The sequence below is a fragment of the Bombina bombina genome, chromosome 9, assembly GCF_027579735.1.
Source record: "Bombina bombina isolate aBomBom1 chromosome 9, aBomBom1.pri, whole genome shotgun sequence".
In the NCBI taxonomy this organism is placed as follows: domain Eukaryota; kingdom Metazoa; phylum Chordata; class Amphibia; order Anura; family Bombinatoridae; genus Bombina; species Bombina bombina.
This window is the reverse complement of record NC_069507.1, coordinates 63,525,104-63,597,192: the sequence shown is the minus strand read 5'-3', so window position 1 is coordinate 63,597,192 and position 72,089 is coordinate 63,525,104. Positions and strand designations below refer to the sequence as shown.

Sequence of the window (72,089 nt, the reverse complement as noted above, 5' to 3'; positions counted from 1 at the left end):
TACCATTTAGATAACATTGTGCTCAATCCCGTGAGGTTATTTATGAGTCAGTACTGAATGGCTATAATGCCGGAGTAACCGGCAAAACATGTCAGGGGAAAGGGTAGTTGGGACCCTTCATTTTTAATGGTCTAGTTTAAAGGGATACTGAACCCAAAAATTGTAAGCAACTTTCTAATTTACTCCTATTATCAAATTTTCTTCATTCTCTTGGTAATTTTATTTGAAATGCAAGAATGTAAGTTTAGATGCCGGCCCATTTTTGGTGAACAACCTGGGTTGTTCTTGCTGATTGGTGGATAAATCCATCCACCAATAAAAATGTGCTGTCCAGGTTAGATGTCATCTTTTTCAAATAAAGATAGCAAGAGAACGAAGAAAAATTTATAATAGGAGTAAATTAGAAAGTTGCTTAAAATTGCATGCTCTATCTGAATCACGAAATAAAAAATTTGGGTTCAGTGTCCCTTTAATATTAGGGTTATATACTCTATACCTGATATCTGAGCTGACATCATTTGTATTCTCAGATTAATGAGGTCAGACACTGGGAGCTTGACTCCGTGAGTAGCAAACATTGACCAGAGGTCTCATATGTTCTGGCTATTAGATTTGTAATCTACTATTTAGGTGCACTTTATGACTAGAAACGTTTTATGTACTATAGCTACACACGATACAATTGACTTAAAATCTCTGAACACGCACCGTGGTGGGTTTATGTGTGGTGTCTATTACCTACAAGAGTAAGTACAAGTTAGAGGAAAACTGCAGACTAACAGGCAACATGTATCAAAGCTGTGATATATAGAGATTATATACATATATATTTGCTAAATTCGCTAAATGTGTTCACCTAATACAAGCAATTAAGGCAAATTACCTGTACAATCACACGTTTAGACGATCATATAAATTCATATTCAATACTTAGTTTCCAGCTTCATGCGGTTGTATTATTACTGTAACATTTTATTGCCAAATATATGGCATTATCCATTAAAATAACAGTAACATAATATACGCTCTGCCAGTAGAAGAACCGACAGTATAAGCAGTCAGACGACATAAGTTTACCTAGGGGTCTCTATTGACAATACAATCAATTATATTTATATTGATACTAGCCTCTGGGGAATATAGTTTTACCTAATGTTCAGATTACCTAATAAACCACAGTGGAAGCCCTTTTATATGTATTTATAACATCAAACAAATCAGTACACACCTGATGAAGCGGTCACTGGACTGGGAAACGCGTTGTGTGTTTTTGTACATTTCAATAAAGTCTGGTTTTAGACGATTGGATCACGACTATAACTTTATAATCAGCATTCAGTATTTGGCTAATCATTTTAGCTATCAGAGCCCATACATTCCAGCTCATAGAGCTATTAGGTTGGAACCATACCAGGCTTATGCAAGCTTTCTACCGATTGAATGAGAGCCATTCCACGACTGATATACAGCACAACATCACTGAGAGGCTAGCTACCTGGACAGCTACTAAAGGTCCAGCAGGCGTTTATGGCACTTATCAGGTGCTTTACTCTCTGTAAGTATAACTTGTACTGCGTGTTTGGAGATCAAGTACCACTGATTGTGCACTATTGTGGCGCCCTCTTCTGTTCCATTTCTCTTCAGATCTGTATTCCTTGCATCGCCATCAAGCTCTGAAAGAGGTTTGCAGCCTCCGGTCCCTCACAGCCTTTGGTCCGTTGAAGATTTCTTGGAGGACTTTTCTGGCACACGCTTTGTGGGATATCTCCATGGACACTAATACACACAAGTATTGTGTTTATCTATGAACTCTGTTCAATGTTATGACATATGTTTTTTATTGATTTTTAGCACCTATATCATTAATATTAGCACATTTGGACATTAATGCACGTTTGTTATCATTAGCTATATGCTACTCTAAAATAGCTACACATTCAATGGTATCAGTGGCTAATTGATACACTTCAAATAGTCACAGGTATATCCACGCATATAGTGGAGCACTTGCCACTGTTGCTCAATACCGTTACTCATTATTTTGCACCATAGTGCACCGATTATATATTTTATCACTTATATCAGTATTATTCACTATATATGAATAGGCGCTTCTAACATTATTCTGTTTAACTATATTTATATTGATACTAGCCTCTGGGGAATATAGTTTTACCTAATGTTCAGATAATCTAATAAACCACAGCGGAAGCCCTTTGATATGTATTTATAACATCAAACAAATAAGCCGAATCACACGCTGCTGCTGTAGTACATGGATGTGTAGTTTAGTACTTGGCATCAGTTTATCCATAGAATATTGTAGAATAACATAGCAATTCCAATATAAGCTAGCAAACAAGTTTGAATTACGTGTAATTAACAATATAATTTGGCTATTGGACACTTGATACAGAGATCTCTCTTGGATAACACATACAATTTCCAGAGCAATCTTTACCTTGCTACTCCACATGAGACTTTGGGGTACCTTACTCAAGAATTTAACCTCTTAAGGGCATATGACGGATTTTTTCCGTCATAAAACAATTGAGCAAACTGAAAGCTGTGTCCTTAAAGGGTTAACAGATATAGATCCAAACAGAATATTGCTCTAGAAATAAACACCTCCAAACCAATAAACCGAGGCCTTAATATTAGTACTTATTGTTTGCATGAACACTATTACAATTTGGGAATTTCCCTTGCCAGATCTTGACATACTATTTAAGCTACATTAATAAAGGGACCATAGATACTATTGGTCTCCCTTTGTTGATCCCATAATTATAATTGACCGTTACTTATGCACACTATATCAAATCCTGGTGAAAATTGTTCCAAGGATACTATACATTGATCAACACTATATTTCTCTAGCTGATTTTAGAGTACCCATTTTTAATTATACCTATAAAAGTTTTTTTTTATTTTTATTTCTATGTTGATGTATACCACCCTATATTTATAATATTCCATGTGGGATAGAGTGCTATATGTGTATCTCTTTTTTTGCAACTATCTTTGGTTGTATAAGTAAAAGTATAATGCATGTCTTTCAAAAGAACTGATATAAGGGAGCAGTCTGCAGAGGCTTAGATACAAGATAATCAGAGGTAAAAAGTGTATTAATATAACTGTGTTGGTTATGCAAAACTAGGGAATGGGTAATAAAGGGATTTTTGTTTTCCACAATAAAAATTCTGGAGTAGACTGTCCCTTTAAGTGCATCATTGCACTATGATGTAACATTGCATTCTAATGATCAGTTGTAATCATATCAGTATGGCTGTAAATGATTATGTTTTATTTTGTTTAACAAAAGGATCACATGACTTCTTCTACAGTATGCATACTGCATCTTCTGTGTTACAAAGCAAAAAACATAAGGCTTGGGGGGAGATTTATCAAGCAGCCGATGCCGCTTGCTCCGCCAGATGTTTCTGCTGCTCCTTAACTGACTGCAATCATCCCGATCAGATACGATTGGGATGATTGACACCCCCTGCTAGCGGCCGAATGTGCAGGGACGGCATTGCACAAGCATTTCACAAGAAATGCTTATGCAATGTTAAATGCTGACAGCGTATGCTGTCTGCATTTAGCGATGTTGGGCAGACATGATCAGCTACAGTGAATCATGTCCGTCCGCCATTTAATAATTCGGCCCCTTAGTCTCACAGAAGACAAATATTAGGTTGTGCATTTCTCTCGTTAGGAATGCGAATTTATAAAGAAAACACAAATATTCCTTACATTTTCACGAGACGAATATCCGAACAAATGCACTAATTTAAGAAACTGAATAAATACTGATTCATTTGTTTCCTGAGCCTTCTTCACAAGTGTAATGGTTCCCCAGAATATTCATTATTTGTTTTGTTTTAAACTAAACGAAAATCGAATTGTGCAGCAAACGAATATTCTGAAAAACTAATTTTTGAGACTATTCTTTCTGAAACAGTTGTCTGAAACAAATTTTTCGCTGTTGCAAAAGTTTAATAAATATGAGGTAAAATATCAATCAGTTCCAGCATTTGTCCCCTAACAAAAAAACAAATCTAACCCAGAGTCAGGCCCAGAAATGCAAATGTCACGGTTTGGTGAGAAACAGCAACAGTCAAAAAGGTGACAGTGCATTTGCAACATACTACACAAACCTACAGTTATTTCTCTCTTGCATGTACGTGTCTTTGTGTTGGAGTATGTAAGTGCCTTTGTGTGTGAGTGTGTCTTTGGCTGCGTTCGGCAAGCGCTCCAAGCAAATGCAGCGCTCGCTTAAAACGTTCGGAGAACGCTTCCAAGCAAGTCGCTGGGTGTTTGTTGTGTGCTCAGCTGACGCAAGTCCCAGCAAGCTCAGACACTTCTAAAGATGCCAGCCTCCATGAGCAACACATGTATATATATATATATATATATATATATATATACACACAACAACAGTTTAAATTAGGGGGAGATTAAAGGCGAGTTTAAAATCCTCCACTACGCACAAAATATAGAAAAAATAACTCATTGTGTAGTTCATTAACAAATCTAGACAGGCCCAGAGGCTTGTTTTCCCACAGAAAACCTCTGAATTACATTGTTTCCAATGCAGCAAAGGATTCTGGGTAAGATATGCAAATTAAGTACACAATGACACACCTTTTTACTTCAGTCTGCTTTTCAGCAGGTTCCCTTTAAGCCAAAGTATCGCTGTTCACACAGCTTATAAACTTAGCTAGGGTTAGTGCAGTGATTCATAACCATCCCAGGACAGACTGTTTCGTGGTTTTAGCCACTCATCAGCTGGGAGGTTAGAATCACTGCTGGGTGAAGTTGATTCCAGGCAGAATACAACCACATTTTAAATTAGGGGGAGATAAAAGAACAGCGATACTTTGGCGTAAAGGGAACCTGCTGAAAAGCAGACTGAAGTAAAAAGGTGTGTCATTGTGTACTTAATTTGCATATCTTACCCAGAATCATTTGCTGCATTGGAAACAATGTAATTCAGAGGTTTTCTGTGGGAAAACAAGCCTCTGGGCCTGTCTAGATCTGTTAATGAACTACACAATGAGTTATTATATATATATATATATATAGTGTTATAAATATAATATTTTCCTGCTCACCATCATTCAATCTTCAATAAGCATCTCCTGTCTCCCCTGCTTTACGTAAATGCATGCCAGGAGCTGTAGTCTTTGGCTTCTTTGTTGCGCTGTGAAGAATTTGTACAGGCAGCGTGGTGACGTTTTTTTATAAGCTCCCTTACTTGTGACGTCTCCATAGCGTCACGTCATTTCTGGCCAAACGCAGCCTTTGTGTTTGTAAGTGTCTTTCTCTGTGTATGTGTGTGTGTGTGAATCTGTGTGTTAAAGAGTGAGTGTATTTGAGTGTGTGTGAGAATGTGTGTTAGTGTATTTGTGTGTGAGAGAGTATATGTGTGTTATACATGCAGGGGTCATAAACCTTGGGCACAGAAATACATTTCCCATGATGCTGAGACACTCTTTAGGCTGTCTGAGCATCATGGTAAATTTAGTTGCAAAACATCTGGGAGCCCAAGGTTGCTGACCCTTGTGTTAGAGTGTGTATGAGATTGTGGGGTCTATTTATCAAGCTCCGAAACACAAGTTATGAAGCAGCGGTCTAAAGACCGCTGCTCCATAACCTATCCGCCTGCTCTGAGGCGGCGGACAGAAATCAACCCGATCGAATATTATGGGGTTGATTGACACCCCCTGCTAGAGGACAATTGGCCTCGAATTTGCAGGGAGCGGTATTGCACCAGCAGTGCACAAGAATTGCTGGTGCAATGTTAAATGCCGACAGCATATGCTGTCGGCATTTATCGACGTGCGACAGACATGGTTCGCTATAGCAGATCATGACCGTCCGCACAATGATAAATGGACCCCTGTGAGTGGAGTATGTTAAAGTAAAATAACGTGAAGACAGCTGTTCCAAATTAATAAGGTTATAATTGTACAATTAAACATGATTACAACAAAAAATGACAACCGGTCATTTTACATAGTAATACAAGTGTGTGTGGCGTGCAGCATTAGATTGCAGCGATGTCTCTCTTTTATAAGCCATGTTGGGTGTTTCTGAGAATCTTCACATTATGCACCTTGTGGTCTTCTTCTTATCTTGTCCATACAAACTTTGGGTGTTACTGTAGCTGAAAATACTTACTTTGCATATACAGCAGTTTCTGTACTAGCTGAATTGACAAAAAGAAATGTAACTGTTTAAAAATATCACTTGTCAGTCCCTCATAACACATAAGTGAAATATATATACAGAATTAAAAATATTTTTCCTTAACATTTCTCACCCTTTTGATAATTTTATTATCACAGGTATTTATCTATTACCTTGCGTTTATTATCACATGTATTTATCTATTACCTTGCGTTTATTATCACATGTATTTATCTATTATCTTGTGTTTATTATCACACCATTATTACTTTGTGTCTCTCACTTGACTAACTAACAACCTTCCTACCTGGAAATGACCCCTTAGACAGACTGTATATCACTGAGTATACAGATAAGCTGCATAGACAGTGGGATGCTAAGCCTCCATTCCAGATCTGCCTACATAGTTATCATTTCCTCTAAGCATTCACACATCTTTATTGGTAACACGCAAACACAAAATATGCAATCTCTATCTAAACAGATAACAACAGCAGCCAGAACTGCATCCCTTCACAGGCCTAGGTCCAAATCCTGTAGTAGGCCCAAAGCTGATGAGGTGCAATTGTCGGACCCCCTCGCAGAGATGAGATCTTCCACCTGTCTCCTAAAATGACTGGAGGGTCTGCAGGGAAGGCAGGTAGCTGAACTAAGTTATCAGTCGGTCATCTCTGTGACTGTTGTATCATCACCCTAAGCAATCGGTATCCTCCATCTATTTGCTGCAACGAGAAACACAAATCATTAACAATTTCCAAACAATGAGGCACTTTAAAATTACTCCTATCACTACCACTATGGGTTTTAAAAGATTTGTAAGCATATTTTTAAACCAGGTTCCAATCGTTCCCATCCTTCCTTAGCTATAGCTCTAGATCTTTGTTGTAACTCTTTTACTTTATTCATATGTAAAGCTTGTAGTGTCATTAATAATCCCATCCATAATACTAGCATATTTGTTAATTCTATTTGCTAGCTCAATTCCCCAACCTGTCCAGGCAGGAAACTACATCCAGACTTTATCTGCAGATGAGAATAATTCTTACTTATACCTTGTTTAAGGACCATTGGAATAATCTTACCATCTTTCCCAGCCATAGTTGAAACCATCTCATATTGTTATATAACTGAGTTTGACAGGTTCATTCATCATTGTCTGTCTGTTCAAGACAGGCACACCTAGTGGTACACAAAGCTTTTAACGTTGAACAAAAACATAAACTATTACAATCAGCAGTTCCTGTGTCACATGGTACTTTGTTAGGTTCCATATTAAATGTTAAAGTAGCATTTTTACAATCTGTTTCCCCCACATATACCTTGGGCAAACTAAATATGCAACCTTTCATGTTTGCTATGTAATTAACATACATTGGTCCTAGACACATTATAGCTATAGAAACTATACCAGCAAGTTCTAAGTATGTACCTTGATCTGAGATAGCATTATGAACAGAGTTATCAATATCTATTTGAACATAATTTGTCACATTTAAATCTTTCATTGATATTAGTACACCTATTAAAGGGATTCCTTTATGATTGGCAGGAACATGAGAGCATATCCAACAGTCTGTGGCATTCAGTTGCTTGGTGGTTTGTTGGTGTAAAAGCCAGATGGAATTTGTCCGTTTGTCACCCTTCACTGGTGTATAGAGGTATAAAACACAAAGCAAAGGACAAAGAAAAAAACAGGACAGTATATGCATCTTGGCAGTTAGTTAACCCACTTTGTCCCCAGTGGTCTCACCCTTTTGACACAGGTTTTTATCACCGGCCTGGAAGTTCACTTTCTTACAGTGAGAGGCGTGTATCCAGTTTGGTTTCCATTCCACTTTAACTGAGGTGGGTGTTGTCAGTAACACCTGATATGGGCCGTCAAACCGGGGCTCTAAGTGTCTCCTCACGTATCTTCTTATCACCACCCAGTCTCCAGGGTGCAGGTAGTGAGTTCCAGTTATTTGTTCTGGATCTGGTAATGAAGAGAAAACTTTTCCATACAAATTAGTCAGTTGCTCATGTAGCTGAACAACATAATCAGTTAGAGAAGCAAACTGCCCATGTAATTCTTGTGGAAAGAAAAGACCTATTAGTGGTCTACCAAACAAAATTTCAAATGGTGAAAGGCCATGCTTTGCCTTTGGGGTGTGTTTTTACTGCAAAGAGGGCTAAAGGTAAGGCTTGTACCCAAGAAAGTTTTGTCTGCTCACAGATCTTAGCTATTTTATTTCTTAAAACACCATTGGCTCTCTCTACTTTCCCAGACGATTAATCTGCAACCCTGTCATCATTTCTGCAAACACTTGCCCAGTAAAATGAGTCCCTTGATCAGATTCTACTGTTTCAGGTAAACCATATCTGCACACAATTTCAGTTATCATTTTTTTTCCTGTTACACCTGCTGTTGCCTTGGCAACTGGCCAGGCCTTCACCCAAGAGGAAAACATGTCTACACACACCAAAACATACTCATACACACCACATTTGGGCAGCTGAATATAGTCTATTTGCAGGTTTTTACAAGATGTTTCATCTCCACCTTTGTCACTTTACCTGGATTGTATTTAGCACACATCATGCATTTCTTGCACCATTCAGTTACAAATTGTGAGAAACCTGGTGCAAACCAAAATTTATTAACACTTGCAATCATTCCCCCTTTGGAAACATGGGAAGGGAGATGAGTTAAACTGGCTAAAACAAGATATAGCACTGTAGGTGCACATAATCTACCATCCCCATGTTTCCAAACCTCATTTTCCAGTTTGCAACCAGCATTTTTCCACTTGCACTGAATTAGGGAACCTGTTTGGTTTTTGGAGGGTTTTTAAGACCTCCATTGTCAAATTCTCCACAGTTTCAGAGGACTGTAGGAGTATCATGAGAGCTGCCTTCTTGGCTGCTTCATCTACCCTATTATTACCCATAGTGATAGGATCTATTGCTCGCTGATGTGCCTTTAATTTCATAACAGCTATAGCTCTTTTGAAAACGCTGCGGTCTGTTCCAGTGTCCACCAAACACTCCACAAAATGGCATGGCATGTCAGAGAGGGTCAGGCGAACAAAGGCATCACCCCCTCTGCTCTCAGACATGATTGGTAGCACTGGAAGCCCAGTCCATCAAATGTTCTCCCACAGTTATAACATTTACCTTTTCTGGGTTCCCCCTCATTTATCCCTTAAACTATTTCTATTGGGGTTTCCCAGGGGCACATACTGGCATTACCCTTAGTGTTTTCTTGTTCTATACTTCTATGTTCCTTTGTATTGAGCTCGCTAAGCTCATTAGTGTTGGGACTGATTTATATCGCCAATCAGAATGGGCGGAAACCAATTGAGAAACCAATTTATTATGGATTTCTTTATTCAGTCCTGACACCAATGTGGCAGTGAGCATTTTTCCCATACCTTAGTCATCAAGGTTACCTCCCCTTGGGGCATATACATCGTGACATGAGGTGGTATTGGGCACATAAGATACTACCGTCAAAACTCGGCGCACAAATTATTTTCCCCAGCAATACTAAAACCCAACAATTTCCTTTTATTACTTAGAACAATTTTCCATTTCATGTCTATTAGCAAAATATCATTCACTTGATATTCTTTATTAAAGGATCAGCAAGGCACCACTGGGAATTAGCTAAACACATCAGGTAAACCAAAGAAAAGGTCCATCTATGTGCAGCCTACAATCGACAGCTAGCTCCCAGTAATGCATTCCTCCTCCCAAACCTACCTAGAAAAACATTTGGGTTTCACACATTTATATATATACACAGTATATATACACAGTATACACATACATACATACATACATACATACATCTATACATATATACACACATATACAGCGCATACATTCACATAGATATACATATACATACACATACATATATGCATATACATATACAGCACACATGTACACACTGTGACATAAATATTCACACTCTCACACGCATGTATTTACTATCAAATACACTTACAAAGATACTCACTGACAAACTAGCACACAGATTCTACACACTCTACAAAAAAATGCACACAAACCCCAGGACTAGGGCACATAGTCCACAAGGCCTTGGCATGCAGTCACAAATGGCAATAGACATCCAATTGCCAATGCCCACATACAATCAGACCCACAACCAAATATCTAACCTTATAAATGCAAGGGCTACCATTAATAACCAAATAACTTTCAGAGGGGTAAGTACTAGTGGTCTTATCAGTTGTGAAAATACGTCAGGGTAGTAAAAGTGAAATTACCAATAAAGTAACTAGCAAATCAGACTTCTTAAAGATTCACTACTAGAATCTTGTGTATATTGTAATTTATATTAATTCTACTGCAAAGAAGGACCATAATGTACAAAGGGACAATGTATGTCTATTGCAGTGTCACTTATGCAAGTCACAGTAGTGCTGGCCTTTTAAAACTCCAGTTAACCCATATAAATACCAAGCAGAAATGTAAAAGCCCTAAATGCCCTCAAGCATAGCATAGCATACACTCTTATGTCTTTTAATGGAAGACTTGCATATGTGTGTGTGCAAAACATACATAATCTTACATTTAATTCAGTTGAACAAAAAGTTTCTAGCAGCACATAAAGTCTAGGACAAAAAAGGGTTTAAAAAACAACAACAAAATTTGTTCTGCTCTGTGCTGGAGGAAGGGAGGGGGGTTGGAAGCCCCCACCCAGTACAGTAGCTGCAGCACATATACTTTGTCTTCTACAGAAAAAATACATTGGGCTGTTTCTGATAGGATTCTACAGTTATTTTTATAGAGATTTTGCTAGTGGAATAATTCAAAGGTTCCCCCTTTGGAAACCCAACAACCATTCCCTTAGTCAACTTGCACCATTCAGGCAGATGCCAGCTGACCCACATACTATATTCTTTATACATTTCCTCCTGTGGGCTATTGAGGAAATTTTGGACGTCCATTGCTTAAGGATGACCTCATGTCACCCTTTCTAAGAATCGTTTCTCATAACCCAGTTATGATGGAGGGGACTCTTACCCTTCTCTCTCGACTCTTAGCAATACTGTGGCTGTCAGGGAAAGGCCCACACTATAAATCCCACACTATAAATTCCATACTAAAAATCCCTGCTTCTGATCCCTCCAAATTTTCCAACAAACCCAAATAATAAACAGTAGGGAGACAAATCCTAAAAGTACTTGGCCTCTTATATCATCAAAATCAAACCATGCTAGGGGACTTACATCAACAGTTGTATACATCATTAGAGACAAGTCTATTACAGCTCAGGGATGCGCCCTTCAGTATAGGAGCGTGCAAACTCAAACCAGTGTGTCCAAGGTTTTCAGAAACAAAGCCAAGAGGTGATCAGAAGATCAGAATTCGCCCTTGTTCTCTGGGAATAGCACTATGCCCAATAGCAGCAATGGACTGAAGCTGAACTTAATCAACGATGTCCATAGGCCGAGCATAGGGGGTACCCAGAGACTTTGTACTGACAGACCAAGGTTGACTAGTAAGAAATTCTGCAGCTACCCACACTTTAACCTTCTATTGTTCCTCTGCTGTACAGACCATTTTAGTAACAGTTTACGTTTACTTAACAAACACAGAAAATAGAAAACATTTGTCTCTGAGGACAGTAGAATCCTCTTACTTAACACACTACTGCTCCCACTTGCTTTCTCCGCAGAGGGGCGTCTTGGAGCAGTACATTCACACGCCGTAAAGGACCTCTTACACTCACACATTCATAACAAAAGATGTTAAAACATAAAATACAACTGTCTCAGGTTCTTGGGAGTTTGTACTCACGACAGGACAGAGGGTTTAGGAATCAGAGGATAGGAGAGCAATTTGAGAAACAAAGGTTCTCACCTTTTTGGCGCCTGTGGTCTCCTGTCCTCATAGTTCCAGTCCTGGCTCCGTCCATAATCGCTTTCAAACTCCCGGGTTTCGGCACCAAATTGTTAAAGTAAAATAACGTGAAGACAGCTGTTCCAAATTAATAAGGTTATAATTGTACAATTAAACATAATTACAACAAAAAATGACAACCGGTTATTTTACATAGTAATACAAGTGTGTGTGGCGTGCAGCATTAGATTGCAGCAATGTCTCTCTTTTATAGGGCATGTTGGGTGTTTCTGAGAATCTTCACATTATGCACCTCGTGGTCTTCTTCTTATCTTGTCCATACAAACGTTGGGTGTTACTGTAGCTGAAAATACTTACTTTGCATATACAGCAGTTTCTGTACTAGCTGAATTGACAAAAAGAAATGTAACTGTTTAAAAATATCACTTGTCAGTCCCTCATAACACATAAGTAAAATATATATACAGAATTAAAAATATTTTCCCTTAACAAGTATGTGTGTTAGTGTGTGTGTTAAATTGTGAGTGTGTGTGAGAATCTATATGCAAGTTTGTGTTTATGTGCTATTATACATAGCATATACTCTGGAAAAAAAATGGAAGAGTGTTTGGGCTTGGCCAAAACTAAAGGTGGCATCCCTACTCCTGCCCCCTGCTAAATTCACTCTCCCCAGCAAACTTTCCCTTTCCAGCGGGCTCCATTACTGTCTATGGATGACATCTAGCAACTCGCAGGGACAGCCCCTTACCGAATTTTCTGAGGGCATGTTTTTTTTCACATCTGATTGCAAAGTTTTGACAATCAGGCCTGAGCAAGCAATGGATACTTAGATATCACTATCCGTTTTTCCAAAAAAAGGAATTTCCAGCGAGTTTATATTGAAACATCTTTATTTAAACCTTTTTCATTGTGATATATTTTAGCACATTTTAAATTAGTTTATTAAAACTCGTACTTGTTTAATTAAATTAAAGTGTGTTCGTCTGTATACCAGATCCCTACAACAGCGTATTATAAGATAGTGATCTATGTATTAAACTTTAACCCTTTTTGACAAATTTGCCATCACCAGGCTTACAAAGCTCCTACAGAATTGTATGAGGGGAAAAAATGATGTTGCTATGTTTATGTTGACAAGGTAAACATATAATGGGCTCGGGCTATGCTAATCTCTTCCAGTGATTGCGGCGACCCGCCGGAACAGGAGTTAGTAGTTACATTATGGAATCTTCGCTGCTAGCCTGTGTTCCCGTGAGGAGCAGATTAGATACAGCACTTTTGTGTATACTTCATTTATGTCCCCCACACAATACTGACACCTGACAGTGAATACGTTTTTTTCTGATGAGGATTTCGCTCCTTCTCCGCAATGGGTTCGACTTTAGGGGACGGGACGTGGCTCACTGGTTCCCAGGGCACATGGCTAGGGGTAAGAGGATTTGATGTTGGGCTACGATTCCGTTATGTAAATAAAGTAAACTGTTTTGTTAACTTTGAAACTATTATAAATCGTTAAGGAAAAGGATTTAAAAACGAATGCGAGTTTCATCCTGGAAATGTTCCGCACAATAAGAGCCAGGTTGCTGTCAATTAGCATTTTTTCCCACATATGACCAATTAGTAATGGATGGGAGATTGTGTATATTTTCTTTATTGTTTGACTTACCTTGATTTACTTCAGGTTACAACTCCTTGTTTCCTTCTGAAAATGTATAAAACGATTTACTTCAGGCTATAACTCAGTGCTTCCCTCTGAAAATGTATATAACTCACATATTGTTAGAATCTAGAATCATATTTGCTGTTATTCATCCTAACATTTTAAAAATTATATGGTGTATTTTCAACTCACACTTTGGGAAGATGTTTATAAACTTGACAAAAATTACTATTTTTAAATAAAACGTATTGCATTTAACTAACACCAGTTTTCTCGTTAATTTATTGGTTCATAAAGTTTATTAAATGGTTAAAGAAAAAAATTCTAACATGTATGAAACTACACATTTGTTTTGGGGATTTATAAGGGTTTGTATATGGGAATGAAGAAAAGTATATACCTGTATTGCCAAATACAAATCAGAATGTAAGATCAATACTTTGTACTATGCATTTTATATGTATTGTTTTTTTACCATTAAAATGGGGGGGGGGGGGGGGGTATTAGAGTTCTTGATGTTTTCCCTACAATAAGTATTTTTGCACAATCATATGTTTTAATTATTGTCCTTTATTGTCTAATTAACCCATTTAATTTTACTTTCAGGACTCAAGCAGATGAAAGCTAAACTTAGAAGTGTGGATTGCATAGTGGAGGTCCATGATGCCAGAATATCCTTTTATCTGCTTGGGGTGGCAGCATGCATGTAAGACATTAGACTGAACGTAGCATTGATAGCCTACCAACACAGGGTTCAGTAGATTTATTTCACACTCAGAAGCCAGCACACTTACCCCTCCCCTTTTATAAGTCAGAGGGGGTTTATGTGTATAAAGTAGCCTAAAATATTAGGTGCTAAAAGTTAAAATTTTAGGAATTGTACGTCCCAGCATTTCCCCCTCTTGTAATGGTAGTAAATTGCAAAAAAATATATGCAGAATTTCACTGTAAATGCATATTGTATTGAATACATGGTCTCAATCATCCAAGCATATCATGTTATCACTATTGATTCTGCTGACCCCGCAAAGGGGTCCGGAGCAGAAACTGCCACTGACCCAGTCAGATATGGTAGTCGCACAACCTAGTTGTATAACTACCCCAGCTCCCAAGCAGTATTTTATATGTGCGCTTAACCCCTGCATTGATTAGCAGTGACAATAGTGTAATTTTTTACACTAAACTGACCACTTATTTATTAATGTCAGCATAAAACCTATTTTATTTATCTATCACCTCTTAGCTCATTCAAATGTATGTGTGTGTGTATATATCTCTGATGAAGCGCATGTGAGCATGCGCGAAACGCGTCAGATCTAGCACCCCTTGCACACCTGTGTTAGTGCTACTCACCTTTTGTATATCAAATAAAGTCACCTGGCTTCAAGTTCCTGAGTCCTCGCCTTTCTTCTTGTATTATATATATATATATATATATATATATATACATTCAGAAAGTATGCAGACCCCTTCATTTTATCCCATTTTGTTATGTTGCAGCTTTATGCTAAATGGTTTAAATTATTTTTTAATCAATCAATCAACACACCATACCCGATTATGACAAAGTAAAAAACAGATTTTTGATCACTTTGCATGGTTATTAAAAAAAAAAATGAAATATCACATGACACTTGAAATTTGCTCAGGTGCATCCCATTTCTCTGGATCATCTTGGAGATGTTTCTACATTTTGGCAAATTTAATTGATTGTACACGATTTTGAAAGTCACACACCTGTCTATATAAGGTTTCACAGCTGACAATGCACATCAGAGCAAAAACCAAGCCATGAGGCCAGATAAACTGCTTGCAGAGCTCAGAGACAGGATTGTGTTGAGGCACAGATCTGGGTAAGGCTACATTAAAGGTTCCCAAAAGCACAGTGGCTTCCATATTTCTTAAATGGAAGAAGTGTGGAACAAATTGAACAATCTGGGGAGAAAGGCATTGGTAAGAGTGGTGACCAATAGATGTGTGAATGCATCCAAATGCGGAAGAAGGTGGCCATTTGCAGCATTCGGCTCTTTTTAGAGCCAGATTTATTCTTGTGAAAGGTCAATACACTAAGATCTATTGACTATAGTGAGTTGTACGACAACGCATTGCATTGTGTGACAAAAAAAAAAAGGCTGCAAGAAGGAGGGCCGGATGTGGAGCGCAACTAGCAATCACAAAAATTGAGAAAAACAATATACGAGTTATGTAACAATAAGAGAGAAAAAAAGATTAGATTCATTGTGAGTAGCTCTACATATTAGGAGGAAGTTGTACATAGATATCCTTGAGTGCTCAGGACTTCAGACTGAGCCAAATGTTCATCTTCCAACAGGACAAAGACCCTAAGCACACAGAGAAGAAAGTACAAGAGTGGCTTAGGGACAGCTCTGTGAATGTACTTGATTGGCCCAGCCAGAGCACGGACTTGAACCCAATCAAATATCCTATGGAGAAACCTAAAAATGGCCGTCCACTGACGGCCCCCATGTAACCTGACCGAGCTTGAGAGGATCTGCAGAGAAGAATGGCACAAAATCCCCAAATCCAGGTGTGCAAAGCTTGTTGCATCATACCCAAAAATACTTAAATGTTGTCACTGCCAAAGGTGTTTCAACTAAGTACTGAGTGAAGTGTCTGAATACTTATGTCAATGTGATGTTTCAGTTTTTTCTTTTTAATACATTTGCAAAGTTATCAAAAATCTGCTTTTATACTTTGTCATTATGGGGTATGGAGTGATTGGCATGAAAAAAAAAAAATATTTAGCCATTTTATCAAAAGGCTGCAACATAACAAAATGTAAAACAAATAAAGGGAGCTGAATACTTTCTGAATGCAATATTTAATTTGAATAGACGAGGTTAAATTAAAACAAAATAGATTCCACACTTACTGGGCAGCATATAACCATGGCAACTAGATATGAGGATTTGACACTTGACAAATGTCCTTACAATTGACTAAAAAAAAATAATGTTCAGAATGTGGCCATTAGGTGTCACTAGAGAGCAGCTGTAAGCATATGGAATAAGATTGCTGTCAAAAAGGCACGTGTCTGATGCTTTACAATTGCACATAAATTATGATATATGAATACAAATTTAAATTTACAAATATATATTTTTTTTTTAAGTACAATTTGTTTTTTTTTAAATAAAAAAATTGTTAATTACAAATACAATTTTTTTTTGTAAGTACAATTTATTTTTATTTTTTTTAATTATACTTCCAGCATGTGTCAAAACATTGTCAAAAATAAATGTTAGTTCCCATTTTGCTAAAGGACTCGTGATGTCACAGCATTCAGTTCAGCAGCTTGCCTCCTGGGAACTAGCTGCTGTTTTGCTTTTAATTAAATGGAAGAATGGCTGACAACCCCATCACATCAGCATCTCAGGCAAACTTTTTATCATGTAACATGGCTTAACATGTGAAAAGTGATGATTATAGGACAGTGGGGAGTAAGTCTGGACAGATACTATAAAGAACTCAGGCCAACTCTAAAAGAACTGTGATCTCTCAAACTCTATCATCCACCTTAGACAAAAGTGATGATTATCATTTGCATCATAACATAAGACACTATATAGAGGAATATTGATTCACTTTAGCATGTGGTCTTCTTTCAGAATATAATTTTTTTATGTTGTCATTTACCATGCAACATGCCTAACGTGCCTATTCTGCTTCTTTTATACAATAATCAATAATCCTCTTGTATCAGACACGTTTCTTTTTGACAGCAGTCTTCTTTCATATAAGCAGGACATACATAGAATTCCATCAAAATATTTCAATGTGCATATTGAAAGTGACGTATTACATCTCGCAGGATTCAGAACCTGCTTGTGAAAGGGTATGTCCCTGGACTGCTAAGCAATGCTAATTCTGGAAACCAAATGAACATATAAGCATGTAAATATTTATGCAAATAATAAAAACAATTTGCAAATGCTGAACTTTAATTAAAAAAAATTACAGTAGGGTCCAAAAGTACGAGCCTATTACCACAGTTCGCTTTAACTTCAGCATTTCTAAAAAACAAATTTGACAAAATACAGTATTTCTTAAAGGGACATAAAACTCAAAATTTTTCTTTCATGATTCAGACAGAGCATATCCTTTTAAACAATTTATCAATTTACTTTTATCTAATTTGCTTTGTTTTCATATTATTCTTTGTTGAGAGATATCGAGATAGGTAGTGTGCACATGCACTAAATGACAGGAAATAGTGCTGCCATCTAGTGTTCTTGCTAATATATAACATTGTTGCAAAACTGCTGCCTTTCATGAGTCAGACAGAGCATATAATTTAAAAAAAAATAATAATAATTGTAGATACTAAAAAAAAAATCTAAATATTTGATATAACCACTATTTGCCTTAAAGGGCCAGTAAACCCACCAAATAATGTTAAATAATTTTGCACATAGTGCAGAATTATAGAACATCTGCCTAGTGCCAGCTTTCTAAAGAAAAGGAAAGAAGAGATATTTGCCTACGAAAATTATTTTTACAGACCGCTGCTCCTTGCTCTACTGAGCGGGTCTGTTTTTTTCCTAAGCGCATCGTGCATGCTGTCTAGTTACAGCCGGCCTGATCGCACCATTAAACTAAATGTAGCTCGCTACCAGACCAGAGCAGGAGAGAGCTACATTTTAGTTAAATGGCGCGATCAGGCCGGCTGTGACTAGACAGCATGCCCGATGCGCTTAGAAAACAAACAGACCCGCTCAGTAGAACAAGGAGCAGCGGTCTGTAAATATAATTTTCGTAGGCAAATATCTCTTCTTTCCTTTAGAAAGCTGGCACTAGGCAGATGTTCTATAATTCTGCACTATGTGCAGAATTATATAACATTATTTGGTGGGTTTACTGGCCCTTTTAATGACCGCTTTAACGCTTCTTGGCATTGACTCTACAGAATTTTACAATCCCACATTATTTCAGCATCACAGAGAGTATCTAAATATACTTTTTAATTGCTCCCAAAGATGCTAGGGTTGAGGTCAGATGACTGCTCTTCCTTGAACTTCATTTATGCCTAACACAGCCTCTGTATGTGTTTAGGATGATTGTCTTGCTGACAACTTTGAGCCAGAAGGAATGCATTGTTCTCCCTAGGATCTATTTAATGGTCACACCACCAAGCTAAAAATTAAGCCAATATTAAGATAAAATTAGCTAATATTCAACTTTGTCAGTTTGTTGAAAATGTATCATTAAATTGTGTTTAATTATGTATTTAGTTTTGTGCTTTGGATAACTTGAGTAACTTTTATAAATAACATAAAATGTAATTATATTATAAAGTATTACACTGCCCCCGCATGGCTACTTCATAATGCCACCAGGCTGGCAAAGCTTCTATGGAGAACACTGGGATGGTACTTCTCTTTGGTTAAAGTGTGGTTGATCTTGCACAAGTTACAACCTCCAGTATAGGCAAAGCATCTCCATATCTGAATATTTCCTACATCATATTTAATTGTAGGTTTTACACACTGTGGCTTTGGCCCCCACCAATGCTGGAAGACTGACCTGTAGTAATGTAACACTTTAGCTTTTTATTAAAACATTTTTTGGAATGTTAGTACAACAATATTTTAATCTTTTATTGGGCAAAAAGATCTTCCTTTTTTTTTTTTTTTTTTTTTTTATGTTTTGAGGTTGCTCCAAATTTTATAATTGAAAGAACAGACATTCGTATGTGTTATTCCTCCTTAACCATCAAACATTCCTTTATCGGGACGAAATCCTCTTTTTAAGGAGAGTTTGGGGATTAAACCACACTTGCTTGTACTGAACAAGATGGACTTGGCAGATCTGACTCGACAAAAGGTAAAACCCCCTGATGACCCTTCTTAGCCTGTTGGATATACTCAGGCTACTTACTATGAAGCACAGACACATCTTTATATATGAAGAGTCGTGGCACTCGACTGACTCTAGGGGGTGCACAGTTACCTAAATTTAAAGGGACACTAAACTCAAAATTGAACTTTCATGATGCAGACAGAGCACACAATTTTAAACTTTCCATTTCACTTCCATTATCTAAATGCGCACAATCGTTTTATAGTTGCACTTTCTAAGGCACCAGCTCCTACTGAGCATGTGCAAGATTCAGAGTTTACATATGCATTTTGTGATTGGCTTATGGTTATCACATGATGTAGTGAGAGGGAAAATAGAACTGACTTTTAAATTTGTCAGAAATCTACTACTCATTTGAAATTCAAACTGTGATTTTGCATTGTCTATTTATTATGCATTTACTGATTATGCCGTTCTACTGTGTTTAGTGTTGCTTTAACATTTATAATTAATAGCACTGAATATAATAGAAATTCATTTTAAATGTCCAAATAGATTTTACAATAAAAAGTCTTGTGTTTTTTTTTTTAAATATATCACCAAAGCACATACCTCTCCTGTTCAAATCCCTGGGAAAAAGGAGGATCTTGGCAAATCTGTAGAATTCAAACATTAACGTGTTTATCAAAAATATGCTATATAAAGTATGAAAAAAAAAAAGAAGGAAAACAGTTTTGTAGGCACTATTACTCTAGTTTTCAAAACTGTCTTCAGGCCTCCCCAACAGACCTGATTTTCAGGGTTACCATAAATGAGAGCAGATAAAATAACAATATTTACTAATCAGACGATTATTTCACCTGTGCTCCAGTTCAGATATCCTAAAAATCTGGCCTATTAGGGAGGTCTGATGACAGGTTTGAAAACCAGTGAACTATTACAAATGCTAAATCTATAGGCTGGTATTCACAGTGTGAACCCGCTGACTGGGACTTGTGTATCTTCTCTTCCTATTTTTTTTTTTTTTGGGTAATCCCCTGCTGCTAAGTGTATACCTGGATGAAAACATCAGCAGGTCAATAAGGGGATGCAGTAAACAGTTTATTAAAAAAAAAAAAAAAGTATGATTTATATATGAGGCATTTCTCAGACAAACAGGTTGTTTCATCAGGCACGTCTTTGTCTTTCAGAGTATGTTTGAGCAGCTGAAGTTAAATGGTGTTGGAAATGTCATTTACACAGACTGTGTCAACGACCAGAATGTTAAAAAGGTGAGGTTATGTTCTTGTTACTGAGCTGTGAGATGGGAAAATACAGGAGATGTACAAGCTTTTGCAAATTCAGCAATTTAGGGATACACCCCTTGAAAACCCTAGTGAAGTTCCTGGTGTCTTTGGCTGTGTAATGGAGTTTACAAACCGTTTTGCCTGAATGACTCTGAAAGGGTTAAAGGGACACTGAACCCAAATTTTTTTCTTTCGTGATTCAGAGCATGCAATTTTAACCCCTTAATGACCGACAATGTGCAGGGTACGTCCTCAAAAAAAAAAATACAGTTAACGACCCAGGACGTACCCTGTACGTCATCGGTCTGGGAAAGCGGTGGAAGCGATCCTAATCACTTCCAGCCGCTTTCCGGTTATTGCAGTGATGCCTCAATATCGAGGCATCCTGCAATAACAGTCCTTGGCCATCCGATGCAGAGAGACCGACTCTGTGGCCCTCTCTGCACCGGACATCGATGGGTGGGAGGCGGGTGGCGGCCATCGATGGGCCTTGTGATGTGGGCGGGGGTAGCCGGGGGCGTGCACGGGGAGGGAGCAGGTGGGAACCGCTACACTACAGAAAAAAAATTTAAGTTAAAAGTGGAAAAAGGGGGGGTATTTAAAAAAAAAAAAAAAAAAAAAATCAGTCTGGGGGGGAAGCTACACTACAGAAAAAAACTATAAAAAAAAATAAAAAACTAAAACCCATTTTTTTTTTTTTTTTTTTTGCAAACTGGGTACTGGCAGACAGCTGCCAGTACCCAAGATGGCCCCCAATAAGGCAGAGGGGAGGTTTAGAGAGCTGTTGGGGGGGGGGGGGTCAGGGACGTTGGGGGGCTAAGGGGGATCCTAAACAGCAGCATATGTAAATATGCTAAAAAAATATTTAGATCCTTTTTTATTTTAGTACTGGCAGACTTTCTGCCAGTACTTAAGATGGCGGGAGCAATTGTAGGGGGGGAAGGGAGCTGTTTGGGAGGGATCAGGGGGTGTGATGTGTCAGGTGGGAGGCTGATCTCTACACTAAAGCTAAAATTAACCCTGCAAGCTCCCTACAAACTATCTAATTAACCCCTTCACTGCTAGCCATAATACACGTGTGATGTGCAGCGGCTTTCTAATTACCAAAAAGCAATGCCAAAGCCATATATGTCTATTTCTGAATAAAGGGGATCCCAGAGAAGCATTTACAACCATTTGTGCCATAATTGCACAAGCTGTTTGTAAATAGTTTAATTGAGAAACCTAAAATTGTGAAACATTATCTTTTTTATTTTTTTATTTCTCTTGTTAAGTGTAGTCAGTCCACGGGTCATCCATTACTTATGGGATTATATCTCTTCCCTAACAGGAAGTGCAAGAGGATCACCCAAGCAGAGCTGCTATATAGCTCCTCCCCTCATACGTCATACCCAGTCATTCTCTTGCACCTAACTAAAGACAGGTCGTGTGAGAGGACTGTGGTGTTTTAAACTTAGTTTTTATTTCTTCAATCAAAAGTTTGTTATTTTAAACGGCACCGGAGTGTGTTGTTTGTTCTCAGGCAGCATTAGAAGAAGAATCTGCCTGCGTTTTCTATGATCTTAGCGGACGTAACTAAGATCCACTGGCTGTTCTCATACATTCTGAGGAGTGAGGTAACTTCAGAACAGGGGAATAGCACGCAGGGCCCCCCTGCATGGAGGTATGTGCAGTAATTTATTTTCTAAGGAATGGAATTGACTGAGAAAATACTGCTAATACCGATATAATGTAAGTGCAGCCTTAAATGCAGTAGTAGCGACTGGTATCAGGCTGATGAGTATGTATGTGTACACTGTAGTATTTTTCTGGGGAATGGAATTTCACTCAGAAAATACGGTTAATACTGAAGTAATCTGAGCCTTCATTACAGTAAAAGCGACTGGTAGCAGGCATTTTATTAACACTTCATAACTTTAAAATACATTTGCAAAACGTTTACTGGCATGTTAATCGTTTTTTGTGAGGTACTTGGTGATAAAACTTATTGGGCATGATTTTTACCACATGGCTGTCGTTTTTTTCTGCATAAAAACAGTTTACTGAGCTTCTCCACTGTTGTAATATGAGTGGGAGGGGCCTATTTTAGCGCTTTTTTGCGCAGTAAAAATTCAGTCACAGTCTTCCTATTTCATCCTCCATGATCCAGGACGTCTCTACAGAGCTCAGGGGTCTTCAAAGCTAGTTTGAGGGAGGTAATCAGTCACAGCAGACCTGTGACAGTGTGTTTGACTGACTGTGATAAAAACGTTAATTAATACATTTGTTATCCGTTTTTGAGTATCAAGGGGTTAATCATCCTTTGCTGGTGGGTGCAATCCTCTGCTAATTTTATACACTTACTGTTCAAATTTGGTTGCTATAACTAATGTAGTTCACTGTTATTCAACCGTGGCAGTTTTTTTGTGCTTCTTAAAGGCGCAGTAGCGTTTTTTTTTTTTATATTGCTTGTAAATTTATTGAAAGTATTTTCCAAGCTTGCTAATATCATTGCTAGTCTGTTTTAACATGTCTGACACAGATGAATCTGTCTGTTCACTATGTTCAAAGGCCAATGTGGAGCCCAATAGAAATTTATGCACTCAATGTATTGATGTTACTTTAAATAAAAGTCAAACTTTGCATGTAAAGAAATTATCACCAGACAACGAGGGGGAAGTTATGCCGACTAACTCTCCTCACGTGTCAGTACCTTCGCCTCCCGCTCAGGAGGTGCGTGATATTGTGGCGCCATGCACATCAGGGCGGCCCATCCAAATCACTTTGCAAGACATGGCTACTGTTATGACAGAAGTACTATCTAAATTACCAGAATTAAGAGGTAAGCGCGATCACTCTGGAGTAAGAACAGAGCGCGCTGATAATGATAGAGCCATGTCTGACACTGCGTCACAATTTGCAGAACATGAGGACGGAGAGCTTCATTCTGTGGGTGACGGATCTGATCCAGGCAGACTGGATTCAGAGATTTCTACTTTTAAATTTAAGATTGAGAACCTCCGCGTATTGCTAGGGGAGGTATTAGCGGCTCTGAATGATTGTAACACGGTTGCAATTCCAGAGAAAGTATGTAGGCTGGATAAATACTTTGCGGTACCGGTGTGTACTGACGTTTTTCCTATACCTAAAAGGCTTACAGAAATTGTTAACAAGGAGTGGGATGTGGCCTTTTCACCCCCTCCTATATTTAGGAAAATGTTTCCAATAGACGCCACCACACGGGACTTATGGCAGACGGTCCCTAAGGTGGAGGGAGCAGTTTCTACTTTGGCTAAGCGCACCACTATCCCGGTAGAGGATAGCTGTGCTTTTTCAGATCCAATGGATAAAAAGTTAGAGGGTTACCTTAAGAAAATGTTTGTTCAACAAGGTTTTATTTTACAACCCCTTGCATGCATTGCGCCTGTCACGGCTGCGGCGGCATTCTGGTTTGACTCTCTAGAAGAGACCATTCGCACAGCTTCATTGGATGAAATTATGAACAAGCTTAAAGCCCTTAAGCTAGCTAATTCATTTGTTTCTGATGCCGTCGTACATTTAACCAAACTTACGGCTAAGAACTCCGGATTCGCCATCCAGGCGCGCAGAGCGCTGTGGCTTAAATCCTGGTCAGCTGATGTGACCTCTAAATCTAAATTGCTTAATATTCCTTTCAAGGGGCAGACCTTATTTGGGCCCGGCTTGAAAGAAATTATCGCTGACATTACCGGAGGTAAGGGCCATGCCCTGCCTCAAGATAGAGCCAAATCAAAGGCTAAGCAGTCTAATTTTCGTGCCTTTCGTAACTTCAAGGCAGGAGCAGCATCAACTTCCTCCACTTCAAAACAGGAAGGAGCTGTTGCTCGTTACAGACAGGGCTGGAAAGCTAACCAGCCCTGGAACAAGGGCAAGCAGGCTAGGAAACCTGCTGCTGCCCCTAAGACAGCATGAAGTGAGGGCCCCCTATCCGGAAACGGATCTAGTAGGGGGCAGGCTTTCTCTCTTTGCCCAGGCTTGGGCAAGAGATGTCCAGGATCCCTGGGCGTTGGAGATCATTTCTCAGGGATATCTTCTGGACTTCAAAGCTTCTCCTCCACAACGGAGATTTCATCTTTCAAGGTTATCAACAAACCAAGTAAAGAAAGAGGCGTTTCTATGCTGTGTACAAGACCTCTTGCTAATGGGGGTGATCCACCCAGTTCCGCGGGCGGAACACGGGCAAGGATTTTATTCAAATCTGTTTGTGGTTCCCAAGAAAGAGGGAACCTTCAGACCAATCTTGGATTTAAAAATCCTAAACAAATTCCTAAGAGTTCCATCATTCAAGATGGAAACTATTCGAACCATCCTTCCCATGATCCAAGAGGGTCAATACATGACCACAGTGGACTTAAAGGATGCTTACCTTCACATACCGATTCACAAGGATCATTACCGGTATCTAAGATTTGCCTTCCTAGACAGGCATTACCAGTTTGTAGCTCTTCCCTTCGGGTTAGCTACGGCCCCAAGAATCTTTACAAAGGTTCTGGGCTCACTTCTGGCGGTACTAAGGCCGCAAGGCATAGCGGTAGCTCCGTACCTAGACGACATTCTGATACAAGCGTCAAGTTTTCAGACTGCCAAGTCTCATACAGAGATAGTTCTGGCATTTCTGAGGTCACATGGGTGGAAGGTGAACGTGGAAAAGAGTTCTCTATTGCCACTTACAAGGGTTCCCTTCCTGGGGACTCTTATAGGTTCGGTAGAGATGAAAATTTACCTGACGGAGGCCAGGTTATCAAAACTTCTAAATGCTTGCCGTGCCCTTCATTCCATTCAACACCCGTCAGTGGCTCAGTGCATGGAGGTAATCAGCTTAATGGTAGCGGCAATGGACATAGTACCATTTGCGCGCCTGCATCTCAGACCGCTGCAATTGTGCATGCTAAGTCAGTGGAATGGGGATTACTCAGATTTGTCCCCTCTGTTAAATCTGGATCAAGAGACCAGAGATTCTCTTCTATGGTGGCTTTCTCGGCCACATCTGTCCAAGGGGATGTCCTTCCGCAGGCCAGACTGGACGATTGTAACAACAGACGCCAGCCTTCTAGGTTGGGGCGCAGTCTGGAATTCCCTGAAGGCTCAGGGATCATGGACTCAGGAGGAGAAACTCCTTCCAATAAACATTCTAGAATCAAGAGCAATTTTCAATGCTCTTCTGGCTTGGCCTCAGTTAGCAACTCTGAGGTTCATCAGATTTCAGTCGGACAACATCACGACTGTAGCTTACATCAACCATCAAGGAGGAACCAGGAGTTCCCTAGCGATGTTGGAAGTCTCAAAGATAATTCGCTGGGCAGAGTCTCACTCTTGCCACCTGTCAGCGATCCACATCCCAGGCGTGGAGAACTGGGAGGCGGATTTTCTAAGTCGCCAGACTTTTCATCCGGGGGAGTGGGAACTTCATCCGGAGGTCTTTACCCAACTGATTCATCGTTGGGGCAAACCAGATCTGGATCTCATGGCGTCTCGCCAGAACGCCAAGGTTCCTTGTTACGGATCCAGGTCCAGGGACCCGGAAGCGGTGCTGATAGATGCTCTGACAGCACATTGGGTCTTCAACATGGCTTATGTGTTTCCACCTTTCCCGATGCTTCCTCGATTGATTGCCAGGATCAAGCAGGAGAGAGCATCGGTGATTCTAATAGCGCCTGCGTGGCCACGCAGGACCTGGTATGCAGATCTAGTGGACATGTCGTCTTGTCCACCATGGTCCCTACCTCTGAGACAGGACCTTTTGATTCAGGGTCCTTTCAACCATCCAAATCTAGTTTCTCTGAGGCTGACTGCATGGAGATTGAACGCTTGATTCTATCAAAGCGTGGATTCTCGGAGTCAGTTATTGATACTTTAATACAGGCTAGGAAGCCTGTTACCAGAAAAATTTACCATAAAATATGGCGTAAATATTTATATTGGTGTGAATCCAAGAGTTACTCATGGAGTAAGGTTAGGATTCCTAGGATATTGTCTTTTCTACAAGAGGGTTTAGAAAAGTGTTTATCTGCTAGTTCGTTAAAGGGACAGATTTCAGCTCTGTCTATTCTTCTGCACAAACGTCTGGCAGAAGTTCCAGACGTTCAGGCTTTTTGTCAAGCTTTAGCAAGGATTAAGCCTGTGTTTAAGACTGTTGCTCCGCCGTGGAGCTTAAACTTAGTCCTTAACGTTCTGCAAGGCGTTCCGTTTGAACCCCTTCATTCCATTGATATCAAACTGTTATCTTGGAAAGTTCTGTTTTTAATGGCTATTTCCTCGGCTCGAAGAGTCTCTGAGTTATCTGCCTTACATTGTGACTCCCCTTACCTGATTTTTCACTCAGAAAAGGTAGTTCTGCGTACTAAACCTGGGTTCTTACCTAAGGTAGTCACTAACAGGAATATCAATCAAGAGATTGTTGTTCCATCATTGTGTCCTAACCCTTCTTCAAAGAAGGAACGACTTTTGCACAATCTGGACGTTGTCCGTGCCCTGAAGTTTTATTTGCAGGCAACTAAAGATTTCCGTCAAACTTCTTCCCTGTTTGTCGTTTACTCTGGACAGAGGAGAGGTCAAAAGGCTTCGGCTACCTCCCTCTCTTTTTGGCTTCGTAGCATAATACTTTTAGCCTATGAGACTGCTGGACAGCAGCCTCCTGAAAGGATTACAGCTTATTCTACTAGAGCTGTGGCTTCCACCTGGGCCTTTAAGAATGAGGCCTCTGTTGAACAGATTTGCAAGGCTGCAACTTGGTCTTCACTTCACACTTTTTCAAAATTTTACAAATTTGATACTTTTGCTTCTTCGGAGGCTGTTTTTGGGAGAAAGGTTCTACAGGCAGTGGTTCCTTCCGTGTAAAGATCCTGCCTTGTCCCTCCCGTCATCCGTGTACTTTTAGCTTTGGTATTGGTATCCCATAAGTAATGGATGACCCGTGGACTGACTACACTTAACAAGAGAAAATATAATTTATGCTTACCTGATAAATTCATTTCTCTTGTAGTGTAGTCAGTCCACGGCCCGCCCTGTTTTTTATGGCAGGTTTAAATTTTAGTTAAACTCCAGTCACCACTGCACCCTATAGTTTCTCCTTTCTCGTATGGTTTTGGTCGAATGACTGGATATGATGTATGAGGGGAGGAGCTATATAGCAGCTCTGCTTGGGTGATCCTCTTGCACTTCCTGTTAGGGAAGAGATATAATCCCATAAGTAATGGATGACCCGTGGACTGACTACACTACAAGAGAAATGAATTTATCAGGTAAGCATAAATTATATATATTTTTTAAATTTGATTCCATTTGGCGATGAAATGGTGGCATTAAATATACCAAAATGGGCCTAGATCAATACTTGGGGTTGTCTACTACACTACAGCTAAAATTGAACCCTAGAAGCTCCCTAATTAACCCCTTTACTGCTGGGCATAATACACGTGGTGCGCAGTGGCATTTAGCAGCCTTCTAATTACCAAAAAAAAGCCAAAGCTATATATGTCTGCTATTTATGATATTTTTTGGTGGTTGTAGATGTGTAACAGATTTTGAGGGTCAAAGTTAGAAAAAGTGTGTGTTTTTTTTTTTTTTTTTTCCTTTTTTTTCCTCATATTTTATAAAAAAAAATTATAGTAAATTATAAGATATGATGAAAATAATGGTATCTTTAGAAAGTCCATTTAATGGCAAGAAAAACAGTATATAATATGTGTGGGTACAGTAAAAGAGTAAGATGAAAATTACAGCTAAACACAAACACCGCAAAATTGTAAAAATAGCCTTGGTCCCAAACGGACAGAAAATGGAAAAGTGCTGTGGTCATTAAGGGGTTAAGCAACTTTCTAATTTACTCCTATTATCAATTCTTCTTCGTTCTCTTGCTATCTTTAATTGAAAAAGAAGGCATCTAAGCTTTTTTTTTTTTGGTCCAGACTCTGGACAGCACTTTTTTATTTTTTTTATTGGTGGATGAATTTATCCACCAATCAGCAAGGACAACCCAGGTTATTCACCAAAAATGGGCCGGCATCTAAACTTACATTCTTGCATTTCAAATAAAGATACCAAGAGAATAAAGAACATTTGATAATGGGAGTAAATTAGAAAGTTGTTTAAAATTTCATGCTCTATCTGAATCATGAAAGAAAAAATTTGGGTTCAGTGTCCCTTTAAAGAGTATCCTTTCTATAGACAAGATGCTGGGAGGGTCTGTAAGCAGTGCAGAGACTGCAATTCTAATAGGGTACAGGTGTCTGATAATTAGTTAAAACTACTTAAAGGGACATGAAACCCAATTTTTTTTTCTTTCATGATTTAGAAACAGTATGCAATTTTAAACAACTGTCTAATTTACATCTATTATCTAATTTGCTTCATTCTCTTGATATCCTTTGAAAAGCATATCTAGATAGGCTCAGTAGCTGCTGATTGGTGGCTGCACATAGATACCTCGTGTGATTGGCTCACCCATTTGTATTGCTATTTTTTCAACAAAAGATATCTAAAGAATGAAGCAAATTAGATAATAGAAGTAAATTGGAATGTTGTTTAAAATTGTATCCTCTACCTGAATCGTGAAGGACAAATTTTGTGTTCAGTATCCCTTTAAGCCAGCAGCCTTGCTCTCGGGTTACCACAGACAGGGGAGAGATACTGAACCTGCAGGACATGTGGCTGAGAGCTATAAGCTACCTGGGGATAGATTTATCAAAGCAATTTGCCTGTAATTGCAGGAACAATAATGCATGCGCACCAATCGCCATATTTATGAAAGCAATCTAAGCCTATAGTTGTGCAAATCTGAAAGAAACTTCTTCGCACTCCGCTTGCATTCGCCTAGGCGTGCTTCCGAGTGCACCAATATACATTAGTAATAGGCGTAATTTCACAGCCGACCTACAAATACGCCCAGTTTCTTATTTATTATTGCTTTGCGCCAATAGGGAACTGAGATTTCTCCTTAAATTGCGTTTTCTATATTTCGCCATACAGACTGAGGCGATATAAATAAATATATATATATATGTGTATGTATGTAAAACGAGAAAGAGAACAGCACTCCTGAGATAGAACAAAAGCTAGAATAACTTCCATGCCTGTTCATTTATATTTGCAACTCAGGGTGCGCGTTCTTTTAGCACACTATGCCCCTTCACAGAGAAAAAATATCCTGTAGCATATCAGTTTGATCCTGCCCAATGACAGTCCAGCACCGAAATACAAGGCAATTCATCTCTGAACAAGGGAAGCAACAACCCCAGACGATAGTTTTGGCCTTCTGTGGGCCTCGTCAGTGAGGTGCAGTCACATATCTCTAAGGGCATGTGTGCACGGGCTCCACGTCTGGCTTACCCATTACTCTTAGGGAGACCCAAGAGTAATTTACATAAATGTAAAAAGAGAAAGAGAACAGCATATATATATATATATATATATACACACACATACATACATGAAAGTAATAGAAGGCAGTCGCCGATTTGCAACTTTATTTAAACGGTAAACGTTTTCGGGGTCTATAAATTGCAAGTTGCAAATCGGCGAGTGCCTTCTATTACTTTCATGTTTATGTACTATTTTTGAAGTGCACCCCGGAGGTTGGCGGCATTGTGAGTGCTGGATCCTAACTCTGCAAAAAAAAATAAAAAAAATATATATATATATATATATATAATATAATAAAACACATAGAAACACCCAGCACTCACCAGCTAGCTCACAGCTAAGATAAAATCACAACTGGAAAGGTTAGTTACCGCATCTGGCCAAATGGGAAAGCTCAGGCACCACGTCAAGGTCCTTTCCACTGCCTGAGTCCCTAACACAGCCACACCATAATGCGAGCTCACAAAGCCAAACAGACTGAGAACAAAGAGGGGGTGCACAGGTGGATGTAATCACCCAGAGAAAATACCAAACATGGAAGGGAACTGCACTCCAAGACCGGACCAGGTACACATCCTGTGACTCAGCAACATCCAGCCCTGGGTGCTAAATAGCACTCCAAAAAAGACCTTGACGTGGTGCCTGAGCTTTCCCATTTGGCCAGATGCGGTAACTAACCTTTCCAGTTGTGATTTTATCTTAGCTGTGAGCTAGCTGGTGAGTGCTGGGTGTTTCTATGTGTTGTATTACTTTTTGTTTGTAATCCCCCTTGTTTCTTGCACCCATTCCGGACTGGGGTTAACTGCCTGTGGGTCTGGTGACAAGAGTATTGCATTGAGCAATGATACTTTTTTATTGGACTAACTATACATTTATAATTTGACAAGCTTTCGGAAGAGTTCCTTCCTTTATCAAGTCTAAAGAAATACTCAATACTCAGTATTGCTTTAGACTTGATAAAGGAAGGAACTCTTCCGAAAGTGTGTATATATATATATATATATAAGTTCCCAGCACTCCCTGATATGGTGAAATGCCCGGGTGCTCTCTATAGTAGGTAGATAGAAACTTCAAAATAAGAAGAAGCACACTCAGGTCTTAATAAACATAATTTTATTTCTTCTTAAGCAAATTTTCAGTCAATGTTTCGGTCCTCATAGAGAGACCTTTTTCAAGACTGTTTTCATGTAGATATTCAACGGATATGCTCAGCCGAGCATATCCATTGAATATCTACATGAAAACAGTCTTGACAAAAGCCTCTCTATGAGGACCGAAACATTGACTGAAAATTTGCTTAAGAAGAAATAAAATTATGATATATATATATATTTAAGATCGCAATTTTTATATATATATATATATATATATATATATATATATATATATATATAAAATTGCGATCTTAAATTACCAACATATGGCAAAAACAGCACAGAAACATTATATTATATAAATATGCGCAAAATAGATACCTAAAAAAAATAAAAATGTTTTTTTCAGAGTTCGACTAGCTTTGATAAATCTACACCCTGGTCTCTGTATGAAAGAGTACTGTTTTGTGGAAATTTACAAATAAAAGGTATTTTGATTCACTTAACTGTCCTTCTGAATTAAACCCTGTAGTGGCACACTATTACAGGCTGTTACATATTAGGAACAGGTATAAGTGAACTTGTGTAGAATCTCTTTCTCTGGAATTATGAACATATTATTCAGTATTTTATATAGGATATAATATTACTCTGTAAGATGCAGTCACTTATTCACAAACAACGCTGAGGTGTATAATGATGTGCAGTACAGATGCTGTGTGATCTATAACAATAGCTCTTTAGTCTGGGGCTATAGGTGAAAGCTAAATAGAATGTATGTAATATGCTCAATTACCCTGTAGTAGAAATTTGTGTGAATTCGGATTTAAGATGAAAAATGTTTGAGACTTTTTGAGCTTGTGTGTTTTTCGAATAAAATTTAATAGTTCTTTATTTTGGAACTGTTTTGTTGCTTTTTGTCACACAATTCTCAATTCCACTATTCTTAAAGGGACATTCCAGTCAACATGAAAATGCACATAGATGAATTACATCTTCAGCTATAAACATATTTCCAATACGCATATGTTGCTTCTAGTAAAATGTATCACTGGTTTAGTATTAACATTTTTTTCTCTGCACGTGGATGTAAAAACATACCTTGATATTCTCTGTGCACCCGCATTTTAAATACTACAGCTGCTCAGATAGCCAGTGGAGACTGTATCAAGTCAGCAATTATGCAAATTTAATGATCACCAGAGGATACACGATCCTTAGGCTCTCTAATCAAGTGTTGTGTTTTCAAATCCTGGTGCACGGAGCATACTTAAATACACTCTTGAAACAGCTATAGTTTTTACTAGAAGCATTTTTGCTAATACATGTATAATTCAAAAATGCTTCTATTCAAAACTAAAATGCACACTGACCGTAATATCCCTTTAAGTTTGCAGCTATTTAAAGGGACAGTCTAGTCAAAATGAAACTTTCATGACTCAGATAGGGCATGCAATTTTTAACCAATTTTCCAATTTACTTTTATCATCAAATGTTCTTGTTCTCTTGGTATTCTTTGTTGAAAGCTAAACCTAGGTAGGTTCATATGCTAATTTCTAAACCTTCAAAGGCTGCCTCATATCTCAGTTCATTTTGACAGTTTTTCAGTTAGATACTGCTAGTTCAAGTCTGTCATATAGGTAACATTGTGCTCTCTTCCGTGGAGTTATTTATGAGTCAGTACTGATTGGCTAAAATGCAAGTTTGTCAAAAGAACTGAGATAAGGGGGCAGTCTGCAGAGGCTTAGATACAAGGTAATCACATGGGTAAAAAGTGTATTAATATAACTGTGTTTATGCAAAACTAGGTAATGGGTAATAAAGGGATCTATCTTTTTAAGCAATACAATTTTTGGGATAGACTCTCCCTTTTAAAGGGACATTGCAATGCAAAATTACATGTTCTAGAATATGTCTCTTTATATAAATTCAAATTTTGAACAAATGTATTATTATTATACTTTAATTTATGAAGCACTGTCCATGGGTACAATTAATTTAAATAAAACTTGTAAGAGACAGGCCAAAATTTACAAACGCATATAGGAGTAATTGAGGGCCCTATTCCCGTGGGAACTAACAATCTAGAAGAAAGGTTGTAGACAAGTTCCCTTACGTTATAAGACTTTGATGTGGTTCATTTTTGGGAAAGAGAGTATTATGTTTATTTTATTATTTGCTTTATCCTCATAGGAAATTCTGGTTTTGAATTAGTTTGTGTTTATTGTTCTTACAAGTTCCATGTTTCTCATATTTAATTATTTTAAACACATTACTAGTCAAGTCTTTCCATTATATTAATTGTCTTAGCCAGAACTCGTATCTTGGATTCACCGGATACTGATTTTATGCTCTCTGCATTATTGCCTCTGATATAAAAAAAATTCTACCAATGGTTAATGTTGTATTTGTTTTATAAACAAATAATATTTTAAGCAAAAGCACAGTAGACCTGTTCTCTTTCTGATAGTTGTGAATTATGCTCATGTTTTAATAGTTTGTGAAAATGTTTCTAGTTTATACTGTTTAGTAATCTTTTGAAAGTCTATGGTTTTTTGGGGAAGTTAAATATTCCCTGTTTTAACGTTTTAGGTTCTTCCAGCAATTACAGAGCTTATTGGATCAAATCAACGTTTCCATAGGATGGAGGTCAGATATTACAAATGTCGAAAAAGGAAAACATTGTACCAGGGCATCCACAGTTTTTTTTTTTTGTTTCTTTAAAAAAAACAAAATGTCTCAACCATATACAAATGTTATACACACACACACGCGGGCCACATTAACTAACTATAGAGAATGTATCTAACAAGTAATTGCCATTTGTACATTGACCATTTGTTGACCATGTGATATCTAGGGTACCATGTGACTAGTTGTTAGAGAAGACTACTTTTCTTTCATGTAATTAGCAAGAGTCCATGAGCTAGTGACGTATGGGATATACATTCCTACCAGGAGGGGCAAAGTTTCCCAAACCTCAAAATGCCTATAAATACACCCCTCACCACACCCACAAATCAGTTTTACAAACTTTGCCTCCTGTGGAGGTGGTGAAGTAAGTTTGTGCTAGATTCTACGTTGATATGCGCTCCGCAGCAGGTTGGAGCCCGGTTTTCCTCTCAGCGTGCAGTGAATGTCAGAGGGATGTGAAGAGAGTATTGCCTATTTGAATTCAATGATCTCCTTCTACGGGGTCTATTTCATAGGTTCTCTGTTATCGGTCGTAGAGATTCATCTCTTACCTCCCTTTTCAGATCGACAATATACTCTTATATATACCATTACCTCTACTGATTCTCGTTTCAGTACTGGTTTGGCTTTCTACTACATGTAGATGAGTGTCCTGGGGTAAGTAAGTCTTATTTTTGTGACACTCTAAGCTATGGTTGGGCACTTTTTTATAAAGTTCTAAATATATGTGTTTAAACATTTATTTGCCTTGATTCAGGATGTTCAATATTCCTTATTTCAGACAGTCAGTTTCATTATTTGGGATAATGCATTTGAATAATCAATTTTTTTTTTCTTACCTTAAAATTTGACTTTTTCCCTGTGGGCTGTTAGGCTCGCGGGGGCTGAAAATGCTTCATTTTATTGCGTCATTCTTGGCGCGGACTTTTTTGGCGCCAAAAAAATTTTCTTTGTTATTTCCGGCGTCATACTTGTCGCCGGAAGTTGCGTCATTTTTGACATTTTTGCGCCAAAAATGTTGGCGTTACCGGATGTGGCGTCATTTTTGGCGCTAAAAGCATTTAGGCGCCAAATAACGTCTTTTTTGGCGCCAAAAAATATGGGCGTCATTATTGTCTCCACATTATTTAAGTCTCATTGTTTATTTGCTTCTGGTTGCTAGAAGCTTGTTCACTGGCATTTTTTCCCATTCCTGAAACTGTCATTTAAGGAATTTGATCAATTTTGCTTTATATGTTGTTTTTTCTTTTACATATTGCAAGATGTCTCAGATTGATCCTGAATCAGAAGATACTTCTGGAAAATCGCTGCCTGATGCTGGATCTACCAAAGTTAAGTGTATTTTCTGTAAACTTGTGGTATCTGTTCCTCCAGCTGTTGTTTGTAATGAATGTCATGACAAACTTGTTAATGCAGATAATATTTCCTTTAGTAATGTTACATTACCTGTTGCTGTTCCATCAACATCTAATACTCAGAGTGTTCCTGTTAACATAAGAGATTTTGTTTCTAAATCCATTAAGAAGGCTATGTCTGTTATTCCTCCTTCTAGTAAACGTAAAAGGTCTTTTAAAACTTCTCATTTTTTAGATGAATTTTTAAATGAACATCATCATTCTGATTCTGATAATGATTCCTCTGGTTCAGAGGATTCTGTTTCAGAGGTTGATGCTGATAAATCTTCATATTTATTCAAAATGGAATTTATTCGTTCTTTACTTAAAGAAGTCTTAATTGCATTAGAAATAGAGGATTCTGGTCCTCTTGATACTAAATCTAAACGTTTAAATAAGGTTTTTAAATCTCCTGTAGTTATTCCAGAAGTTTTTCCTGTCCCTGATGCTATTTCTGAAGTAATTTCCAGGGAATGGAATAATTTGGGTAATTCATTTACTCCTTCTAAACGTTTTAAGCAATTATATCCTGTGCCATCTGACAGATTAGAGTTTTGGGATAAAATCCCTAAGGTCGATGGGGCTATCTCTACTCTTGCTAAACGTACTACTATTCCTACGGCAGATAGTACTTCCTTTAAGGATCCTTTAGATAGAAAAATTGAATCCTTTCTAAGAAAAGCTTACTTATGTTCAGGTAATCTTCTTAGACCTGCTATATCTTTAGCGGATGTTGCTGCAGCTTCAACTTTTTGGTTGGAAGCTTTAGCGCAGCAAGTAACAGATCATAATTCTCATAGCATTGTTAATCTTCTTCAACATGCTAATAATTTTATTTGTGATGCCATCTTTGATATCATTAGGGTTGATGTCAGGTATATGTCTCTAGCTATTTTAGCTAGAAGAGCTTTATGGCTTAAAACTTGTAATGCTGATATGTCTTCCAAGTCAACTTTGCTTTCCCTTTCTTTCCAGAGTAATAAATTATTTGGTTCACAGTTGGATTCCATTATTTCAACTGTTACTGGGGGGAAAGGAACTTTTTTACCACAGGATAAAAAATCTAAAGGTAAATTTAGGTCTACTAATCGTTTTCGTTCCTTTCGTCACAATAAGGAACAAAAGCCTGATCCTTCCCCTACAGGAACGGTATCAGTTTGGAAACCATCTCCAGTCTAGAATAAATCCAAGCCTTTTAGAAAGCCAAAGCCAGCTCCCAAGTCAACATGAAGGTGCGGCCCTCATTCCAGCCCAGCTGGTAGGGGGCAGATTACGATTTTTCAAAGAAATTTGGATCAAATCGATTCACAATCTTTGGATTCAGAACATTGTTTCACAAGGGTAGAGAATAGGCTTCAAGATAAGGCCTCCTGCAAGAAGATTTTTTCTTTCCCGTGTCCCAGTAAATCCAGTGAAGGCTCAAGCATTTCTGAAATGTGTTTCAGATCTAGAGTTAGCTGGAGTAATTGTGCCAGTTCCAGTTCTGGAACAGGGGCTGGGGTTTTACTCAAATCTCTTCATTGTACCAAAGAAGGAGAATTCCTTCAGACCAGTTCTGGATTTAAAAATATTGAATCATTATGTAAGGATACCAACATTCAAAATGGTAACTATAAGGACTATTCTGCCTTTTGTTCAGCAAGGGCATTATATGTCCACAATAGATTTACAGGATGCATATCTGCATATTCCGATTCATCCAGATCACTATCAGTTTCTGAGATTCTCTTTCCTAGACAAGCATCACCAGTTTGTGGCTCTGCCGTTTGGCCTAGCAACAGCTCCAAGGATTTTTACAAAGGTTCTCGGTGCCCTTCTGTCTGTAAGCAGAGAACAGGGTATTGTGGTATTTCCTTATTTGGACGATATCTTGGTACTTGCTCAGTCTTCACATTTAGCGGAATCTCATACGAATCGACTTGTATTGTTTCTTCAAGAACATGGTTGGAGGATCAATTTACCAAAAAGTTCATTGATTCCTCAGACAAGGGTAACCTTTTTAGGTTTCCAGATAGATTCAGTGTCCATGACTCTGTCTCTGACAGACAAGAGACATCTAAAATTGGTTTAAGCTTGTCGAAACCTTCAGTCTCAATCATTCCCTTCGGTAGCCTTATGCATGGAAATTCTAGGTCTTATGACTGCTGCATCGGACGCGATCCCCTTTGCTCGTTTTCACATGCGACCTCTTCAGCTCTGTATGCTGAACCAGTGGTGCAGGGATTAAACAAAGATATCTCAATTAATATCTTTGAAACCGATTGTACGACACTCTGACGTGGTGGACAGACCACCATCGTTTAGTTCAGGGGGCTTCTTTTGTTCTTCCGACCTGGACTGTGATTTCAACAGATGCAAGTCTGACAGGTTGGGGAGCTTTTTGGGGGTCTCTGACAGCACAAGGGGTTTGGGAATCTCAGGAGGTGAGATTACCAATCAACATTTTGGAACTCCGTGCAATTTTCAGAGCTCTTCAGTCATGGCCTCTTCTAAAGAGAGAGTCGTTCATTTGTTTTCAGACGGACAATGTCACAACTGTGGCATATGTCAATCATCAAGGAGGGACTCACAGTCCTCTGGCTATGAAAGAAGTATCTCGAATACTGGTATGGGCGGAATCTAGCTCCTGTCTAATTTCTGCGGTTCATATCCCAGGTATAGACAATTGGGAAGCGGATTATCTCAGTCGCCAAACGTTACATCCGGGCGAATGGTCTCTTCACCCAGAGGTATTTCTTCAGATTGTTCAAATGTGGGGACTTCCAGAAATAGATCTGATGGCTTCTCATCTAAACAAGAAACTTCCCAGGTATCTGTCCAGATCCAGGGATCCTCAGGCGGAGGCAGTGGATGCATTGTCACTTCCTTGGAAGTATCATCCTGCCTATATCTTTCCGCCTCTAGTTCTCCTTCCAAGAGTGATTTCCAAGATTCTAAAGGAGTGCTCGTTTGTTCTGCTGGTGGCTCCAGCATGGCCTCACAGGTTTTGGTATGCGGATCTTGTCCGGATGGCCACTTGCCAACCGTGGACTCTTCCATTAAGACCAGACCTTCTATCGCAAGGTCCTTTTTTCCATCAGGATCTCAAATCCTTAAATTTGAAGGTATGGAGATTGAACGCTTGATTCTCAGTCATAGAGGTTTCTCTGACTCTGTGATTAATACTATGTTACAGGCTCGTAAATCTGTATCTAGGAAGATATATTCTCGAGTCTGGAAGATTTACATTTCTTGGTGTTTTTCTCATCATTTTTCTTGGCATTCTTTTAGAATTCCTAGAATTTTACAGTTTCTTCAGGATGGTTTGGATAAAGGTTTGTCTGCAAGTTCCTTGAAAGGACAAATCTCTGCTCTTTCTGTTCTTTTCCACAGAAAGATTGCTAGTCTTCCTGATATTCATTGTTTTGTACAGGCTTTGGTTCGTATAAAACCTGTTATTAAGTCAATTTCTCCTCCTTGGAGTTTGAATTTGGTTCTGGGGGCTCTTCAAGCTTCTCCGTTTGAACCTATGCATTCGCTGGACATTAAATTACTTTCTTGGAAAGTTTTGTTTCTTTTGGCCATCTCTTCTGCTAGAAGAGTTTCTGAATTATCTGCTCTTTCTTGTGAGTCTCCTTTTCTGATTTTTCATCAGGATAAGGCGGTGTTGCGAACTACTTTTAAAATTTTACCTAAGGTTGTGAATTCTAACAACATTAGTAGAGAAATTGTGGTTCCTTCATTGTGTCCTAATCCTAAGAATTCTAAGGAAAGATAGTTGCATTCTTTGGATGTAGTTAGAGCTTTGAAATATTATGTTGAAGCTACTAAAAATTTCCGAAAGACTTCTAGTCTATTTGTTATCTTTTCCGGTTCTAGGAAAGGTCAGAAGGCCTCTGCCATTTCTTTGGCGTCTTGGTTAAAGTCTTTGATTCATCATGCTTATGTCGAGTCGGGTAAAACTCCGCCTCAAAGGATTACAGCTCATTCTACTAGGTCAGTTTCTACTTCCTGGGCGTTTAGGAATGAAGCTTCGGTTGATCAGATTTGCAAAGCAGCAACTTGGTCTTCTTTGCATACTTTTACTAAATTCTACCATTTTGATGTGTTTTCTTCTTCTGAAGCAGTTTTTGGTAGAAAAGTACTTCAGGCAGCTGTTTCAGTTTGATTCTTCTGCTTATAATTTGTTTTTTTCATTATAAGATTTAAACTTTGTTTTGGGTGTGGATTATTTTCAGCGGAATTGGCTGTCTTTATTTTATCCCTCCCTCTCTAGTGACTCTTGCGTGGAAGATCCACATCTTGGGTATTCATTATCCCATACGTCACTAGCTCATGGACTCTTGCTAATTACATGAAAGAAAACATAATTTATGTAAGAACTTACCTGATAAATTCATTTCTTTCATATTAGCAAGAGTCCATGAGGCCCACCCTTTTTTGTGGTGGTTATGATTTTTTTGTATAAAGCACAATTATTCCAATTCCTTATTTTTTTTATGCTTTCGCACTTTTTTCTTATCACCCCACTTCTTGGCTATGCGTTAAACTGATTTGTGGGTGTGGTGAGGGGTGTATTTATAGGCATTTTGAGGTTTGGGAAACTTTGCCCCTCCTGGTAGGAATGTATATCCCATACGTCACTAGCTCATGGACTCTTGCTAATATGAAAGAAATGAATTTATCAGGTAAGTTCTTACATAAATTATGTTTTTTATCACAATGGGTCTGATGTTAGTGATGGTTTCTTTTTGGTTATGTGGTTTATATGCCACTCCTATTTATTGCTCTTTGATCATCTTACCCTTGTTTAAGAAAGGAAAGTGTAGGCTTTATTGTTAACTGTCAAAGAGACACCAAAGTGTGGGTGTCCTTCCTCTTTGTATTACTTTAATTATAGTCTGTCATGTGAACTCCTTGTTTGAAAGAGGAGGCATAGTTTGACAGAAACTGATGTCTTATAGGAAATAACGTGCCATTTGTGATAATCAGAGGGTCACATAACTCCTTAGTCAAAAAAAGTAGAAAGAGATATTCCAGTGAGCAATTAATTTGCCTACCTTGTTGCAAGCTAGTTTAGTTAACTGTGATATCTATGCAGAAATATCATTCTGTGCTCAGCATGTTATCTGTTTCAGAACCCAGAATGCTGTATTATGGTGATTGGAGTGCCCAATGTTGGAAAATCATCTCTGATCAACTCCATGCGTAGGCTACACTTAAAGAAAGGTGCGTGCCCAAGTAACCCCCCCCCCCTTTATCTCATATACCAATCAATAAGCATCTGTTATGCAGTATTTGTGTTGTGCATGAATATAACATTCTGTTTATATTGGTTTAGCTCTGTGTATTCTTTGTAGACTTGCGCTTTATGGGCGAATCCTCTAGGTTATACAGTGCAAGTTTTCTAGCTTATTTCTAGCTTTGGAAATCCATTCACGTGGCTTAATGTAGCTTTTACTTATTACCATAAAGATCTATATGCACCGTGTTCTAATATGAATTCTCTTTTTCATCAGGAAAAGCCTCTAGAGTTGGAGGAGAGCCAGGAATAACTCGCTCTGTGATGTCCAAAATCCAGGTTGGTATAAGGTCCAGTATTCTGATTATCTCTATAGCAACACAATGATCTCAAGACTTCAGAAGTCTCAATTAGTGGTTGTCAGCAGCTGATCCACACGTTAACTTTGGTCTTTGAGATTTTTATAATTTTTTTTTATTGATTATTGCTATGAAGATCTGGGGGAAGAAGAATGGGGAAACTGTTTTATGTGAATTTCTTAAGAGGTATTAAGTTTAAATAATGTTCACGTTGTCCTATAGAAAAGCTGATGATTATTGGACCAATTGATCCAGATCTTTTAATATTGTGTTAATAGTTTTATTATTGATTCTTTCATTTAATTCTATTGTTATTCCATCATACAGATCTCAGAAACTCCTCTAATCTATCTCCTGGATACACCTGGAGTTATGTCTCCTCACATTGAGTCTGTTGAGACTGGTATGAAGCTGGCTTTGTGTGGTAAGCAAGATGTAAAGTCAGAGATTTCTATATATACTTATATATATATATTATACTAACCCTTAAAAGGACAAAATACTCAGACAAGCAGCTGTGAAGATGCCATTATATTCCAATATACTTCAGGAATGCCCTTTCAAATTGGCTGGTCTCTCTCTTCCACCCTGCCGGGGTGGTTGGTTTCTGTTGCTGCTTCTTGTTTGCATAACAAAATATTGCATTACTGACATTTTTCTGTCATCGGTTGCGGTGTCAACAGGCAAAAAACGCTGTTTTAAGTGACAAAATAAAGTTAAAGGATATTTTTGTACACAAGTTAATAAATTCCAGAAGATAAAATGTATCATTGGGAACACATTTAAGTGGGAGGGATTTTACAGTTACTGTGTCTTTAGAGAGAAACTATTTGGATAAAAAGGTAGTTTAATCACTTTAGTAGCTATGTTTTTGAATTATAGTGTATGTTCAAAAATAGTTACTCAGCACAAATGTGAAGACAAATGCTTATAAGGTATTTTTTATTTTCCTTTCTGTAGGTACTATTCTTGATCACTTGGTGGGAGAGGATATCATTTCAGATTACCTGCTATATACACTGAACCATCACCAGCAACACAGGTGAGATGGAACTAGTCGGTTGCAGTTATGTAGTTCTATCAATTTCTCAAACTTTGAAGAGATATGGTCATCCAACTTCTCCCCTGCAAATTTAGATGGGAATATAAAATAATACATTGTGTATATAAAACAAACACTGTAATATACTTTCATTATTTATTTTGTCCCCTTTTCCTGTAATTCCATTCTGAAATTGTGAGCTTTTCAGTTCCTGTTAGAAGTGGAAGTGCAGAACACTGTTATATTCCACACAGCCATTGGCTGCACACTCCAGTGACCTATTTATAACTGTGCTGATTTCCGGCATTATAAATTCATCCTTAAGTCCTACAACTCTGTGCTCAGCCTGGCCAAACAAGTATTTTTCCTCCCTTGTGTCATCTCATGCATCCAACCCCAGAAAGCTGTTCTCAACCTTTAACTCCCTTCTACGTCCGCCTGCACCCCCGCCCACTACCAACCTCACTGCTCAGATTATTGCTGATCACTTCAAAAATAAAATTGACACCAATTGGGTAAGAGATCTGCACCTCACACCCTTCAAACCCAGCAATCCTACCCACCCCTTCTATTAACAAAACTCTATGCTACTTCCCCCCTGTAACAGAGGAAGAAGTCTCTGTACTCCTATGCTTGGCTCATCTCACAACCTGCCCACTTGACCCTATTCCTTCACAACTTCTTCCCTCTCTTTCTCTGCTTCACTAACCCCTACCCTAACTCATTTAACCAATCTCTCACCGCTGGCACATTTCCGGATCCATTCAAGCATGCGTCAATCATACCAATCCTAAAAAAGCCCTCGCTTGACCCCTCAACTCCTTCTAACTACGACCGGTCTCTTTACTTCCCTTTGCTTCAAAATTATTGGTACGACTGGTCTACAATCGGCTAATTCCATTTCTCACAACTAACTCTTTACTTGATCCACTACAATCTGGTTTCCGCCCTAAACACTCAACAGAAACTGCCCTTGCTAAAGTAACAATGACCTGTTATCAGCTAATGCAAAAGGCCACTAATCCTTTACTAATTCTTCTTGACCTATCCGCTGCTTTTGACACAGTCGACCATCCTCTCCTCCAAAAAATACTACATTCATTTGGCATCCGAGACACAGCCCTCTCCTGGTTTGCCTCATATCTCTCAAACCGCTCGTTTTCAGTTTCTTTTAACAACATATCTTGCGATCCTATGCCTCTCTCAGTTGGAGTACCGCAAGGCTCTGTCTTTTCTCTCTCTATACATCCTCCCTTGGAAAACTTATAGCCTCCTTTGGATTCCAGTACCACTTATATGCTGATGATACCGAAATCTATCTTTCCTCTCCTGATATCTCTCCCTCTTTACTCAACCAGATTTCCAACTGCCTCTCTGCAATTTACTCTTGGATGTCTTCACACTACCTCCAACTCAATCTGTCCAAAACTGAGCTGCTTCTTATTCCCCCCCCTCTTCGAGACATCCAACACCTGACATTTCTCTGACAGTTGGAGACTCTATTCTCAACACCTCACCCCCCAGGTTTGCTGTCTTGGGGTCACACTAGACTCAAAGCTCACATTCAACCCACATATACAAGCGCTTACCAAATCCTGCCGTTCACACCTATGCAACATTTCCAGAATTTGTCCCTTCCTTACTCAAAAAACAACAAAAATACTTATTCATTCCCTCATTTTGTCACGCATTGATTACTGCAACCTAAATGGCCTTCCAAAACACCACCTCTCCTCCCTCCAATCTATTATGAATGCTTTAGCTAGACTCATCCACCTAAGTCGCCGATCTACATCAGCGACTCCGCTCTGCCAGTCTCTACACTGGCTCCCCATACACTCCAAAATACAGTTTAAAGTATTAACCCTAACTTACAAAGCACTAAACAGTCTAACTCCCAACTATATTTCCTCTCTTATCGTGATCAACCTCTGACCTACGTCTCTCCACTCCTGTTATCTCTACGTCCCACTCCCGCCTCCAAGACTTCACACGTGCTGCTCCTGTCCTCTGGAACGTCTCTACCCCGCTCCATAAGACTGTCTCCAACCTTGTATAGCTTCAGACGCTCCTTGAAAACCCACCTATTCAGAGAGGCGTACCATATCTCCTCCATCCCTCATCCGAACCAAACTAATACATGAACTGCCTGACTCACTACTGCAACTACAACTGATGTAACAAGCTACCCTAACCTTATGTCTCTGCACCCTAAACCTGTAGACTGTGAGCTCTCCGGAGCAGGGCCCTCTTCCTCCTGTACCAGATTTGTTTAGTTTTATGTTTTGTATTTTTAACAAAATGTTGTCATTGTATACCCCTATCATTGTACCCAGCGCTACGGAATTTGGTGGCGCTATACAAATAAATAATAACTGTCCCTAATTGGCTACAGCAGAGAAGGTAACCTTAAGTTACAACATGGCAGCTCCCATATTTTGCATTTATTTAGTGTTTAAGGTCACTGGGAGTCATTGACCCCCTTACTTCACATATTAAAATCCAAAAACCCAATTTGGCAAAAATCTATCTGTATATATAAAAATACAGAACTGAAACTCTTAATGTTAAACCTTACTAATTATTACCAGTCTCTGAAGTAACGTGAATTCAAATGTTAAGAAGAAGGCCCAAAACTATAATAAGAAATATTTATTATGACAAAAATGTTCAGCGTATTAACAATATACAGCCAATTAAATTTTTTTTGTGTGTAAGAGAATCCAACCCCAGCTTTTATGGCCCTTTTATTCTCAGTAAAAATCAGAAAGTCCTGAATGTATTCCATTAGCGTAACTATTGCGCAGGCACACTTAATTTACCTGCAAGGTGGTCCAATAAAGTCTTTAGGCCACACAGAATGTTTTGATATCAAACACCATGTGTTTTCCATTCTTTATTGTTTCAAGGCATTAATATTTATAAAAGTATATTTCTTTGCAAGGCTAGTTATCCTCTTAATGACCTCAGATCTTTGTATTGGTGACATATTGTTTTCAATCAACTATGTCAAGTTTTTTTTATTGCATTTAAAGGCAGGTATCGGGCTCTGGAAATTCTTTGGGATGTAGATCTTACAAAGAGTGCCCTAAATATTATTTATGTTTGTTTTCTAAGAGAATTCCCAAGTTAAAGGGATACTAAACCCAATTTCTTCTGTTAAGTGTGATCAGTCCACGGGTCATCATTACTTGTGGGATATTATCTGCTCCCCTACAGGAAGTGCAAGAGGATTCACCCAGCAGAGTTGCTATATAGCTCCTCCCCTCTACGTCACCTCCAGTCATTCTCTTGCACCCAGCAACTAGATAGGTCGTGTGAGAGGACTATGGTGATTATACTTAGTTTTATATCTTCAATCAAAAGTTTGTTATTTTAAAATAACACCGGAGTGTGTTATTACCTCTCTGGCAGAGTTTGAGGAAGAATCTACCAGAGTTTTGCTATGATTTTAGCCGGAGTAGTTAAGATCATATTGCTGTTTCTCGGCCATCTGAGGAGAGGTAAACTTCAGATCAGGGGACAGCGGGCAGATGAATCTGCATAGAGGTATGTAGCAGTTTTTATTTTCTGACAATGGAATTGATGAGAAAATCCTGCTATACCGATATAATGTCATGTATGTATACTTTACACTTCAGTATTCTGGGAGAATGGTAATTCACTAGAATTACACTGTAAGAAAGACATAAAGCTGTTTAATAACTAGAGATTATGTTTAACGTTTTTGCTGGAATGTAAAATCGTTTTCATTTACTGAGGTACTGAGTGAATAAATGTTTGGGCACTATTTTTCCACTTGGCAGTTGCTTAAATCTGTTTTTTTTCTGTCAGTTTCTGTTCTCCCTCACTGCTGTGTGTGTGGGGGAGGGGCGCTTTTACTATGCATCAAATATTTCAGTCAGCACAGCAGAGCTGTGAGAATTATAGTTTGACTGAGATAAAAACGTTTATTCTGTAATTTGTTTCCTGCTTTCAGAAATTGTTATCTTTGCTAATGGGATTAAACCTTTGCTAAAGTTGTGCTTTTTCAGATCCAATGGATAAAAAATTAGAGGGTTACCTTAAGAAAATGTTTGTTCAACAAGGGTTTATATTGCAACCTCTTGCATGTATTGCGCCTGTCACGGCTGCAGCAGCATTTTGGTTTGAGTCTCTGGAAGAGACACTTCAATCATCCACACTAGATGACATCACACACAAACTTAAATTCCTTAAGTTAGCTAATTCATTTATTTCAGATGCCGTAGTACATTTAACTAAACTTGCGGCTAAAAATTCAGGATTCGCCATTCAGGCACGCAGAGCTCTGTGGCTGAAATCCTGGTCAGCTGATGTTACGTCTAAATCTAAATTGCTTAATATTCCTTTCATAGGGCAGACCTTATTCGGGCCCGGCTTGAAAGAGATTATTGCTGACATTACAGGAGGTAAAGGTCATGCCCTGCCTCAGGACAAGGCCAAAGCCAAGGCTAGACAGTCCAATTTTCGTTCCTTTCGTAATTTCAAAGCAGGAGCAGCATCAACTTCCTCTGCACCAAAACAGGAAGGAGCTGTTGCTCGCTACAGACAAGGCTGGAAACCTAACCAGTCCTGGAACAGGGGCAAACAGGCCAGAAAACCTGCTGCTGCCCCTAAGACAGCATGAATTGAGGGCCCCCGATCCGGGACCGGATCTAGTGGGGGGCAGACTTTCCCTCTTCGCCCAGGCTTGGGCAAGAGATGTTCAGGATCCCTGGGCGTTAGAGATCATATCTCAGGGATACCTTCTGGACTTCAAATCCTCTCCCCCAAGAGGGAGATTTCATCTGTCAAGGTTGCCAACAAACCTAACAAAGAAGGAAGCGTTTCTACGCTGCGTACAAGATCTTTTATTAATGGGAGTGATCCATCCAGTTCCGCGGTTGGAACAAGGACAAGGGTTTTACTCAAATCTGTTTGTAGTTCCCAAAAAAGAGGGAACCTTCAGGTCAATCTTGGATTTAAAGATCCTAAACAAATTCCTAAGAGTTCCATCGTTCAAGATGGAAACTATTCGAACAATTTTGCCCATGATCCAAGAGGGTCAGTACATGACCACAGTGGATTTAAAGGATGCTTACCTTCACATACCGATTCACAAAAGCCATTACCGGTATCTAAGGTTTGCCTTTTTAGACAGGCATTACCAGTTTGTAGCTCTTCCATTCGGACTGGCTACGGCTCCAAGAATCTTCACAAAGGTTCTGGGCACTCTTCTGGCGGTACTAAGACCGCGAGGAATTTCAGTAGCTCCGTACTTAGACGACATACTGATACAAGCTTCAAGCCTTCAAACTGCCAAATCTCATACAGAGATAGTACTGGCATTTCTAAGGTCGCATGGATGGAAAGTGAACGAAGAGAAAAGTTCTCTCTTTCCACTCACAAGAGTTCCCTTCCTGGGGACTCCGATAGATTCTGTAGAAATGAAGATTTACCTGACAGAGGACAGGTTAACAAAACTTCAAAGTGCATGCCGTGTCCTTCATTCTATTCAACACCCGTCAGTAGCTCAATGCATGGAGGTAATCAGACTAATGGTAGCAGCAATGGACATAGTTCCTTTTGCACGCCTACATCTCAGACCACTGCAACTGTGCATGCTAAGTCAGTGGAATGGGGATTACTCAGATTTGTCCCCCACTCTAAATCTGAATCAAGAGACCAGAAATTCTCTTCTATGGTGGCTTTATCGGCCACATCTGTCCAGGGGAATGCCATTCAGCAGGCCAGACTGGTCAATTGTAACAACAGACGCCAGCCTACTAGGTTGGGGCGCTGTCTGGAATTCTCTGAAGGCTCAGGGACTATGGAATCAGGAGGAGAGTCTTCTTCCAATAAACATTCTGGAATTGAGAGCAGTCCTCAATGCTCTTCTGGCTTGGCCCCAGTTAACAACTCGGGGGTTCATCAGGTTCCAGTCGGACAACATCACGACTGTAGCTTATATCAACCATCAGGGAGGGACAAGAAGCTCCCTAGCAATGATGGAAGTATCGAAGATAATTCGCTGGGCAGAGTCTCACTCTTGCCACCTGTCTGCAATCCACATCCCGGGAGTGGAGAACTGGGAGGCGGATTTCTTAAGTCGTCAGACTTTTCATCCGGGGGAGTGGGAACTTCATCCAGAGGTCTTTGCCCAAATACTTCGACGTTGGGGCATAACAGAGATAGATCTCATGGCGTCTCGACAGAACGCCAAGCTTCCGCGCTACGGGTCCAGATCCAGGGATCCGGGAGCGGTCCTGATAGATGCCTTGACAGCACCATGGACCTTCAGGATGGCTTATGTGTTTCCACCTTTCCCGATGCTTCCTCGATTGATTGCCAGAATCAAACAGGAGAAAGCATCAGTGATTCTAATAGCGCCTGCATGGCCACGCAGGACTTGGTATACAGATCTGGTGGACATGTCATTCTGTCCACCTTGGTCGTTACCTCTGAAACAGGACCTTCTGATTCAGGGTCCTTTCAAACATCAAAATCTAACTTCTCTGAAGCTGACTGCTTGGAAATTGAACGCTTGATCTTATCAAAGCGTGGTTTTTCTGAGTCAGTTATTGATACCTTAATACAGGCTAGGAAGCCTGTTACCAGAAAGATTTACCATAAAATATGGCGTAAATACCTATATTGGTGCGAATCCAAAGGTTACTCTTGGAGTAAGGTTAGGATTCCTAGGATATTGTCTTTTCTACAAGAAGGTTTAGAAAAGGGGTTATCCGCTAGTTCCTTAAAGGGACAGATCTCAGCTCTGTCCATTCTGTTACACAAGCGTCTGTCAGAAGTTCCAGACATTCAGGCTTTTTGTCAGGCTTTGGCCAGGATTAAACCTGTGTTTAAAGCTGTGGCTCCACCATGGAGTTTAAACCTTGTTCTTAACGTTTTACAGGGTGTTCCGTTTGAACCCCTTCATTCCATTGTTATAAAGTTGTTATCTTGGAAAGTTCTATTTTTAATGGCTATTTCCTCGGCTCGAAGAGTCTCTGAGTTATCAGCCTTACATTGTGATTCTCCTTATTTGATTTTTCACTCGGATAAGGTAGTTCTGCGTACTAAACCTGGGTTCTTACCTAAGGTAGTCACTAACAGGAATATCAATCAGGAGATTGTTGTTCCATCCTTGTGCCCAAATCCTTCTTCGAGGAAGGAACGTCTTTTGCACAATCTGGATGTAGTTCGTGCCCTTAAATTTTATTTACAGGCAACTAAAGATTTTCGACAAACGTCTTCCCTGTTTGTCGTTTACTCTGGTCAGAGGAGAGGTCAAAAAGCTTCTGCTACCTCTCTCTCTTTTTGGCTTCGTAGCATAATTCGTTTAGCTTATGAGACTGCTGGACAGCAGCCTCCTGAAAGAATTACAGCTCATTCCACTAGAGCTGTGGCTTCCACTTGGGCCTTTAAGAATGAGGCCTCTGTTGAACAGATTTGCAAGGCTGCAACTTGGTCTTCGCTTCATACTTTTTCCAAATTTTACAAATTTGACACTTTTGCTTCCTCGGAGGCTATTTTTGGGAGAAAGGTTCTTCAGGCAGTGGTTCCTTCTGTATAAAGAGCCTGCCTATCCCTCCCGTCATCCGTGTACTTTTGCTTTGGTATTGGTATCCCACAAGTAATGATGACCCGTGGACTGATCACACTTAACAGAAGAAAACATAATTTATGCTTACCTGATAAATTCCTTTCTTCTGTAGTGTGATCAGTCCACGGCCCGCCCTGTTTTTTAAGGCAGGTAAATATTTTTTAAATTATACTCCAGTCACCACTACACCCTTGGCTTCTCCTTTCTCGTTGGTCCTTGGTCGAATGACTGGAGGTGACGTAGAGGGGAGGAGCTATATAGCAACTCTGCTGGGTGAATCCTCTTGCACTTCCTGTAGGGGAGCAGATAATATCCCACAAGTAATGATGACCCGTGGACTGATCACACTACAGAAGAAATGATCTAATTTGCATCAGAGAATGACGTAAATTGGAAAGCTGTTTAAAAAAAGGGAATGTCAATTTAGATGAATCAGTGCCCGGTTTTTAATAATCCTATTAAAAACAAGGGCACTTTTAATTCATCAACATTTACATTTCACTCGTTTTCTTCAAATACCTTTTAATCTTCACAGCCGCTCCAGCGATTCCCCCGGTCGTCAAAGCCTCTTCATACGTCAGAAATGACGAATCGGTCATCCTCCAATCACGGCTCCCCCCCCCCCCCCCCCCTGGAGGAATCATGGCCTGAGGCAACGCCGTTATTGGAGGAAGCCGGATTCGTCATTTTGGACCCGCGAAGAGGGCTTGCGACGGGCGGAGGAAGCATTGCAGCGGATGTCCTGATTAAAAGGTAAGTATTTGAAGAAAACAAGTGAAATGTAAATTTTGATGAATTAAAGTGCCCTTGTTTATAGGATTAATAGGATTATTAAAAACCGGGCACTGATTCATCTAAATTGACCTTTAGTTTAAATGAAAATGTGAGGTTTAATGTCCCTTAACATGATGATGCAGATGTATCCGTACACATTATGTCTCAAAGGTTTAAACCCATCTGTGTGCTTAATCTGAATAAGAAAGCAAACTTTCTAATAGATGTTTGCCTATAAGCATTTATAGCTAAATTTATTCTAATAAATCAGAGTTTTATGAGTCTTTTTCTTTAATGTGTTGGGGTAATTCATTATTTATGTACTTCTGTTAGTACAGTGTATTATCATGACTGTCTATACCATTGCTTTAAGGTATGTGGAGAAGTATGAGCTGGAGGGCCCCTGCTCAAACAATGAGACCCTGCTCAAAAAAATTGCCATAAAGCTGGGCAAGACACAAAGGGTGAAGGCTCTTACAGGGGTAGGTAAGTAACAAGACACATGAGTTACGCTTGTTAAAGCCTGAACAGGCTGAACTGCATCACCGCAAATTACTGATTGTGTGGAAATATTTCAGTAACAGTAGGTTGTTTTAATACTTGTCTCTCTTCTGACAGGAACACCTTAGGATTTTTATATAAAATGTTTGATTATGTGTAATGATTTGCAATATATTTACATTATTTATTTTCTCCCCTTTTCATGCAATTTAGCTCTGCAAATTTAGCAATGTCTAATCCCCAGAACTTGATGGCAAATGGTGGGTGGAGTTTGGCTATTGAAAATAATTGCAATAAAAAGGATGTTAATTAGTTTTAAAAACGTTAAAGGGACACTGAACCTAATTTTTTTTTCTTTTGTGATTCAGATAGAGCATGCAATTTTAAGCAACTTTCTAATTTACTCCTTTTATCAATTTTCTTCGTTCTCTTGCTATCTTTATTTGAAAAAGAAGGCATCTAAGCTTTTTGTTGGGTTCAGAACTCTGGACAGCACTTTTTTATTGGTGGATGTTTGGTTGTTCACCAAAAATTGGCCGGCATCTAAGCTTAAATTCTTGCATTTCAAATAAAGATACCAAGAGAATGAAGAAAATTTGATAAGTAGAGTAAATTAGAAAGTTGCTTAAAATTTCATGCTCTATCTGAATCACGAAAGAAAAATTTTGGGTTCAGTGTCCCTTTAAGACTTGACTGATGTTATTCTATAGCAGCACAACAGAAATGTCAATATATTTATTTATATCCAGCAGTGTATAACAATACATAACCAAAAAGAATAAAAGGAAACATTGTTTGTCTTTTGCGCCACGCAGGGCCCATTGTCATATACCATATACAAAGAAAATAGAAACATTCAATTATATGCTTATTGATACTTCATAAACAATTCATGATTATACACAACGCTGGGTTTTTACCTCTTTATGTAAATCATAACCCGTACCCCCAAAAAAAAAAAAAAAAAGAAGAAGAAAGGAGAAGGAAAAAAAAACAGGGGGATAGGAAATAATATAGTGCTGCTCATCCTTTAAGTGTTCTCCTTAGTTATACAGCCACTTCTCTAGCCTCACTCCATTGATATGGTATTCTTTCTTCCAAAACCAATGTTAGGAAGGGTTACAAATTTTTTAGTGGGGTTATAAATTGTCTTTGTCTATCTAATGGCCATTCTAATAATTTTAGCCATTTGTCAAAATATCTTCTAAGATTTATCTCTTTTGTTAATTTATTATCATACAATTCTGACCTCATTTGTAAATTTATTAATTTTGGAAATTCAGCCAGGGCAGGCACCTTTCTTTGTTTCCAGTTTTTAAATATTAAATTTCGTACTGCCATTATGGCAGTATTAACTAGTTGTCTGTCTCCTGGTCGTACTTGATCCTGATATAAAAAAAAAAGATCATAAAGGGAGTGAGTTCAATCCGTAGCTCAACATATTTATTCAACCAATAATTCACCTTCCCCCAAAGTTGCATAACCCTAGGACATGACCAAAGGCAGTGAAATAGATCTGCCCTCTCCGCATTACATTTATAGCAACCAATTTTGGCTTCCTCACATACCCACTTGTTCACCCTATCCGGTGTTAAGTAATAATTGTTAATAATCTTCCAATGGGCCTCCCTCCAGCTAATTATAGTTGTAGCTGCTATATTTAAATTTATACTCTTCCTAACTTCTTCCTCCTGAATATTTGGGAAATATTTTTTAAACTTCTCCTTGATTTTGCCCAAGTGATTTGTGCCTAATTTTGCATATAGCATATCATGCCAGTATGCTACTGATCTGATACCGGCCTTATATAACTTGAGCCCTGCCTCTAATTCTTGCAGCTTCCATCCTGGCTCACTTAATTGTGATAATGCTATAATAAAACTTCTAGCCTGGAGATAGGCATAGAAGTTCCTTTGAGGAAGTTGATATTTCTCAGCAATCTTACTATACAGTTGTATATTATTTGTACCCTCTATTAAAAGCTGTGAGAAATATATGATTCCTTTCCTGTGCCATTCTCTAAATACTGCATTATATAGACCGGGAGAAAAGGCTGGAGTTCCCATAATGGGAAGATATTGTGATTTTCTAAAATCTACCCCCATTATCTTGCAGTATTTTTGCCATGCCAGTATTATATTTGAGAATGTTATTGTCTGTTTGATATTTTCTGGTAGCTTAGCATAGACATGATGTAGGACAGATTTCAGCCTAAAAGGTGCTATCAATTCTGTCTCTATGTCATAATATGTAACATATTGTGCCTCCGTTAACCAGTCTATCCCATATTTCGCCATCGTAATCCAATTATAATATTGTATGCTTAGCAGGGACATGCCACCATATCTTTTAGGTATAGTTAATCTAACTAGAGATACCCGTGGTCTCATCTTACCCCAAATGAACCCTGTGCATGCCTTATTAAATTTAAAGATATCTTGTCTAGAGATAAATAATGGTAGATTTTGCAACAGAAACAACAAACGCGGGATTTTTTTTTTTTTTGATAAGCATAATTTTGGCAGAAAATGAAAGAAAATACATATTCCATCTTTGTAATTCAGTATGTAATTTAGAGAAATAGTCTGTATAATTGAGGTTATACCATCCATGTGGGTCATTTCCCAATATAATTCCTAAATAATTCATCTTCGCCACTTCTCGGAACGGGTGCTCAGTATAACTGTTTCTATTTTTCTTAATCCACAGAATTTCGGATTTCTGGTTGTTGACCTTATAACCCGTAAATTTGCTAAAATGATTAATAATCTCCAGACTCTTTGGAATATTCACTTTAGAATCACTTAAGAACAATATAATATCGTCTGCATATAACGACACTACTACGTTTTACTTGCCTAATTTGATGCTGCTTATTTTTTCTGTAAGATAGATTGCATGTGGCTCTAATGCGATGTTAAAAAGGAGTGGGGATAATGGGCAACCCTGCCTAGTTCCTCTTTGTAAGGTTATATAGGATGTAAGTGCCCGATTTACTAATAATTGTGATCGTGGTGTTTTATATATTAGTTTAATTAAATTTACCAAGTTACCAGAAAAACCAAACTGCGTTAGAGTAGTCATCATATGATCCCAAATTATGGAATCGAACGCCTTTTCCGCGTCATTTGTTATTAGTGCAAGATCTGTTTTACAATATAATTTTGTTTTGTGGAATTTATTATAATAATGTTCAATAGTTAATAAAACTCTGCGCATATTCCTGGCCACCTTCCGACCTGGCATGAATCCAGTCTGGTCTGGATGTATTAATCCACCCACTACTTTCTTAAGTCTATCTGCGATAATAGCCATCAGAAGTTTGTAGTCATTATTAAGTAGAGATATGGGTCTATAAGAACCCATATCTTCTGTTTGTTTACCTTTTTTGTGTATTAGTGTAATTACAGAATCAGAGAAATAACACAATTTATGCTTACCTGATAAATTTATTTCTCTTGTGGTGTATCCAGTCCACGGATCATCCATTACTTGTGGGATATTCTCATTCCCAACAGGAAGTTGCAAGAGGACACCCACAGCAGAGCTGTCATATAGCTCCTCCCCTCACTACCATATCCAGTCATTCGACCAAAAACAAGCAGAGAAAGGAGAAACCATAGGGTGCAGTGGTGACTGTAGTTTAAATTTAAAAATTAGCTGCCTTAAATGACAGGGCGGGCCGTGGACTGGATACACCACAAGAGAAATAAATTTATCAGGTAAGCATAAATTGTGTTTTCTCTTGTAAGGTGTATCCAGTCCACGGATCATCCATTACTTGTGGGATACCAATACCAAAGCTAAAGTACACGGATGAAGGGAGGGACAAGGCAGGTACTTAAATGGAAGGTACCACTGCCTGTAAAACCTTTCTCCCAAAAATAGCCTCCGAAGAAGCAAAAGTATCAAATTTGTAGAATTTTGAAAAAGTATGAAGCGAAGACCAAGTCGCCGCCTTGCAAATCTGTTCAACAGACGCCTCATTTTTAAAGGCCCAGGTGGAAGCCACAGCTCTAGTAGAATGAGCTGTAATCCTTTCAAGAGGCTGCTGTCCAGCAGTCTCATAGGCTAAGCGGATTATGCTTCTTAGCCAAAAAGAAAGAGAGGTTGCCGAAGCCTTTTGCCCTCTCCTCTGTCCCGAGTAAACAACAAACAAAGCAGATGTTTGTCGAAAATCTTTAGTAGCTTGTAAATAAAACTTTAAAGCACGAACCACGTCCAGATTATGTAATAAACGTTCCTTTGAAGATGGATTAGGACACAAGGATGGAACAACAATCTCTTGATTGATATTCTTGTTAGATACCACCTTAGGTAAAAACCCAGGTTTGGTACGCAGGACTACCTTATCCGTATGGAAAATCAGATAAGGAGAATCACATTGTAAGGCAGATAACTCTGAGACTCTACGAGCCGAAGAAATAGCTACCAAAAAAGGAACTTTCCAAGATAAAAGTTTGATATCTATGGAATGAAGAGGTTCAAATGGAACTCCTTGAAGAACCTTAAGAACCAAATTTAAGCTCCATGGCGGTGCAACAGGTCTAAACACAGGCTTGATTCTAACTAAAGCCTGACAAAATGCCTGAACGTCTGGAACATCTGCCAGACGCTTGTGCAAAAGAATAGATAGAGCAGAAATCTGTCCCTTTAAGGAACTAGCTGACAATCCTTTTTCCAAACCATCTTGGAGAAAGGATAATATCCTGGGAATCCTGACTTTACTCCATGAGTAACCCTTGGATTCACACCAATAAAGATATTTACGCCATATTTTATGATAAATTTTCCTGGTGACAGGCTTTCGTGCCTGTATTAAGGTATCAATGACTGACTCGGAGAAGCCACGCCTTGATAAAATCAGGCGTTCAATCTCCATGCAGTCAGTCTCAGAGAAATTAGATTTGGATGGTGGAAAGGACCCTGAAGTAGAAGGTCCTGTCTCAGAGGCAGAGTCCATGGTGGAAAGGATGACATGTCCACTAGATCTGCATACCAGGTCCTGCGTGGCCATGCAGGCGCTATTAAAATCACTGATGCTCTCTCCTGCTTGATCTTGGCAATCAGTCGAGGGAGCAGAGGAAACGGTGGAAACACATAAGCCAGGTTGAAAGACCAGGGCGCTGCTAGAGCATCTATCAGCGTCGCCTTGGGGTCCCTGGACCTGGATCCGTAACAAGGAAGCTTGGCGTTCTGTCGAGACGCCATGAGATCCAGTTCTGGTTTGCCCTAGCGATGAATCACTTGTGCAAACACCTCCGGATGGAGTTCCCACTCCCCCGGATGAAAAGTCTGTCGACTTAGAAAATCCGCCTCCCAGTTCTCTACACCTGGGATATGGATAGCTGATAGGTGGCAAGAGTGAATCTCCGCCCAGCGAATTATCTTTGAGACTTCTAACATCGCTAGGGAACTTCTTGTTCCCCCTTGATGGTTGATGTAAGCCACAGTCGTGATGTTGTCTGACTGAAATCTGATGAACCTCAGAGTTGCTAACTGAGGCCAAGCTTGAAGAGCACTGAATATCGCTCTTAGTTCCAGAATGTTTATTGGAAGGAGAGACTCCTCCTGAGTCCACGACCCCTGAGCCTTCAGGGAATTCCAGACTGCACCCCAGCCTAGGAGGCTGGCATCTGTTGTCACAATTGTCCAATCTGGCCTGCGAAAGGTCATACCTTTGGACAGATGGACCCGAGATAGCCACCAGAGAAGAGAATCCCTGGTCTCTTGATCCAGATTTAGTAGAGGGGACAAGTCTGTGTAATCCCCGTTCCACTGACTGAGCATGCATAGTTGCAGCGGTCTGAGATGTAAGCGTGCAAACAGCACTATGTCCATTGCCGCTACCATTAAGCCGATTACTTCCATACACTGAGCCACCGAAGGGCGCGGAATGGAATGAAGAATACGGCAGGAATTTAGAAGCTTTGATAACCTGGACTCCGTCGGGTAAATTTTCATTTCTATAGAATCTATCAGAGTCCCTAGGAAGGAAACTCTTGTGAGTGGGGATAGAGAACTCTTTTCCTCGTTCACTTTCCACCCATGCGACCTCAGAAATGCCAGTACTATGTCCGTATGAGACTTGGCAATTTGGAAGTTTGACGCCTGTATCAGGATGTCGTCTAAATAGGGGGCCACCGATATGCCCCGCGGCCTTAGGACCGCCAGAAGCGACCCTAGAACCTTCGTGAAGATTCTTGGGGCTGTAGCTAATCCAAAGGGAAGAGCTACAAACTGGTAATGCCTGTCCAGAAAGGCAAACCTGAGAAACCGATGATCTTTGTGTATCGGAATGTGAAGATAAGCATCCTTTAGATCCACTGTAGTCATATATTGACCCTCCTGGATCATGGGTAGGATGGTACGAATAGTTTCCATCTTGAATGATGGAACTCTGAGGAATTTGTTTAAGATCTTTAGATCCAAAATTGGTCTGAAGGTTCCCTCTTTTTTGGGAACCACAAACAGATTTGAGTAAAAACCCTGTCCCTGTTCCTCTTTTGGAACTGGATGGATCACTCCCATAACTAGGAGGTCTCGTACACAGTGTAAGAATGCCTCTCTCTTTATCTGGTTTGCAGATAATTGTGAAAGGTGAAATCTCCCTTTTGGGGGAGAAGCTTTGAAGTCCAGAAGATATCCCTGGGATATAATTCCCAACGCCCAGGGATCCTGAACATCTCTTGCCCACGCCTGGGCGAAGAGTGAAAGTCTGCCCCCCACTAGATCCGTTACCGGATAGGGGGCCGTTCCTTCATGTCTTAGAGGCAGCAGCAGGTTTTTTGGCCTGCTTACCTTTGTTCCAGGTCTGGTTTGGTCTCCAGACCGTCTTGGACTGAGCAACAGTTCCCTCTTGTTTCGCATTAGAGGAAGTTGATGCCGCACCTGCCTTGAAGTTTCGAAAGGCACGAAAATTAGACTGTTTGGCCCTTGATCTGGACCTGTCCTGAGGAAGGGCATGACCTTTTCCTCCAGTGATATCAGCAATAATCTCCTTCAACCCAGGCCCGAATAGGGTCTACCCCTTGAAGGGAATGTTAAGCAGCTTAGATTTTGAAGTCACGTCAGCTGACCATGATTTAAGCCATAGCGCTCTGCGCGCCTGTATAGCAAAACCAGAATTCTTAGCCGTTAGTTTAGTTAAATGAACAATGGCATCAGAAACAAAAGAATTGGCTAGCTTAAGTGCCCTAAGTTTGCCAAGTATGTCATCCAATGGAGTCGCTACCTGTAAGGCCTCTTCCAGAGACTCAAACCAGAACGCCGCAGCAGCAGTGACAGGAGCAATGCATGCAAGGGGCTGTAGGATAAAACCTTGTTGAATAAACATTTTCTTAAGGTAACCTTCTAACTTTTTATCCATTGGATCTGAAAAAGCACAACTGTCCTTGACAGGGATAGTAGTACGCTTTGCAAGAGTAGAAACTGCTCCCTCCACCTTAGGGACTGTCTGCCATAAGTCCCGTGTGGTGGCGTCTATAGGAAACATTTTTCTAAAAATAGGAGGTGGAGAGAACGGCACACCTGACCTATCCCATTCCTTAGTAATAATTTCTGTAAACCTTTTAGGTATAGGAAAAACATCAGTACACACCGGCACTGCATAGTATTTATCCAGTCTACACAATTTCTCTAGCACTGCAATTGTGTCACAGTCATTCAGAGCAGCTAAAACCTCCTTGAGTAATACGCGGAGGTGTTCAAGCTTAAATTTAAATGTAGAAATATCAGAATCAGGTATCTTTCCTGAGTCAGAAACATCACCCACAGACTGAAGTTCCCCTTCTTCAGCATATTGTGAGGCAGTATCGGACATGGTTCTTAAAGCGTCAGTATGCTCTGCATTTCGTCTAACCCCAGAGCTATCTCGCTTACCTCTAAATTCAGGTAGTCTGGCTAATACCGCTGACAGTGTATTATCCATGACTGCCGCCATGTCTTGTAAAGTAAACGCTATGGGTGCCCTAGATGTACTTGGCGCCATTTCAGCGTGAGTCCCTTGAGCGGGAGTCAAAGGATCTGACACGTGGGGAGAGTTAGTCGGCATAACTTCCCCCTCGTTAGATTCCTCTGGTGATACATTTTTTAAAGACAGAATATGATCTTTATTGCTTAGAGTGAAATCAGTACAATTGGAACACATTCTAAGAGGGGGTTCCACCATGGCTTTTAAACATAATGAACAAGGAGTTTCCTCTATGTCAGACATGTTTATACAGACTAGCAATGAGACTAGCAAGCTTGGAAAACACTTTAAATCAAGTTAACAAGCAAATATAAAAAACGGTACTGTGCCTTTAAGAGAAACAAATTTTGTCAAAATTTGAAAAAACTGTGAAAAAAGGCAGTTACACAAACAAAATTTTTACAGTGTATGTAATAGGCTAACAGAGCATTGCACCCACTTGCAAATGGATGATTAACCCCTTAGGTCAAAAAACGGATAAAAAAAACGACAGACGTTTTTTAACAGTCACAACAAACTGCCACAGCTCTACTGTGGCTCCTACCTTTCCCAATAAACGACTTTAGCCCCTTTAGAGATGTCCTGTAGCATTCAGGGGACTTCTGAGGAAAACTGGATGTCTCAGTCTGTAATTTTAACTGCGCAAAAAAGCGCTAAAATAGGCCCCTCCCACTCATACTACAACAGTGGAAGGCCTCAGGAAACTGTTTCTAGGCAAAAATAAAGCCAGCCATGTGGAAAAAATTAGGCCCCAATAAAGCTTTATCACCAAGCATATATAAAAAACGATTAAACATGCCAGCAAACGTTTTATATAGCATTTCTATAAGGGTATTACCCCTGAGAGTAAGCATGATACCAGTCGTTATTAAATCACTGTATTCAGGCTTAAAGGGACACTGTACCCAAATTTTTTCTTTTGTAATTCAGAAAGAGCATGCAATTTTAAGCAACTTTCTAATTTACTCCTATTATCAATTTTTCTTCATTCTCTTGCTATCATTATTTGAAAAAGAAGGCATCTAAGCTTTTTTTTGGTTTCAGTACTCTGGACAGCACTTTTTTATTGGTGGATTAATTTATCCACCAATCAGCAAGGACAACCCAGGTTGTTCACCAAAAATGGGCCGGCATCTAAACTTACATTCTTGTATTTCAAATAAAGATACCAAGAGAATGAAGAAAATTTGATAATAGGAGTAAATTAGAAAGTTGCTTAAAATTTCATGCTCAATCTGAATGACGAAAGAACATTTTTGGGTACAGTGTCCCTTTAACTTACATTTATCAGGTATCAGCAGCATTTTCTAGCATTTCCAATTCTAGAAAAAATTGTAACTGCACATACCTTATAGCAAAGTAAACGGCACGCCATTCTCCCTCTGAAGTTACCTCTCTCCTCAGACATATGTGAGAACAGCAATGGATCTTAGTTACAACCTGCTAAGATCATAGAAAACTCAGGCAGATTCTTCTTCTATCTCTGCCTGAGATAAAATAGCACAACTCCGGTACTATTTAAAATAACAAACTTTTGATTGAAGAAAATAAACTAACTATTTTTCACCACTCCTCTTACTACCTCCATGCGCGTTGAGAGTTGCAAGAGAATGACTGGATATGGTAGTGAGGGGAGGAGCTATATGACAGCTCTGCTGTGGGTGTCCTCTTGCAACTTCCTGTTGGGAATGAGAATATCCCACAAGTAATGGATGATCCGTGGACTGGATACACCTTACAAGAGAAATAAGGATTGCATCCTATTTTGTGTATAATATAAATTGAATAGCTCACATAACCTATCCGAAATTTCTACTTTCATTACTTTATAGAATTCTGCTGAGATTCCGTCTGGACCTGGAGCTTTACCAGCATGCATTTTCTCTATAGCCATATTAACTTCTTATAGGGTTATTTCTAAATTAAGTTGTGTCATTTTCTCTCTATCAATTTTCGGTAGATTAATCCCCTTCCAGAAACTCCCTTTCGCGTTTGTATCTATTTTTCCCTGTGCATAGATATTTTGGTAATATTTAAAGAAGGCTTCCCGGATTTCCGTAGCTTTAGTATAGGTTTTATTATTGTGTCTAATTAATGTAATCATATTTTTATTTTTCCTTAAAATTCCTAATTTTGGCCAAATGTTTAGCTGATATACCTTGAAATCCATGCCAGTAATTTCTATTTTTAATATCTTCTAGGGCCCATTTTTTATTCAAAAAGAACTCTCGCTCCGCTCTTGCCTTTATATATCTCTCCCAAGATGTCTTATCAGGCTTTATAATATATCTTCTATATGAGTTCTTCAACTGATTTGCTAGTTGGATGTCCCTGTCCATCTGTTTTCTTTTCATTCTTATAATGTACTGTTTAATTTCCCCTCTCAAGACCGCTTTGCCTGCTTCCCAGAAAGTTTCCAACTTATGTCTATATGCCTGGTTCAAATTGTAGTACTCCCGCCACATTTGTACCAGCCAATTGCAAAAACCTATATTGTTAGCCATATATCCTGGGAATCTGAATGTGTTTATATTTGCTCTATCTTGACTATTGAAATTTAGATTTATGGTTATGATTGCATGGTCTGATAATACAAAGTCTAAAATTTCAGAGTCTATATCTATTTTTAATATTTTTTCTTCGACCAGAAACATGTCGATCCTGGAGAAGTTCTTATGCGCTTTTGATTCGCAAGAGTACTCTCTTGCATCCGGATGTTGTACTCTCCAGATATCTCTCAATTTTAATGTTTTACAAAATTCTTTAAAAAAACTAGCTTCTCTTTTATATTTTCCTCCACCTTTCTTTTGCTGAAACCTATCTATCTCTGGATGTAGGACCATATTAAAGTCCCCCGCCAGGATCAGGTTCTGATCGAGGTATGGGACTAATTTACATTTTAAGTTTGTTCCAGAATTCCTTATCCAGCTCATTTGGGCCGTATACATTGCATATTGTCCAAATTTTGGAAGCTATTTCCATTTGTGCAATTAAAAATCTGCCTGCTGGGGACTTCCGGGCGGCGGCCATCTTAATGGTTGCACTGAGCCTCAGCTCCTGGCTCATCCACCACTTTTTACTTAAATTAAGGTGAAAAACTAGCGCCAAGCTATTACATAAGGTGGAGAAACTTGGCTGAGGGCACTCTGACCCAAGAAATAGGGTTTTGGTTTGTGGCGCGGCTACCTAGCCCTCAGTACCGGACTTTTTCTTCTGAGGCCTTCCCCTATACTTGAAGCCTCATTTGTCCTCACCACTGCCGCACCTATTGTGTGGCCAACATCCTGTGCGGCAGACTACGGAGAAGCAACATTACAGCACACAGTGTATAATACCGTGGTTCAAATGGCAGACTGGGAGGATCTTCTCAGTTCCCTGCTGCAGCGTCAACTTAAATGCATTACTGAAATTTTACATCAGGCACTTAAAAAACCTATTAGCCGGTCGGCAGATCCAGCGAAAACTACAGATGTGCAGGAGACTCCTAATCCTATGACAAGCCCTTCCGAGACACCAGAAACGGCGTCTATCACAGGAGAGGATGTCAGCCAGGTAGAGCCAAATGCTACTCATCTGGACTCCAAGCTTTGGCACGAACACAGGGCTTTCCCAGAGAGCCTTGAGCCCAAAGCCACACTCACCACCCTCCGAGAGTCGCTTCCAGAGACCCTCAGATTGGATCATGACCAGCCCGCCTCCACTTTGCCTAACGAGGCCCCCCAGATCTATCAAGCTGGTACCAGGAGAAATGGTGGTAGGGCCCTACCTGTTTGTGCAAGTATCTGGCCAAATGCTTACCCGATTATACAGGAACCAGGGTCAGGTGCAGCGGAAGGCGCTTGCAGGCTGCTCACGGTGCCGCAGCGCTTATTGGCAGTGTCCCGCTCAAATTCATTGTTCCGGTGGGTCCAGCAAGCGCAAACCCCACAAATACCCTTCTCATCAGACGCCCGTTTTAATGTAGGTCTGCCGAACTTCAGCGTGGATCCTGGCGGGGACCGGGCTGCTCCTTAAGACTGCTGTTACGAGACCAATGGTGATTCAGATCTAGTAATTGCACATGCTTGGTATGGCTAAGCGGGGACAATGACTTTCTTTCCTGCGGCTTCTGGAGAATACCGCCAAACTTAACAGCACTTTACACAGGGACGTGCTGTTTGCTCCCAGGTACTCCTTTCGCTCTCCAGACACCCGAGGTGCCGTACATACTACCCGCGCCGGCATAGGCTAATCGATGAACACTGTGAGAGAGAAGTTACCTACTCCGGTATCATACCTTAATTCAAGAGTGGGTTAATCTTGAGACGGTATCGTATAAGCCGATGGCAAAGACTATCTGCCGTATGTTGGAGGACACAGTCTCAATACATCCACGACAGGGACACTTTATTGCTGGCTTCCCAGTCATTATTAGTAAACAGTAACTTCATTTAACGTTTTTTGTGAGATGGTTACGGGCCTTATAATAGAGACCCACATTTGATCTGGGGCGCAAATCTCCAAAATTCTCTAGGTGGTCTGAATAGTCAAATAGCCCTCGTTCTTTAATGTGCTTCCTACAGTATACTTAGGTCTAGAAGTGTATTTACGTAGCTGAGAACATCTCATTTGTGGGTTTTTGCAAAATATGTGATATTAGTTAAAATTCCAAACCTGGGGTCTTTATTGTAAGCGACATTTCCTTGTGTAGGCAGATAAATACTGCCAATTTGATGTGCTTATTTTCAGCAACAGGCTTTCTAAAGTGTAAACTGTAAATGTTTTGTGCTTCATAACTTTTTTGTGCCCTATCTAAGTATCATTAGACTTGTTATAAAATTTCTTACTGCTGTCTATGGTTAAATTAGGGAGTATTCCATTATGGGTATAGCGATTTTTATAACCTCACATATGTTCTAACACTTTCACAAATTTAGAAACAGTATGGTTGGGCTGCACTGATATATACTGCCATAAGTCCAAACCTATCCTAAATTGTATTCTGATTAGTGCCTGCTGAGGTATGAGAAAGGGTATTGGGGCTAAGTTCCCTTTTTTTTTTTGGGTACAAATACAGTTTGCATATACACTTAAAAATTAGTTTGTAATTTTCCAGCTCATCTAGTTGGAGTGTTCTTAGTGGCTGGGAGGGCTCATCCTCATCTTCACATAACCTTTGCTAACCATAAAAGATGCATAGTTAGTATTGTATTATTTTCCCTCTTACCAAAACCGATGGTGGGTGCTGTTAGTGCTTCCTCCCCCCATAAACTGCCCCATAACTATTGGACTTCCAGCTGGGTCCACTGACTCATGAATGCCACTGTTCTCAATCATTATATTTACTTGGGGTGCTAGTCGGGTATAAAGTGGTTAAAGTACTTATTAGTGTGTAGTAACTGTCATGTTCATTTGGGCTAATACCTAGTGAGCGCAGGTTTTATGTTATAGGTCACTATAATCCATTAAATTCATATTTCTCCATATCCCTTAAGCCCTTTTATAGGTCCCACTCATTATAGTAGAAGGGCTGGGAGTAATACTATTTCAATACCCCTTTAAGTCTGCTTATGTTATTGTATGTTGCTCGCTGACCTTAACACATTAATTCTGCTGAATATTTCTCATAACTGTTTAGCCTTGCTGTCTTGCCACCTATATAAGTATTTATGCTAGTCACACCACATAGTTTACTTTTAGATGTGATCAAGTGGAACATAATCTGAGAATTTGGGAACTCTATATACATACCACCCCTTAATACTCATCTTTATTGGTAAACGCACTTTAAGCCCTCTCTAGATATTTTAGGTGTTGATACTTCATTCTCCATGTTTTACTGTACACATAGACAAATGTTAAAGACTAGCCTACAGTTGCATTATACAAAGCTAGTTATCTAGTGATTACATGCTTCATAATACCTGCATATTTATAACCTAACTAGTTGTTCTAATGTCTTGTTGAAGTGTTATGTGTATGATTTGACCTTTACATTATACCGTTAATTCTGTTCATGGCCCAAAAAAAAAAAAACAAAAAAAAAAATCTGCCTGCTATATCTAGTTCGGTGCTAATTATATTATATGTTAATTTTTTATTTATCAATATAGCGACTCCACGCTTCCTGATAGCACAGGGTGTAGCTAAAATTTCAGCTATCCAATTAGACATCAGTTTAGGTATCTCACTTTTTTTTAAATGTAACTCTTGTAAAAGAATTATATCTGGGTTAAGTTTTTTTAACGTCCTCAAAATCCCTTTACGCTTTATTGGAGACGTTACCCCTCCAACATTCCATGAAATAAAAAAAAAATACTCTAGTGGCAGGAAACGTCACTACAGTACTTGTAAGAGGCGCCTGGGATCAGGGAAAAACACACTTGAAATATAATATATAATATTATACTAATAGGACTAATAATAGACTGATAGATGGAAGTGTATAAATGTAAAGGTATATAAACTAATAAACCAATAAATAAAAATGTATAAGTATACAAACTAATAGTCCAATAGATGGTAAATTATGATGAGGCAGTCCTTTATTTTAGTACTGGATGGTCCCAGATGATGTCAATCTAATACAGTAGGCCGCTCCTCTAAGGTGTCGTGCCGTGACACAGGTCCAGAAAATCGAAACAAATCAGAGTAGAGGGCGCCACATAGTGCAGATCATAAGGTGATGCAAATATAAACAGGAATGGTAGAAGAATCCTACTCACAAAGTGTAAAGCACAGATGTGCAATACCAGCAGTCCGGAACCACACGTCGTCCGGTAGACCAGTGGATAGAAGAGGAATCCTCGTCTCACCAGGGAGAGTCCAGAGAAACCACAGAGGAGGTCTGTACAGCGATGGTCAGTCCCACAAGTCCAGAGGCCTGGGAAGAGAGTCTATAGCCTGATGAAACAGTGTGTAACACTGAGAAACGCGTTGCTGTTGTTTTTATTATTTTAATAAACTTTTAAAATAAGTTTTTTCAACCCTCTTCCTGCTGCTGATTATTATTTCCCAAATTGGGACTTATCCACCTATTCGGAGCTGTGGACTCTCTTCCCAGGCCTCTGGACTTGTGGGACTGACCATCGCTGTACAGACCTCCTCTGTGGTTTCTCTGGACTCTCCCTGGTGAGACGAGGATTCCTCTTCTATCCACTGGTCTACCGTACGACGTGTGGTTCCGGACTGCTGGTATTGCACATCTGTGCTTTACACTTTGTGAGTAGGATTCTTCTACCATTCCTGTTTATATTTGAATTACCTTATGATCTGCACTATGTGGCGCCCTCTACTCTGATTTGTTTAGATTCCATGAAATAAAATTTAGTTTCTCACTCATTTTACTCACTATAGTTATCTAACTATTAGCTATAGTCCAAAAACCCAAGGAGGAGAGGAAAGAGAAGAGAAGGAAGAAAGAGAAAAAAAAAAAATTCACACATTCACAACACATATAATACAATAGCCATTCCAAATACACTCTTTGTTGCACTAACCAGCTAACCATCCACTGATTATCCTCAATACTAACCAGACATAAATTTTATATACACCAATACCAGCTTCGAACATACCAGTTTCAAAAGTCTATCTTGTTCTTATTGAGAAATGCCTTTGCTTCATCAGGTGTACTTAACACTACCTGTCCTTCTTTGCTCTCAACCACCAGTTTAGCAGGATATCTTAAAATGGCTTTCATCCCTGCTTTTATGAGACCAGAACAATATGGAGACATTTCTTTTCTCTTAGCAGACGTGTCTGCTAAGAAGACCTGGAACATGAGGACCCTTTTCCCCCGAATTATCAATGGATTACATTTCCTGTACTGTCTCATGATTGCCACTTTATCTTGAAAGTTTAAGTTACGAATCATGACCATTCTAGGACGGTTTCTACTATCTGTGTCTGATCTATTCAAACCAGTCCGGTGGGCTCTCTCTACCGCTATTTTCCCTTCCTGGACTGTCATACCTAGGATGCTTGGCAATGTGGTTGAGGCAAACTGTATAAGATCAATGTATTCACTTGTTTCAGGTAGGCCTACCACCCTCACATTGTTTCTCCTCGACCTATCTTCTAGGTCTTCAATTTTACTTTGTAATACCTTAATAGTATCTGTGAGTTTTTGGGTATTTTCTACCTGGCTAATATATGTGTCCTCCAACTCAGAAACACGTGTCTCCACATCTGTCAGTCTATTGGAGAATTGTCTAATCTCTACAGTAAGACCAACTAGTTCCTTTTTGATCCCCTCAAACTGCGGCAAAATTAAATCAACTATCTGATTGTTTGTGAGTTGTATATCTGCCCCCCTTTCCACTACATGTTGCACCACTGGAGATGACTCTAGAGTTAATTCTTGTGGCGTTTTATTAAGTTTTTTATCTCTCCTTGGAGGCATAACTGGGGATCTTGGTTTGATGTTTGTTATATATTTTTCCATTAAGATCTGGGTATTAAAACTAGCCCAGAAATGTGTACCACTCGTGTTAAGTGTGTACAAAACAAACAAAAAAACAGAAATGTCTTGTAATTACAAGGTGTTTACTGTCCATTTTTAAAGGGCTATTGTACTCAAATATGTACATTAAAGGGACATTAAACCCAAATTTATTTTATTTTTCAGATAGAGAATACAATTTTAAACAACATTAAAATTTACTTCTATTACTTAATTTATTTTATTCTTTAGATATTTTTTGTTTAAGAAATAGCAATGCACATGGGTGAGCCAATCACACGAGGCATCTATGTGCAGCCACCAATCGGCAGCTACTGAGCCTATCTAGATATGCTTTTCAACAAAAGATATCAAGAGAATGAAGCACATTAGATAATATAAGTAAATTGGAAAGTTGTTTAAAATTACACCCTCTTTCTAAAACCTGAAAGAAAAAATTTGGGTTTCATGTCCATTTTAAGCATATGAAAAAATAGCATTTACACGTGTCTATATTTTTTTGTGAAAAAATGTTAAGCAAAAGCTTTTTAATACTAGAGTAATTTTTTTTTCATACATTTCACAAATTCTCACTGGCTGATTTGGGCAACAGGGACACGCCTCTGCACTTGTAATGACAAAACGTTTGTTTATTCAGGGCAAGAATAAACCTATTTAAATTAAAACTAATATGGCAGTATTGGTTATGGTACTTCCTGTTAACCCTCACTGGCTTATAAAGACAGCTGCCTCTGCGTTACTGGTGGAGACGGATACCCTTCTGCAAGTATGACAAGAAACAGGCAGAAACGAGAACTAACATCTTTTCAAATGCTGTCTTTTAGATGAAACAAAAAAGCTAACAATGTCACTTTAATGGTATTTAAAGTATAGTTCTGGAACAAAAGGTCCAATGAACTAGATGTGCATCTAGATCTATCATACAGCAGATTACAAAACGAGGGTTAATGCAGTAAAGAAAATACATTTTTGATTGCCAATTTAAACTTCTATGTTTTCTTACCCAGTTTAAGATCGGAAGCACCCAATTTTATTCCCCTCTGGTGGGGTTAAACACATAGTAAGCAAGAGACACACGTGAAAATATTTATTGTAATACTTTACTATATGACATTCTAAATCCATAATCTTTTTTATATACTGATAATGCCATAATTTGTTCAAACAAAGTGTAGTCTAAAGAGCAGTCTGGTAAAAACTATACATTTGTTTTGTTTTCTCTTGTAATTCCTTAAAAAATAACCTGAACAGCTATATTTGGGTTTGTGCAGTTTTTACAATTGTACTTTACCGTTATATTTTAGGTGATGTGAACATTGTGGTACCTGACTACAATGCTGCAGCCTATGACTTCATTCGCAGTTTCCGGAAAGGAGAGTTGGGCAAAGTCACCCTGGACTAATGGATGTACGTGTCCGAGCACATAGCGTAGACTGGTTTTGCTAACTGGGAGGACACCAAAAAAATGCAAATAACCAGAGAAAAATCTGAAATAAATGGATAATAAATGTAACCATTTCATTAGTGTTGACAGTAAACTGTGCTGTGTACAGTACAAATGTTTGTTATATAGGAATGGCCAGTCGGTTTTCTTGATTGGTTTACACTGCCGTCCTATGCAGTTTGTTGTATCAAATCATCTTTATGTTGTATGATGCCACCACAAATCATCTTTATGTTGTATGACGCCACCACAAATCATCTTTATGTTGTATGATGCCACCACAAATCATCTTTATGTTGTATGATGCCACCACAAATCATCTTTATGTTGTATGACGCCACCACAAATCATCTTTATGTTGTATGATGCCACCACTGATTTAAGGTTGTTCTTGAATCACTTTTTGCTACAATATCCCTTTTTCTTACGCATTCATTTTTTTAATGCTTCCCTTTTTCATGGTAATCCTTTATATTATTTGTGGTGTCTGCAACAACAACAAAAAAATTAACAGTGAATAAGGCTACGCTCAGGTATATTGCTCATAGTCCAACGTCTAAAAGAGAATGTGATTTATTTGATTATATATAATTTAATTAAATGTTGCACCTTTTTTATTTATAGGGACATGAAATCCAAAAAAAATCTTCCATGATTCAGATACAGCATGTGATTTTAAACAACTTTCCAAATTACTTTTTATATAATTTGTTTTGTGTTCTTAGTATCCTTTGCTGAAAAGGATACCCAGATAGGCCCAGGAGCTGTTGATTGGTGTCTGCACTTATATGCTTAATTTAAATGGCTCACCCAAAGCATTACCTTGCTCCCAGTAATGCATTGTTGCTTCTTCAACAAAGGATACCAAGAGAACAAATAGAAGTAAATTGGCAATCGTTTAAAACGGTCTGAATCTTAAAAAGAAAATGTTAGCGTTTCATGTCTCTTTAAATAACATTGATTGTTTCATAATAAACTGCAGAACAAACCAGAATGTCTGGAATTTAATTTTTCTCTTATGGTTATCATCCCTAAAGTTATGCCCCAGTCTCTTTAAAGGGATACTAAACCCACATTTTTTCTTTCACGATTCAGATAGTGAATGCAATTTTAAATAACTTTCTAATTTACTCCTATTATCAATTTTTCAGCACCTGGGTTGCACTTGCTGATTGGTGGCTAAATGTAGCCACCAATCATCAAGTGCTATCCAGGATGCTGAATCAAAAATGGGCCAGCTCCTTAGCTTTGATTCCTGCTTTTTGGAATAAAGATAGCAAGAGAACGAAGAAAAAATGATAATAGGAGTAAATTAGTTGCTTAAAATTGCATGATCTGATTAATTAAAGAAAAAAATGTGGATTTAGTGTCCCTTTGATAAAAAATAATTTCTCTATTTTCAATGATAATTTTGCTATTTTTTCCCTTAAAAGAATTGCACACTGTGAAACCTGAAAGCTTCTTTGATGCCCTTTTGTGTTCTAAACTTTGATCCACAACATTTTATAGTATTTGTAGAAAGTTTGTACCAAAACGTTTGGGATGTGACGAGAACTATTTAAATAAAATATTGCATATGATGAACTATACAGGATTCTATGATGCAGGAAGCAACTGCACGGCCGTATTAGACGTCAGCAGAGTAAATTAGTTTACTATGGGGTTGGAAAAGATTGTTTCATATAGCAAAATAAAGGGATGGTAAACATTTTGATATATTATAAAATGCTTCATTATGAATAGTAAAACAGTTCTGTATACTTTCGTGTTTGTTTTGCCTCTTTTCCTGTAATATCTAAAAATTGTGGATTTTTCAAGCACATGGTAGGATTCTCAAGCCTAACCTTGCTATATATCTCTTTTTGCCGTTAATCTTCTCACTTCTGCTAAGGCAAAACAATTGAGATTTTGCTAACATAATAACATTGGCAAGCATTGTCATCTCTAGATGCAAGTCCGGATTGGCTCCGCCAAATAAAAAAAGTGGTGGGTGGAGTTTGATCATTGAAAAACAATCGCGTTATAAAAAGAGATGATAAAAAAAAAAAAAAAAAAAAACGCAGAAAGCAAGGTGTTTATCTTTTCTTCATAAATGGAAAGAGTCCACAGCTGCATTCATTACTTTTGGGAAATAAGAACCTGGCCACCAGGAGGAGGCAAAGACACCCCAGCCAAAGGCTTAAATACTCCTCCCACTTCCCTCATCCCCCAGTCATTCTTTGCCTTTCATCCCAGGAGGTTGGCAGAGAAGTGTCAGAAGTTTTCGATAGTCTCTTATGGAGGGTTGTACTCTTCGGCATGGGACTAGAGTTTTAGGCAGTCCTGTCAGCCTTTCAGTGAGAGCATGGATGATCCAGAGATGCAGGGAGAGTCTTTCTGTGAAACCATCCCGGCTCATATAAACAGCTCCACAAGCAATCGGCGTTGAAGAGTTTCGCTGCCTGCTTTTTTTCTCTCAATTCCATGGCAGAAGCGACTCTACTATCTGTCACACTTGAAGGGCTGTGTTCCTGTTCCACGGCGTAGATTCCGGTAAGATCTTTTCATTTTACTTTCATAATGAATGTATTGTAATTACAACTGTTTATCCGAGAAGGGCCTTTCGGGGATAACTCAAAATGGTTTTTCTTCATAAATGGAAAGAGTCCACAGCTGCATTCATTACTTTTGGGAAATAAGAACCTGGCCACCAGGAGGAGGCAAAGACACCCCAGCCAAAGGCTTAAATACTCCCCTCATCCCCCAGTCATTCGATGCCTTTCGTCCCAGGAGGTTGGCAGAGAAGTGAATTTTGTTTTCGTCTCTTATGGAGGGTAGTACTCTTCGACATGGGACGGGTGTTTTAAGTAATCCTATCAGTCTCTCAGTGAGGGCTTGGATGAAAGTTAGAATCCGGAGATGGAGGAAGAGTCTGCGAAACAATCCCGATTCATTTTAACAACTCCACAAGCAATCGGCGTTGTCGAACTTCACTTTGCTGCTTGTTTTCTTCTCTCAAGTCCATGGCAGAGGCGATGCTACTACCTGTCGCACTTGAAGGGCCATGTTCCTGTTCCACGGCATAGATTCCGATAAGATCGTTTAATTTTATTTCTTCATGAATGTACTGTAACTTAATTGTTCCTGCAAACTTACATGAAAAATACAGGGTCTCAGTGGGACTTCTTTAGTATCTTGGAATCAAGGGTTAAGATCTCCTGAGGGGGATTATTGAACAGGTTTTTTTTTAATCATGTTTGTTATGTGATTCAATCTGCTTATGTGTAGTGTTAACTGGGCTCGTGGCTTCGGAACATAACGGCCTTTCGAAGTGACGCGACCTTACGGTTGGGATCGCT

General features: G+C 39.1%; 1 protein-coding gene across 2 annotated transcripts; it reads left to right on the top strand.

Annotated features, from left to right (window-relative positions):
* Positions 1 to 13,335: 13,335 nt before the first annotated feature.
* Positions 13,336 to 70,511, top strand: MTG1 (mitochondrial ribosome associated GTPase 1). Of its 2 annotated transcripts, none has more exons than XM_053692172.1 (11): positions 13,336 to 13,495; positions 14,333 to 14,399; positions 19,468 to 19,570; positions 20,737 to 20,817; positions 33,897 to 33,953; positions 40,510 to 40,600; positions 40,891 to 40,952; positions 41,300 to 41,396; positions 41,933 to 42,014; positions 50,765 to 50,873; positions 68,612 to 70,511. In XM_053692172.1, exons 1-11 carry the CDS (start codon positions 13,411 to 13,413, stop codon positions 68,618 to 68,620), a joined length of 843 nt encoding a protein of 280 aa, XP_053548147.1. In that variant the 5' UTR covers positions 13,336 to 13,410; the 3' UTR covers positions 68,621 to 70,511. The 2 variants fall into 2 exon arrangements, with proteins under 2 accessions (XP_053548147.1, XP_053548146.1); XM_053692171.1 differs by having other exon boundaries at positions 13,337 to 13,495; positions 50,765 to 50,877.
* Positions 70,512 to 72,089: the final 1,578 nt, after the last annotated feature.

Excerpts from the sequence above, each read along its gene's own strand:
- MTG1 (XM_053692171.1), top strand. The coding sequence starts at position 13,411 with ATGAGGATTTCGCTCCTTCTCCGCAATGGGTTCGACTTTAGGGGACGG. Across the intron at positions 19,571-20,736 it reads CAGATCTGACTCGACAAAAG|AGTATGTTTGAGCAGCTGAA; the intron begins GTAAAACCCCCT and ends TTTGTCTTTCAG. Across the intron at positions 41,397-41,932 it reads TATGAAGCTGGCTTTGTGTG|GTACTATTCTTGATCACTTG; the intron begins GTAAGCAAGATG and ends TCCTTTCTGTAG.